Consider the following 61,770-nt stretch of genomic DNA (forward strand, 5'->3'; position numbering starts at 1 on the left):
GGGGGGAGAGGAAGGGCGGAGGAGAAAGAAGTCATAGAGATGGCAGGAACCCATGCACGGCACCATGGCACCAGCCTCATGACCTTCATTCACCTCTTCAGTTACGGCCGAGATTCTCAATGTCAACACTATTGACATTTGGGGCCGGGTAATTTTTTGCCGTGGAGGGCAGTCCTGTGCACTGCACCATCCCCGGTCTTCTTTTTTTTTTTTTAATATATTTGTATTGATTTCAGAGAGGAAGAGAGAGGGAGAGAAAAGGAGGTAGAGGGGGAGACAGAAAGAGGGAGACAGAGGGAGAGAGGGAGAGAGAGAAACATCAACAGTGAGAGAGAATCATTGATAAGCTGCCTCCTGCACGCCCCCTACTGGGGATCAAGCCCGCAACCCTGGGCATGTGCCCTGACTGGAATCAAACTGTCATGACTGGTTCGTATGTTGACGCTCAATCACTGAGCCACGCCAGTCAGACACAGCATCCCTGCTCTTTACTCACAGATGCCACTAGCACCCCTCCTCCCGCTGGGACCATCAAAAATGTCTCCAGAGGCTGCCAATGCCCCCAGGGTAAGACAACTAAACTCCCCACGTGCTGGTCTAAGTGAATTATTTGTGAAACGCATCAAAGGGTTTGAGTTTCTGGCCAGGCTGATATGGACCAGGCTGGGGCCGTGTGAGGGCCCGAGGCAGAAGGGATCATGAGACTATAAACCCTAGGGATTTGCAGATAGTGTGGGTCCTGCTTTGAAGTTTTACTGGCCGTGGTGTCTGGGGGCTGGGAGTCTGCCTGAGTCCGCATTATCCCTCCCTCTAATCTGCCCAGGTCTGAGCTGTAAACAGAGATGCCTCCGGGTTCCTGGCTCGTGGTCGTCCGTCTTTCTTAGTTTCCAGCTCTAACCCAGGCTGTTCCCACTTCTTTCGTAGGCATCTGGGCAAGAGCTAGGCATCATCCCACCCGGAAGTTGTCCTGTTGTCCATCTGCACGCCAGTCTTGTGTTTCCTCCTGACAGAGGCACCAGTGGGCACTTACACTGGCACAAATGATGTGTCAGTAAGACGGGCATCGTGGGGCTTCAGGACAATTTTTATTTTCAGGTTGAAGCGAAGCAATGTTTTTGCGGGGGGTTTCCTTCAAGATAGACGTGTCCTGAAAACTTGTGTGGCCAACTGCTTGTTTTTGTTGTGGTTTAGGCTTGTCCATGCTTAGTTCCCAGGGATGCGGGCCTCTGTCTATGTCAGTGATGGCGAATCTATGACACACCTGTCAGAGGTGACACGCAAAGTCATTTTTTTGGTTGATTTTTCTTTGTTAAATGACATTTAAATATATAAAATAAATATCAAAAATATAAGTCTTTGTTTTACTATGGTTGCAAATATCAAAAAAATTCTATATGTGACACGGCACCAGAGTTAAGCTAGGGTTTTGCAAAATGCTGGCACGCCGAGCTCCAAAGGTTCGCCATCACTGGTCTCCGGGGAGCATTTGAACCCGTCTGTTCTACATGGAGCCCACCTACTTGTGTTCGATAAGAGCCAAGATCCTTCGGATTTCCCCAAATCACTTCCTTCTCTCCCCTGCTGGGTGCCTATTCTCCACCAGATGCCTAGACATCATGGTGGTTTACTTGTTCATTCAAGTCAAATTGGCAAATACATGTTGAGGGGCTGGAGCAGAATGAGGAGGACTTGGGAACCATGACTGCACCATTTATTGAGGGATTACATGTGCCCTCCAATGCTTTAGGGAATTCATGCAACGGGAAAATGCCATTTTATAGATGAAAAGACGGAGGTCCAGAGAGGTCAAGTAACTTGCCTGTTGTCACAGGGTTAGTGACTGAAGGATCTGACTGCTAACTAACCCTTCCTCTCTTCGATACTGTACATGACAGGAAAGAGGCAAGTATCAGTTACAATTTTGTGGGTTTTGGTCACAGTTAGCCTACCTTTATGGAGAATTTGCTTTAACAAATAATGGGATTGTTATTTTCAAAATTCTACCCTTCGAACAGATTCCTAGAGATGGAATTTGGGACCAAAGGTAATGAACATATTTTCAAGGCTCCTGGTACATCCAGCCAAAGTCCCTTTAAAAAAAAAACAACAAAAAACAAAACTTTGCTCTTTGGATAGGTGAAATAGGCTGTCTTCTCATTTTATTGTGTGTTCTCTCTTTATCTCTAAAGTTGAATATTCTTTCACATTTATTGGGTGTCTGCACTTTTGTTCAACTCTTTATCTATTTTCTCAGTGAACTCTTTCCTTAGTGTTTTATAAAGTTTGCTTGTAAAATAAGGTTATTCAGTCTTTATCATAGTGTTACAATATTTTTGCCAGTTTGTCACTTGCCTTTTGATTGTTTAGTGTTTCTTTAGATACATAAGCATTTCTTTTATTTTATTGAAAAAGCTCATTCTTTTTCCTAATAATTTATTCTATTGATGTGGTACTTAGAAAGTGCTCAATTCTGATATTTTCTTCTGCTTTTAGGAGGTTTTGTGTTTGACTTCTATGTTAATCCATATGTAATATGTTTCTCTGTGTGTGTGTGTGTGTGTGTGTGTGTGTGTGTTGTTTTTTTTGTTAATCCTCGCCGAGAGTGGGGGAGAGAGAGAGAGAGAAACAGCTATGTGAGACACATCCATTGGTTGCCTCCCACACACACCCTAAGCAGGGCCAGGGATCAAACCTGTCACCGAGGTACATGTCCTTGACTGGAATCAAACCTTCAACCCTTCAGTCTGAGGGCCGGTGCTCTATCCACTGAGCCAAACCAGCTAGGGCTGTCATATGTTTTAATACACCAGATGAGATTCTATCTTCAACCGTTTACAAATAACCAATGTTTCCATCACTTTTTGAATAATCCAGATCTTCCCTCATTGTTCCTTTATGATCCATTAAGTACTTAATTGGTTTGCCGTCTCTTTTAGGTTACCTATTTGGTTCTGTCTATTGAACAATTCTTATGCCCAGAGCATCATGTTTTAAAGTAGCTTTCTGATCTCCTGAATATTTAAGGCTCTTTCCTCTCCACATCATCCTTTCCCAACACTTCCTGAGCTCTGCTGCATGCTTATTTTACCAAAGGAACTTTAATCATTTTGTCATCATATCATTTTTCTTCAAGAGAAATATTGTCTCCATGAAGGTTGGTTGGGTTAGCCGCCTGCAGTTTCCTCACGCTGACTCTGGGCTCATTAGCTTCCCTTTGTTTCTGCCTAGAATTCCCTTCCCTCTCCACCCCACTCCCACCCCTGCCCCCCATCAGCCAGGTAACTCTGGCCACTGGTTCAATTGCTCCGTTCTTCATCTGTCTGTCCCATGTCACCCTCCCCCTGCCACCGCCCCCTCTCAACCAGAAGTGTCTCAGGAACAGAAGCAGAGTTTTATCCTCACCCTCAGCCCAGCAGTCCTCCTTCTAGCAAAAGGTGTTGAATAAAAGAAAAGGTTGAAATAGAACCAGGTGGAGGCGGATGTGGGAGATGAGTGTCAGCCTTGATCTTGAGGGGGCCTCGGGGTGCTTAGCTGGGCCCTCCTGAACTCAGAACACGCCCACCCCCTTCCTATTCTCCTGGCTCTTTCCAAAAACGTCCGTCACATCACCTCTGTGCTCCACGATGACCTGCAGGACTGCGTCCACACACCCACGGGGAAGGGATATTATGAGATGATGGCTGTTAGGGCCCCAAGTCAAAGACGTAAGGAACTACATTTTAATTTCAACAGCACAACGTGTGAATAAACATTGCCATGCTTTATGGCTCTAAATCTGTTGCTAAATTCCTTGCTTCTCTATGCATCAGAAGCCCAATAAACAATGTCTGCTGTGTGCCAATAGCTACTTTGACTGTCATTTGAGATATTCTGAATGATTCATAGCCTCTCTGCTGAGTCCAACCACGGAAGGACTTTCTGTCTACAGCATTCATCCTGAAAATCCACAACTCTCTCGGTCATCAGAAGTGCTTGGGAGAAGAAGAGATCCCTCCGGGAACACCTGGCACTGAAACAGATGCAACAGGATGATGGCGGCAGCATCTTTCCAGACGGTGAGCATGAACACCGAGCTGGAGGCTGGCTGCTTGTGTCTATACCCGTCCTCATGCAGCTCAAAGGCGCAGGGAAGGTCTTGCTCTTGAAAGGGAATGACTGTCTCATTAGGAACGCTTTGGACTTGAAACAGAAGGCAAGCCATCTTCCTCCTTAATTACACTCTCAGCCAAAGAGCCTTCATTTGTCCTGGGTAAACAATTCCCACCCCTTCTACACTGACACTCACACGCTGCGGTACAGAAGAAGTGGTAGGATGGTCCCTCGTCCGTGTGTAGGCGTGTTCAGTTTTCAAATCTGTACCCAGCTTTTGTGCACAGGCTACCTGCCCCGTGCTCGGGCCCTATATTTAGGCCGAGGAGCCAGGTTCTGCTCGCGTGGTAGGACTGAGAACGCTGCTTACACTTCTCACCCAAGCCTGCACGCCCACACCCAACTGTCACAGAGCCTGAAATTCCTACCAGGAGAGTTGCTACTTTTGGTCGAGGGCTTCAAGAAAACCCTTGCGCAAATATAAATGTAATAAGCAAGGAGCGTTCTGTGATACTCGGTTGTGAGTAGCGTTACCCTTCTTTATTTTGCTATTGCAAATTTTAAAAAGTGCCGGATGGCTTATAAAGAATTGAGGAGGGAAGTGGGAATAGTGCCTTCACAGTGGTGAGACGTGGCAGGCACCACCTTCACCCAGGGAGGAGGGCCGACGTGAGCCATGATGTCACGTGGGTATCATGGACCCTCTGATGTGATGTGATGTGATGTGATGTGATAAAACCTTGTGTATTCTCCCCCAAACTCCTTATCGCGAGCCTAATCCTGAGAAAAAAAATACCTGACCAATCGAGTTTGGGAGGCATTCTACAAGAGAGCTGGCTGGTACTCTTTAAGAATGTCAAGGTCATGAAAAACTAGGGAAGACTGAGAAACTGTCACAGCATAGAGGGTACTGGGTGATGGTTAAAGGCATGATCTCCCTGGAGGAAATCCTGGAACAGAAAGAGGACATGAGTGGAAAGACCGGTAGCATCCACGTAAAGTTTGGAGTTTAGTTAATATAATGTACCCATGGAGATAGAGCATGTTCACAATGGGGCAAATTGGATAAGGGTCCCTGGCTGGGTTGCTCAATGGTTAGAGCTTTAGCCCAGGGCCTGGAGAGTTGAGCCTCCTTCCATCTGGCCAGCCTTAGATGAGAGCCTCTTCAACCCCCCTTTTAGCCCACAGAGCCCTCATCATTCCAGTGCATTGAGCCCTGTACTTCTGCAGAGACTGTTGAAAAGAAAGGCATCCACCAGGCCACTGTGGCTCAGTGGTTGAGTGTTGACCTATGAACCAGGAGGTCACATTTTGATTCCTGGTCAGGACACAGGCCTGGGTTGTGGGCTCGATCCCCAGCAGGGGGTGTGCAGGAGGCAGCCGATCAATGATCCTCATGATTGATGTGTCTATCTCTCTCTCCCTTCCTCTCTGAAATCAATAAAAATATTTTAAAAGAACAGAAAGGCATCAGTGCTCCTCTGAGACAGGAGAAGCCCAGGTAACCAGGACACAGAGCCTGGCTCCTCCCTTGGCAGAAGAAGGGAAACAAATGCCTCCCATTTTTTCCTGATGAGCTCACAGCTGAGCAAAAAAGGGGCATAGTTCACTCTCAAGCGGGTTACTCCATCACCTTAGATGTGCAAAACATGGCCTTGCATCACTACCACGTGGAGGGTGACACATTACACAGTAATGGCAAGAAGTGGCACCAGGCCCTGTACTGCCCACCCCACCCCCAAGAGGGTGATGGAGAATAGCGAAAGGGTGGAGGAGTCCTTTCCATAAATGGTCAGCAGGAGCCCTTTCCAGGGGTGTCAATGGGAATAGCCAAGAGAGGGTAGTGTGGGCCTTTTACTAATCGTGGGACTCCAAGGTGACCATTCTGCATAAAGATAAGGCTCACTGTTCCTGAAGGAAAAGAACCCTGCATGTGTGAGAATTTTTCTTTCTTTCTTTCTTTCTTTCTTTCTTCCTTTGCTTTCCTTTCATTTCCTTTTCCTTCTCTTCTCTTTTCTTCTTCTTCTTCTTCTTCTTCTTCTTCTTCTTCTTCTTCTTCTTCTTCTTCTTCTTCTTCTTCTTCTTCTCTCTCTCTCTCTCTCTCTCTCTCTCTCTCTCTCTCTCTCTCTCTCTCTCTCTCTCTCTCTCTCTCTCTCTCTCTCTTTGTTAAGCCTCACCTGAGGATATTTTCTACCATTGATTTTTTAGAGAGAATGAAAGGGAGGACGAGGAGGAGGAGGAGAGAGAGAGAAACATCGATGTGAGAGAGACACATCGACTGCCTCCCTCATGCGCCCCAACTGGAGTCTGCAATAGAGGTACGTGCCCTTGAACCCTCAAACCTGAGACCCTTTAGTCTGCAGGCCGATGCTCTGACCACTGAGCAACCGGCTAGGGGAGAATTTTCTTTCTTAATATGAGCCTACACTATACTTTCCCCTTGAGGAATAGTTCAAGGTGCCACCACTTTGCTCCTGGATACCGGAGGAGGTTGTATCTACCTTGCCCGTCTTGCCCACACCCCAATACCAGTCCCTCCTTTGGAGATATGCTTGAGCTTGCTCTAAGAGTCAAAGAATCCGAGGTGCCAGCCATGCCCACGGCAGAATTGGGAACAAAGAGACGCGGCCTAGAGGACTCAGTTACCTTGGGGTCTGGACCAGCTGTTTACACATCACTGACCATCAAGCTGAAGCGCTAGGTGCCCCTCCAGACTGAAGACTGACCTGAGCACAAGCAGCTGGGTACAGTGTTGGGGAGCAGGAGCCCCTTCCATTGGACACAGTTGGGTTTCCCAAAAGAGGTAGAGGGGGGTTCACACAGGGATCTTTGGAGAAGGAAGAACAAGCTGAGAACCGGAGGAGCCTGGCTAGGATTTGGGGGCATGCTGGCTAGGACGATGGCCACTACAGCCAGCTAATGAGGCGAGGGTCCAGAAGTTCATCCAATGTGAGGAGCGGTTACAGGGCAAGCGTAGTCTCTTTGCCGGGAGGGACGGCAGTGGAACATCACCGGGCACAGCTCTAGAACTGATTTCAGGGGGTGTTGCTGGCTGCAGAGCCTCCTAGCTTCACTCTCCAGCTCTCCTGGGATTCTAGACGTCATCTCATACACTTTGTACATCCCTTTCTGCTTTAGGGGAACAGCCTCTGTAATTTGCCGTTAAAAAAAGCCCGATTGAACCCCGGCCATCATGGCTCAGTGGTTGAGCATCGACCTATGAACCAGGAGATCACCGTTCAGTTCCTGGTTGGGGCACGTGTCCGGGTTGTAGGCTCGATCTCCGGTGTGTGGTGTGCAGGAGGCAGCCAATCGATGATTCTCTCTCATCATTGATGTTTCTGTCTCTCTCTCCCTCTCCCTTCCTCTCTGAAATCAATAAAAATATATTTTAAAAGAAAAAAAAAGAAGCCCGATTGACACATGCTAACTACTTTTATTTGAAATGTTCATTGATAAATGTCACATGGAAATGATTCCCTGGAGCCTGGAAACAGTGGATCAAATGGATGTCACAGAATCAGGCTGCTGTTTAGTAAGAGACGGAAAATGTTTTTGTGTCTTCCTTTCGTCATGCATATTAAATAGCCTGATCGTGCATGACTTCAGAGTCGCCGAGACTCAGAAACCACCAGAGGTTTGCGAGATAGATTGAACTGCCTTTGCTGGGTTCGGCCTCTGGTTTTCCTCCTACAATGAAATGTGAAGAGTGGGGGAGGGGGTAAGCTCTGTCCTGTGTTGCTGCTGATACTGTTAACCAGGGATCTAAGGCTGTTTGGTATTTTTGGCTTCATCATTCCAATTTGCAGCCCCATTTTGGAAATAAAGCAAGACTGAAGTCCAACAGAAAGGAGTTTCTGAGCCGCAAAGCAGTCTTCTGGTCCAAGGTAAAAAGTGAGATTCCCGAGGTCTCGCTTCTTCCCGTCCGAGTTTGCTTGTCGCGTGTAGCAAGCTGTACTTCCCTGGTGCACTTTTTGGTTTCCTTCCGGTCTTAGTACTTACTGTAGGCAAATGTCTGTTGCAATGATTGCAGTATTTGCTTAGTGACTGTGGACTTTTCACTTCTTCTTGGCACTTCTGTGCAGGAGACTGAAACTCAGGACCACTTTGCTCTTGGATACCCAAGGAGGTTGTATCCATCTTGCCCGTCATGCCCACACCCCTTTGTATGACATAGAACCCAAAAGAGAAGGGGTTTCCATGGCTGAGGTGGGTATTACATTCCTCGTTCAGCTTTGAAGTTTCCAAATTCGAGAGAGATCAAAGGTACATGATGGTATCATTTTACTCTCTATAAGCTAAGAGCCCTTTCCAGTGCAGCTTGGAGATCCTGTGGTTTTCCTGCATATTTTCTTTATGCAAGGACAGGTACACACTTTTCTAGCCTGTGTGTGTGTGTGTGTGTGTGTGTGTGTGTGTGTGTGTGTGTGTAACAGGTCCTTGTTCTTCAGAGATCCCAGACGTGCCTCACTCTATCGCAGTGATTTTCTTTCTTTCTTTTTTTAGAGAGAAGAAGGGAAAGGGAGAGAGGGGAGACAGAGAAACATCGATCAGCTGCCTCCTGCACTCCCCCTACTGGAGATCAAGACTACAACCCAGGCATGCGTCCTGACCAGGGATTCGAACTGTGGCCTCCTAGCACATGGGATGACATCCATCCACTGAGCCATGCCAGCGGATAATTTACTAATTACTAAATAATTTTAGTAATTAGTTTATGTGTGCCATGAGATAAAACAAAAAAGGTTGAAAATCGCTGTTCTATCAGATATTCAGTCTCTAAGAATGAAAGAACCTGATTTTTTTTTTCAGCCTGAGTGGCCCCAGTTCTAAACCCAGAATGACCTCCAAGTTCATCTGAAACCTGCAGTCCTTAGCAGCCTTCTGTGATTGAGGAAGGAAGAAGCAGGGGGAAGTTATTGAAGGCAAGGAATATTTTTGGTGAAGCTCCCTTAAGCTGTGTAGCAAACAAAGTCAGAGTCTTCTTCTGCTTAATGAAATTTCCCATTGAACTCATCGAGCCAGCTTGCCATTTTGCATCATCTGCAGACAATGGATCGCCCTAACCCAGCACCTCGCAGTGTAGGTGTGGAATCAGTGGTGGCAGGTAAATAAATGAACCAACGACTTGCAATTATCACTCTGGACTCAAATTCTTAAGAAGGCATGATATCCAGTAGCACCTGTGCAAATTCATCTTTTCCTGGGGAACTTGGCCTCCAAACCTTGAGTGTATTACAGAAATGTGACCTTCACACAGGCCCATAAGACACATTGTCCTAAGCTGCCCGCCCTCCCCTGCAGGCTGACAACTTGCCTTTGTAAGCATCTGACGCCCTCCAAAGTCCCTTTTCTTACTTTTTATCTCATCTGAGTCTAAAAACAAGAAAGGAGGGCAAATTTTATTCCAGTTTTACCAGAAAGTGTGATGGGCTGAATTACGTCCCCAAATGTGTTGAAGCCCTAATCCCCAAGACCTCAGAATGTGACTGTATTTGGAGAAAAGGCATCAGGGTGATCCTAATCTAATATGATTGGTGTTCTTTTAAGAAGAAGATATTAGGGGGGGGAGAGAGAGAGAGAGAGAGAGAGAGGTCAGGTGCACACACAGGGATGAGCATGTGAGGGCACAGCAAGAAGATGGCCATATGCAAGCCAAGGAGAGAGGCCTGGGGGAGGGGGGGTGCGGGGGGAGACTACCACCAACACCTTGACCTTCGACTTCTAGCCTCCAGGACTGTGAGTCAATACTTTTCTGTCGTTTAAGCCATCGGGTCTGTGGAACTGTTTTATGGCAGCCCTAGCAAACTAATACAGGCTCAAAGGGGCAGAGGACTGTAGTCCACCGGCCCCAATTTGAACGTCCTTTATCAAGTAAAACAAAGCACTTAGCGGGGGAACCCCTGCCTCTTAACTGTCCCTCTGTCAGGGGTCTCTGACCCATGTACCACTTCAGCACTATTTAATTGCCCGAGAGATCATATGCACACAGACACAAATTAGAATGTTCCTTTCATGTCAGGGGCCTTGGGGTTCAGTTAGTATTTACAGCAAAACATTCCTTGGATCCCAGGCAGCACTGGAAAGCAAGTCAGGGTCCCCTGTCCCCGCTGGAAAGAAAGCTAACACATCCCTTCTTCTCCATCCTTATTTTTCCAATAGTCACATTTCTGATGTGAGCCACACACAGGGAATGACCAAGATTGTGAGAACAATTAGACTTTTCCAGGGAGACCTAATTCTGATTGAAACAGACTTGTTTCCTTTAGGGGATAATGAGGTGCACCCCCCCACCACCCCCCCACACACACACACTCAGAAGGGGCTGCTCACTCAGAGACAGCCACGTCTTTACTCCTACTGTGAATGCCTCCCAGGCTGGACTCCCTTCCGGGGGCTCTCTGAGTGGTTGGAGCAGTGTTTTCTGCTTTGCATCCTGAAACGGAACCGAAACTTGGGCGTGAGCAATGTTTTGCATTATGAGCCCATTTCCCCTTTGACTCCCCGCCCCGGGGAGGGAAGGCTCGCGGTGTCCCCGCTGGGCCTGACCTCTGGGGAATGTCTCACAGCCCAGGAAACAAGCAGCCTGGGTCCTGAAGCCGGCGCTGGAGCTGGTGGCCCTGGAGCCAATGCTATTCTGGGCAGAACACTCCCCCTGCCGAGAGGCCTGGGGAAGCATTTGTCAGTGCGGAGCAGGGCGGGGCGGGAGGGCGGCTGACTTTCCCAGCAGGCAGTGGTCAGGCACTACCTGGCCAAAATAGTAACTGCTGAAAGTGACAATGACATAATCCATGCGCAGCCACGGCTGGGAGGTCACATTCTGGTTCCCCAGCCGAGCTCTGGCTAAGGACCGCCCTGGATGAGGACTCCACACCCTGCCCAGCTCCAGCTCCAAGACCAAGACCAGAGTGATCCTGAGAATTTGCGTTCCCGTTCATTCATTTAAGTGCTGTCTATTAACTGGATTCATTAAACATATGCCTCGTGCCTTCATTCTTATCATTATTATAGTTTTCCGGGATGATCGTAAGATCCTTATCAAGTCACACACAACTGGCAAGCATTCCAATCGTGCCCATAGAGGCCAGCCTCGCCTCCGTGACCTCCAATTCAAGCGGAGAAGTCGGTGTCCCACCCAGACCGTGCCTGAGGGCTTGGGGGGCATGTGAGTGTCACCTATGCCGGGCTGTGGGTAATGCAGCCCTTCCCTCTCTCCTAGGGACCCATGAAGTAAAGGCAAGTTTGAGTCTGCTGATCCCAAGCACCGTAAAATGAGGCGTGGGGACCCGGGGGCAGGGTGATCATCCGTCCGCTCAACAGCCCTCCCTGCTGGAGGAAGCACTGCTGCAGAGCCCTTAAGAGGAAAACCACGTCTGTCACTCAACATGACGAGTTTACACACTTCCTGATACTCCGGGCATGGCTATCAAAGCCTCAGAAATGCACCGAGCTGCACAAGCGACTAATATCCTACACCCAATGGAAGTGGCTCCTTGAGAAGAATTTTCCAGATATCAAACCAGAAACCCTCTGGAAACAGGAGAGAGAGAAACGAGTGCAGATTTCCTTTCTAGAGAAGAGCCGAGGCTCCCTGGACAGGAAGGAGCTGGCCAGCCCCTCCTGAGGGGCCCCAGGCTACAGGCTGAGACGGGGCCGCAGGGGCGCTGATGGAGGTGAAATGGATGGAGGCAGGGCAGTGGCTCAAGCCCGGGGGAACCTGTGAGTGATGACCTGGGAAGTGAGAGGGCTCACGGATGCAGATGTGGGCAGAATTCAGTGGCTGGCAGTGCCCAAGGGGAGCTGGTCCCAGTTGCTCTCCGCTTCCAGGGCCCCTTGCAAAGTCCTGCTTAGACACTTGGACAAAGAGATGAGCCAGAGCTCAGAAATGAGGGTGCGGCTCCTCCCCTGCCTTTTAGTTCCCGAAGCCTGGGCTGCCGGCCTCTGCCGCCCCTGACTGTGGGCAGGCTTGCTTTCGGCTGCCTTGCCAATGACCCTTATAGGAAGCAAGAGGAACTCAACACCCGCTCCCAACTTGCGGGGGACCGAGGAGCGCGTGTAGGGTTTCTTTAAAGAAGGAAATGACTGCACTGACTTAATTTGGAAGCCCCTGAATCTAATTTGCCCTGAATGTGAAAGCTGGGTTTTCTCTCCCACTTTCTTCCCGGAGCCAAGAAACAGCTCCTCCCAGCTCCGTTTGTGGGGGGCTGCGCGGATAGAAAATGCTTCGCCAACATCTCAGCTAACACCCAGGATGACATGCCCACAGAGGAGACGAAGACGCTGAACAGACCTGGGACACACAGGGGGCTATTCGCTCACAGTGGCTGAGGGCACAGGGAGGAGGAACGGGGTCTGCACTCTCAGTTGCCACCTCCAAACCCAGCTTTGTCACACCCAGAGGGTGTCCTTTCAGACTCCAAGGTCTTCTTTATGTCTCTACATAGATCCTTCTCAGGCCGCACACCCTGCTGTCATCTTAGCCCTGGTCCCATCTCCAGTCAGCATTTGCCAGGAATAAAAGGGGAAAACTCCCTTCTCAAACCAAGGACCTCAATGATCTACCTTGATTTTTCTCCGCAGATTGGGACAATTCACTGCATGGCTATCAATGACAGAGGGAAAGTGTGGTTATTGTAGGCGAATTATACCGAATTCAAGAACTTTCTAAATCCTGAAGCAGAACCCGCTGGCTTTCTGCCTTGCAGGATGGTAACATGACATTAAAACAGCTCTTTCTCCAGGAAGGCATCTCCTCTCTGCTTACAGGGCTGCTTGATCAACCTCTTCCTGAACTCTCGACATATCTGAGCCAGAGCTCAGAAATAGAAAGACCACCGTCCAGCGCAGACTCAGAACCCTACCTGCTACAAAATGAAAAGTAAGGTGCATTGAGTACATCCCTCAAATTTAGTTCGAACTAGCCCCCCTGATTTTGGAGTGTTAGAAATTATGTTCAGTACCTGGCTGGTGTGGCTCAGTGGTTGAGCATCAACCTATGAACCAGGAGGTCACAGTTGGATTCCAGGTCAGGGCACATGCCCGAGTTGCAGGCTCGATCCCCAGTGTGGGGTGTGCAGGAGGCTGCCAATCAATGATTCTCTGTCATCATTAATGTTTCTCTCTCTCCCTCTCCCTTCCTCTCTGAAATCAATAAAAATATATTTTTAAAAAGAACAAAGCAACTATGTTGACTATCCACAAAGGACGATTTCTCAGGTTAAGAAGTTGAAGATGTTGATAGCAGTAGAGCTGTTTGCCCCTCCTTAGAGTGAGTGGGGAGGTTGAAACGTGGATCTGCCTGGTGCCATCACAGCGCAGTGGTCTCGCTCTCTCCAAGTGCCCTCGAGGCACCTGCAAGAACCCTGCCCTTTCTTCCCAATGTCCAGCGCAAGGAGACTTGAAAATACAATTTTCAAGATCGGAAAGCTTTGTATAGTTTTTGCTTAGGGATCTGGGCACCAGTAGAATCACGCTCATGAAATGCTAGATTGTTAGAGCTGCCGGTCCAAGGCCACGCACTCTTCTGGGGGCTGAGTATGCGGAAAGACAAGGACTAAAGGCCTAAGTTACAGGAATGCTCTCAGAATCCTGCAGTCAGACACCCAGTGATGAGGCCAAGGGAGGTGCACCCATATTAGTCTGTGACGAATGGCTGGTTTCTTAACGGTCCTCTGCCCCCTAGTGGCATTTAGAGGCTAAACTGAAGTCCCAAAGAACTTCCAAGGAGTTCCTAGTCAGGGAGGACTCATCCTCAAGACTTTCAGGACTTATCGTTTTAGCTCAAACACATTTTGTGAGACCTGACTCCGGGTCTGCTGCTGTGCTGGGCGATGACCTGAGGCTGCAGTACGGTGAACACTTTACCTGATAACTTACGGCAGGTGACAGCTTGTTCCTTCATAATAATGTGATCACCCACAAAGCCTGCACACCACACACACACACACACACACACACACACACACACCCCATCTGGAGACAAGGCATTCCACAATAACCCCATGGCTGCGGCCGCGCTGTCACCGTTTAGAATGCTTTTACAATGATACAGCCAAATCTGCAGTTACGTCGCGCTGTTTGCACACAGTCTTTGGCCTGGTACCTTGCACTGTTCTCAAGCCTGGAAGAGCCAGGTGCAGTGAAGTTCTGAACTCTCTCCCACTGCAGTAGCTAACACGTAGCCAGCGCTCACACCACGTGGCCGAGTTACTGATGGGCTCTGGGCAAATCAATCAACCTAAGTAGTTCATGCAAAACATTTTCTATATCATTAGGTTTTTAGAAAAATTTCTGCCAAGGGAGCTTTCCAGTCCAGGAAACAAAATTTGTTTACATATAAAAATATATTTGCAAGTAGAGGATGAATTAGACATATCATTCAAAGCAGTCCCAAGACAATGCTGTTTTCTGCCACATAATTAGGATGCAACGGCAAAACTCTGTTTCCTTTCAGCGAAAACATGGCCCAGTACAAAGGGTGGTCCATGGCCAGGGTGGATCTTTGTCTTGCGAAGTCAGGGGCTACCCCGCATCCTGTCAGGCAAAGCAAGAGAGCTTTCCCAGGGACCCTGACACCCTGGCAATCAATACCTGACATTTTTCTGTACTAGAATAATCCCAGTATGGCGGTCTTTTCCAATGACCTGCAGAGTAAACTGTGTCTTGGGCTGCACAGATTAATCTGAACTACCCCGGGAAAATGTGCCCAGTACCAGCATTTATTGTGATCGTGTTTATACGCCTGAGTTAATTTTTTCTTTTCTTTTTTTTTTAAATATATTTATTGATTTCAGAGAGGAAAGGAAATGGAGAGAGAGATAAACATCAATGATGAGAGAGAATCATTGATTGGCTGCCTCCTGCACATCACCTACTGGGGATCGAGCCCACAACCCGGGCATGTGCCCTGACAGGGAATCGGACCATGACCACCTGGTTCATAGGTCAAAAATCAACCACTGAGCCACACCAGCTGGGCATAGCAGTTAATTTTTTTTAAGTCATTAGACTCACTAGTGCTCAGCTTCCAGCCCCTTTCCTGATTTTTATCAGCGGCAGGTGTAGTAAATTTGGGCCCATCGCAAAAGATTAGCGAGGCCCCAGCACGATGACTCACAAATACATGAAGCTTTCCATATGTTTAAGATATTTTGTAAACCCTAGGCAACCACTAAAACATTTTTAAAAGAGGCATCACTCATAATGGAGGTATAATTGAATCATATAAAAATATTCAATCCAGCCCTGGCCGGGTGGCTCAGTTGGTTGGAGCGTCATCCGGTACAACAAAAGGTTGCAGGTTTAATCCCCAGTCAGGACGTGTATGGGAGGCAACCCATTGGTATTTCTCTCACACATTAATGTTTCTTCCTTTCTTTTTTTAAAATATATTTTTATTGATTTCAGAGAGGAAGGGAGAGGGAGAGAGAGATAGAAACATCAATGATGAGAGAGAATCATTGATTGGCTGCTTCCTGGACGCCCCCTACTGGGGATCGAGCCTGTACCCCGGGCATGTGCCCTTGACTGGAATCGAACCTGGGACCTTTCAGTCCGCAGGCCGACGCTCTATCCACTGAGCCAAACCAGCTAAGGCAATGTTTCTCTTTCTTAAAAAAAAAAAAAAAAAAAAAATCAGCTCGTGTACAGGAGGCAGCCAGTCAATGATTCTCTCTTATCATTGACGTTTCTCTCTCTTCCTTTCCCTTCCTCTCTGAAACCAATTTAAAAACATTCTTTAAGACAATCAGGAAGAGGCATCCTTAGGCAGGTCCTTTATGAACGCTGACGAGCGAAGAAACAAAAAGAATGGCAACAAGCCTCCAGCTAAGAGTTTGTTAAATCACACGTACTCGCACACGCATCTTTTTAAACAGATTATTGGTCTTGCTTAATCAATGTTAGTGTAAAGAAAAAGAACCCAAAGATGACGTTAATCCGATCAGGGAGGCATGAGACGTTGACTTTGGGGAGATAGCAGAGGATAGAGAAAGGTATCCCCAAATTGGGTTCAAATTCCAGCTCAACAAACCCTGAGCAGGAAGATGCTGTGAATGAGGCTTGGTGCCTGTTTCCTGCCACATGGGGTCCTCTGAGCCTCACGGAAGCAGCTAATTGGTATTTTCTCCCTGTCCCTGCCTTTATATGTTTACCTTTCAAATTTGTGTTCCTTAGCATTCCAAAGGGAAACAATCCCTCTTAAAACACAAAAGCAGTGCAGTACACTGTGTCTGACCTCTGACCAGAGTCGCTCCTAACTGCCACTTGGCTTTTTAAGTAAATAGAGCATTGGGTAAATTCTTAAAACACACAGTGCTAATCCCTCCACACTCAACAACCCCAAAGCAACACAACAACAAAACACAAAATTCAGGAACAAGCTTTGTTCAGAGCCCAAGGCAGCACCCTCCTTTGACACGGACTCCTTAGGGACCTGTGTTTTGGGAGAAGCGAGATCTCTGAGGCTCCTCCGGTGGGAGCAGTACAATGAAAGTGTCTCCCCATGGGGTGGGCAGAAACGCAGCTCAAGACCAGCGCAAGGTGGTGGGCATTTGGGAATTCTTCGCTAGTCAGCATTCATAAAGGACCTGCCTAAGGAACAACAGGTCGCATGGCAGGTTTAACTGATATTTCTTGGGACAAGCAAAGTGGGAGAAGGCGGAATTCACATCATACACACGACTTCCTGCCCTTGGGCCTTGAATTAGCTATGAAACAAACACTACAACAGTGAACTGGATGGCGTGGAAAGCCGCTCTAGTATGTAATGTATTTCCCAAGTTAATGTTACCAGAGATTGACTATCCCCAAGCTAAGTACTGTATTTCAATGGATCCTAGACTTTCAACAAAACACTTTGTGCAATGATAGAGATTCCTCTCTTATAGGTAACAGCCTTTCTCCTTTTTTTGAGGGCAATTAGGGGCATTTGTCTGACTGGCAAAAAGCAAGGCGTTTGGGCAATCAAAAAAAAAAAAGGGGGGGTGCCCTAACCGGTTTGGCTCAGTGGATAGAGCATCGGCCTGCGGACTCAAGGGTCCTGGGTTCGATTCTGGTCAAGGGCATGTACCTTGGTTGCGGGCACACCCCCAGCGGGTAGTGTGCAGGAGGCAGCTGATCGATGTTTCTCTCTCATCGATGTTTCTAACTCTCTATCCCTCTCCCTTCCTCTCTGTAAAAAATCAATAAAATATTTTTTAAAAGGGGGGGGGGTGTTGAAAATTCCTCAGAAATAGAACACTTCTTAAATGTATGCTTCTTTTAAAAAAATAAGAATCAGGCTTCAAGTCAAGATGATGGTGTAGGTAAATGCGATACTCTGAACTTCTCACATCAAAAATTACCACTAAGCTACAGAGCAGTAATCATTCAGAACACCTGACATCTAACCGAACCAAGTCCTACAGCTAAGGATATAAAGAAGCCAATCCAGACTGGCAGGAGAGACAAACACATGGAATGGGCTGCTCCCACCCACGAATGGTGGATAAAAACTGGGATATCTCTGTTGCAGAGGTTCCCCCGAGGAGCAAGGTCCCCCAGCCCAGGGTTCCAGCAGAGACTGTGGCTGAGTGAGATGGAGGCTGCTGGAGTCCCAAGGCCCACACAGACTTACTCAGACTCTCTGGCTCAAGGCTCCAGCGTTGAGGCAGCAGCTCGAAAGACACCAGGGATATATGGGGAGGAAGTGTCTGGCACCAGGACGAGAGTTAGAGGGGCAGCTTTTTCCCAGAAATGCTGCCGGAGGCCAGCGTTCCTTTTCTGGGACACCTCCCCCACGCACGCATGCACAGAGCCAGCAGGCAGGTGCCATAAATTAGTCTCCATCAACCTGCCCTGGTGATTCCCTGAGACCCCGCCCCACCCAACTTGCAGGCTCACCCAAGCTATTTCCAGTGGCTTTTCCATACAAACAGTCTGTCTTGGATCATGCTTCAGACTCCTAAAACCCCTCAAACAAGCAGCAGCTGGCCTCAGCATGCCCCGTGCCTCTTGCTAAGTGTCCCTAACCCAGCATTAGCAGCAGCCAGCCTTGGTTCACAGCTTGGCCTCTCCTGGGCACCTCCAAGCCCAGCACAAGTAGGAGCATCTGCAGATCACTTGGTAGCTAATGTTGGGTTGCCCCAGGCAGGCAGGGCACAGTGGTGGCTGACCTTGACGTACCTCCCAGGAGGCCCCAGAGCCAGTGGATAAAAAAACATGTGAAAGTTTCCCTCTTGTAAAAGGCCAAATTTTGCCATCAGTAATTTAAACAAAAATTTAAAATATAATTGAGCATTCAATCTAATCAATTGATTTCTAATAATTGATAGACTAAAAACAAACATGGGAAGCAAACATTTTTAGTCTTGTTTAAAAAATAAATTCAAGCAATTTGAATCAGCCTGGCCACCAATCTGCAGAATCAGTCTTTTTAGTAAGTGGTGTATGTCAACAAATAATTAAAGATGACATTACAATACAACTGGGTAAACAGGCATTACCTATTTAATAAGTACAATATATACATAGAATTCTCTTGAAAAGCTTAATTTTATACAGAGACATATTTACAAGATGAACAATGTAATCAAATTAGAGATTATCTGTACAATACATATATATATATAGCTATATCTACCTATCTATATATACATATATATGAACTTTGGAAGATAAGCAAGTTTCATCATCGTATTCTAAATGGACAGCCATATTGCATTTTAAAAAAGGATTCCATTCCAGAAGAAAAATACAACTTTAATATACAATTATATTTTTCATTTATTGTCCTGAAAATTCTTGATGTTTGGATACATTTTTCAATTATTTTCTCTTCTTCGGCCTTGAAAAGCTTTTAGGTTTTTAGTGCCACCAACTGGTGTTAAAAATTAATAATCTTAGTGTCAAAAAAGAATTGTTTTGTTTTAAAATAAAGTTATTGAAAAATAAGCTACTGGAGTCAACATTCATAAGGCAAATTAACCATAGCAAATAATAACATGATTGATAAAAATATTTCCACCATGGTAGTATATATAACATTCACAATACTAATGGTTTCTAATTTTATTTTCCCCTACTGGTAAATATTAGTCTAAATTTACATGTAAAAATCTTTAGAAAATAATACAGTGCAAAACAAAGTTTGGAAACACACGTGACTGCATGATTAGATAATCTTTATAAGCATCAAGTAGGCATTAATAATTTACTAAAATGGCAAAAATCGAATGCCACTTTATGGTCTTTGGATTTTTTTTCCTTCTTATGGAATAATTAAACATCAAACTGTGACAAAGTGTGGAAATGTATGTAACTACCAAGGGAACAGCCACCTGCTGCCGCGTACTCAGTAAGGATTCATTTCCCAAAGGTGCGTGCCAGAGTGAGGTTTCTGGACCACCAACTAGCACAGGAGGACTGACCCTCTTCCCACGTGGCTGGCAGGAGTGGCAGAGGCTCAGAGCTGCCCCTTTCCTGCTGGGTGCGTTCTAGGACCACAGCTCTGGGAGGAGGGGAACTGCTTTCTCTGGCCTGTTCACCAGTATCATCACGGTACCTAGTATGGTGCCAGGCAACAGATTTTCAATAACCATGTTTATTAAATGAATAAATAACATGATAGCCTGATAAAATTTAATTTCAAGATAAGTCTATTTAAATGGTGATGAAGAAAGTTAAAAAGAAACCATCAAAATTCAAACTCGTTATTCTGCTCAAACACACTATTTGCAATCCTTAAAACTTAACAGACTGAAAAGTTTGGAGGGGTATGCGGAAAAAGGGAGTCACAGTAAATGTTCACTTTAAAACTGAAACCTGGTGAAGTGTATACATACACACACACACAAAAAAATCATTTCCTGCTCAAAGAAACCAAAACTGTACTAACCAAAACAGCCTTTGATGTGTACAATTCATAATGCACATACAAAAAAACTCCCCCCCCCCAGATCTGAGGTTTATCGAGACCATTTTCCTTGTCGGGGTACCCCATTCTTCTCTCCATATATTCAACACAGTAAGGGAAAAGGCCCTCTAAGTCAGGAGCTACGTGTGAATCAATGTAGAGACAGAGATCTGACATGTGCACATTTTTGTACATTTTGCTCAGTCCTGACCCATATAAAAAGGATGCAGTAAAAACTAAAGAACAAAAGGAAAATATTTTCTTCAAAAGTTTTCCATAGTTTCTTATATTTTAGGGGGAAAAGTAACAATAAGTCAAAATATGGTTTACAATAGCTTTCTTCTATTATTGTTTCCAATTTAAACTTCTCCAAATGAATGGTGGCACAAATGTCAATATTGGAATGTTTCAATTTTGTATGTAATAAATGTATATATATTTTTAATTTTTATGTTTTTAAGAGTGTATAGACACAGGATCACTATTTGGTCTCCATTAATACATTTTGTGTCTTAGAAGAAAATAAATATTGTAATGTTTGAATCTATATCACATAAGAAGCCGTAAAAATTTAGTTACCTTGGCTACTCTAAGTAGTCTTTGGGAGTATCAACTATATGTCTAGAAGCAAATGGGAAAATAATTCCGATTTGATTGCACTTACCCTCTTATACTGATAAATTACTATTGGTAAAAAGAACAAGACACATTATTGTAAAACTAATACTTTTTAACAGCTATTTAAAAAATAAAATGTTTTAAAACTTGTATTTCCATTTTGAAGTAAAAAGATTTTGTTTTGGGATGACAATACATAACTCAATATACAGAAAAAACAAAATAATGACTCATCTAACCCTTAGTAAATTATCTTTTTAAACAATGATGACTAAAAAAAATGTTAAAACCCATGAAAGGGATATTGCCACCAGGGGCCCAACTTTGAGAACCATACAATTCTTGAAAGGCTTTTAATCTATCATCCCAAAGCTTACTTAAGAGGAGAAAAAAGAATGCAAAAATCCAAAACAAAAATGAGGCTTTCTGCAAGACAAAAATATAAACCGCACACAGAAATTATAACAGATGAGAAATTATAAGAAGCAAGAAAAATTCAATGACATAGAAATACTGACACCACAACTGGCAATATTCAAGTTGCCACATTGCAAATAAATATTGTAAAAATCCAACAGGATACATAAATTTGGCTCTAAAATTCCTTTGGTTACAAAGAAGTAATTATTTTGTGTTTTAAATAAATACACTGAAACGCCTCATATGTGGGGATTGTTGGATCACTCCACTATAACAAGTAAGTATATCAATAGTGAAGAATGGGAGCTCAAACAATACAGAATGAGTGCATTCTCTTGGAAACAGAATCTTCATAAATATTTTAAACATTTATCTTTGCATATGATATTAGTAAAACGCAAGTATTTCAGTTTCAAAGAATTCACTATTCATCTCTGTTTTAATAACTAGTCAATTTCACATTTTAAAATATAAATGAAGTCCACAGGCATTTTCTAAATGAGCACGTTATTTTAAATCATATTTTATGTAACTGAAGATTTAAAAAACTCAACTATGAACTCAAACAATTTGAATCTGAAAAAAAATGTACCTAGCCCAGATAAGGTACATCCCTGATCATGGGCCAATTACCACAAGCTGGCTTTCCTATTAGCTTCCATTAAAATTAATAGATTTAAGGATCACTGGTACCCTCCCTAAAACACAACCAAATGAAATATTGGAATGTCAAGACCAAATTTTTTATTTTTTAGTTTTCTTTTAAGTTAGGAAAATAGCATATTACTGGTCCTTTCATGCATAATTTTAAAAAGCTGGATCATTTTTGACATGATGTGTTTTAAAGGGGGGAAAAAATGGAGAAGGGTTTTCCAAAAGCCCTTGTAATGTTGAGCATTTCAATGATTCTTAGGAAATCAAACTAGGTTGTTTTGGTTCTATGGTGGCTGTCACCATACGAAAACATTCCATCAAGTCTACACTCTTACAGGACACACTGCAATGCATTCCTAAGGTAAAGGTACTTTTCTGTAAGGTCAAACAATCACTCTTTACTGGCTGACACACTGGGGAGGGTTCCAACAATACGGGCAGTGACCCTGCTCCTCGTGTGGCTGTTCTCTCTTCCCTGAGCAGCAGTTTCGTGTTAGGTTTTCTTCGTCCTCTGTTCTAGTTCGTGCTGGTGTTTAATAAGACGTTCTATTTCTGTTCCAAGTGTTTGTAGATTTTCCTTTAACCATTTGAAAAAAAGAGCAAAATAAGAACAGAACTCTAAGTATAATAAGTAAAAAGTGTTTCACTTGAACTACCTTTGCCTAAATTTTGAAAAGTGATGATTAGTCTTATATGTTATATGAAATAAACTAGACATAGCTCTTTTCAGTAAAGTCCTACATATTACAAAGTTATACTTACTTTTTTTTTTACTGAAGCTACAGCAAATTTTATTACATAAAATTATTACCAAAGTTAAAAAATAATTTTTAAAATCCACTACTAACTATCCAATAGCTAAACGGGCTCATCAACAGTCAAGTGGATAAAAAAGCTGTGGTACATAAATACAATGGGATATTACTCAGCCAAAAAAAAAGAACGAAATCTTACCATTTGGAAAAGCATGGATGACCTAGAGCAGCGGTCGCCAACCGGTGTTCAGCGGACCACTAGTGGTCCATGAAGTCCGAAAGGTTGGCGACCACTGACCTAGAGGGTATTATGCTAAGTGAAATAAGTCAGACAGAGAAAGACAAATACCATACGATTTCACTTATGTGTGAAATCTCAAGGATAAAATAAATCAACAAACAAAATTGAAGCAGACTCATAGATACAGAGAACAGACTGACTGATGGTTGCAGAGAAGTGGGGGGTTAGGGGGGACTAGGTGAAAAAGGCAAAGGGATTAAGAGTACAAATTGGTAGTTTTAAAACAGTCATGGGGATGTAAAGTACATCATAGGGAATATAGTCAATAATACTGCAATACTATGTATGGTGCCAGGTGGGTGTTGGAAATATTGGGGGAACACTTTATAAAATATATAATTGTCTAACCACTATGTTGTACACTGAAACTAATACAAAATTATGCTGAATGTAAACTATAATTGAAAAATAAAAATATAGCTAAACGATGACCTTTTACTCTTTCTTTCATTGCTCTGTTAAAAAATTCTACTTTTCAGAAAAAGAACAACATGCTCATTTTATCTCTGGGTAAAATGCTATCTTGCATTAGAGAAATAGTTCACTATGTACTGGGTCAAACTATGAAACAGGCACCATTTTGCCATGTTTACTAGTGGGTAAGTGAACGAGAAGTACAAATACCTTCAAAGTAATATTTTTTAGTAACGTATCTTCCAAAACAGCCTGTAATTTTCGGTTGATCTCCAGCGAGAGTTCCAATGTCAGTCCACTATCAGCTGGATGGGATGTGTATAGAGACGCCATGATGCCACCCCGTCTACTTAAGTGGACTTTGTTAAAATCAGATGCCTCTGAAGAAAGGGTGCCTGCCTCTTCCCGTAAAATGTAACTCTGAATGATTCTGCAAAATAAAACCACACTATCAGTTATGTACTTGCAGAATTAAAAACGCTGCAATTTGCAAGAGTCAACTAATCATACGCATCAAGATGACTAGCATAAATACCTACAAGGTTAATAACAGAAATGTATTAGGAGAGAAAGGAATTTTATAAGTCCAAAATTATTTCAAAATAAACATGAGCCAATCGTGGGTAAAGACTGCACTATCAAAGCCCTTAAATGAGCATGCTATTTGTGAGGGGTCTGGGCACCACCATCCTGGAGTGTCAGCGCGGGATGTGGCTCTCGCTCTTGGTCCGTCACTTACGGAGTGAGTGCTGAATCTGGGACAGTTAGTAATCTGACCTGAGCCCCAGCGACTATCTGCCAAATTAGAGAACTCATTCTCTCCGAGTAGATGTAAGAAATCAATGAGCTATTAAGTCAACAGGCATCATGCCTTGTACTTAGTAGTTGCCCAATAAATTACCCCACTATGGTCTACCCAGCAGGAAAGATAATCCACAACACTATAAAGCTCTTAGAAACGGTCATAAAAATAAAAACCTAAGTAGAGCACTTTAAGACCAAAGTTATTTTAATATCTCAAAAAAATTAATGTCAATTGGTCACCACCATGAACAACACAGTAATTATCCGGACCAGGAAGCTCATAACCAACAGATGACTTCAGTGGAAACAAATGGTCACGGACATCCTTCGCGCTGGGAAGGCAGCAGTCCCTTAGACAGAACTTCGGGAATAAGCAGCTAGATTGCGTAAGACCAAAGCAGATGTCACCTCCCTGTTGGGATTCAGAACCCTTTCTGGAGGTGCCAAGACAACTAGCACTGGCGTAATTTATGATTCCTTGGATTACCCAAAGAAAAATGAACCCAAACACAGACTTTCAAGTCATGGCCTGTATGAGAAGACCTCAAGGAAACAGAAAGACGCGAGAACAGGCTGAAGAACATCACGGGGACTCAAAGGCCACCATTAGTGCTGCAGAAAGTGAGAGGAGGTGGAACAGGAGTGAAGATTTTTCAGTGACTTTATTTGTGGCAACTGCAGATTTTTCATGAGAGGGTTAATACACTAAGAACTTTAAAAAACATTAATGTCTACTGAAATCTATTATCCCCTTAAAGGAAAGATCTGTGTTTTCCTTAATCTCTGTATTCCTAAACCTAGAACACAACAAGTGATTAACAAAAGATTGGGAAGTGGATGACTATAATTAAGAATTATTTTTTCAAAGACAGGATCTTGGTGTGATTAATTCAAAAACAGTAAGTTAACCACTTGAATAATGGTATTTTAAACACAGAATATGTGACCATAATAATACATACTTTGTTTTTTTCCTAATTTCTTCCACCAATTGTTTGATGTGATCCTCCATAAATTCTATCTTTTCATGCTTTCGGGCATGTGCTTTCTGCAGCCTTACTATCCTCTCAATCAACATGGCCTTGTCTACTTCCGGGAAGTTATCCACAGCCACCGACGACCCGGTATTTTCTGGAGATCGATCTTCTGCACTGCTTCGAGCATTAATGGACCCTGAAGAGAAAAAAAGTTTAGACATTGTACCTGGTATAGAGTCATCTCTAATCTCATTGTTTCTTCTAGTATGACTTTCAAATATTAACTCTAACAGAGTTGGGCACAGGACCTGGTTTGAGTTCTTATTTCTGAATATACTGATGATAGAAGTACAATAAGATCTACTATGTCTTTCAGGAATAGGAGGAGGAAATGTCAACAAGGAAACATGGAACTCGAGAAAAAGTCAGAAATAACAAGTCTGAAGTAAGACCGAATCAAACCAAGAAAAAGAGACAGACAGGAGAGTAGAATACAGCCACGTGGGCTAAGCTCAGCTCAGCTCAGCTCAGCTCAGGAGCCAGGCCTCCCTAGGTTCAAATCCCACTTTCTAGCTGTGAGGCTTCGGACAAGTTAATTAAACTCTGTGCCTCAGCACTTCATCTTAAAATGAGAACAACAACATTATTCACCTCACAGGACTATTATCCTCATTTAAATGAGTTACTACACGTGAAGCTGCAACAACGCATACAGTGAGCTCTAAGTGAATGCTAGCTATTATTTTTATCAACATCAGTTGTAAAGAATTATTAACCCTTTTACCTACAAAGTTAAGCTTTTTACCCCATTCTATAGATTTTAGACAAGTAATATATCTTATCCAACATCATACACTAATAAATGGCAGAGCTGGGACCTAAATACCTATGTGTCATTTCAAATCCAAGTTTCTTCTGCTACACCGTTTCCCACTATCGTAACCCTTGATGGCATTTCCCCCCCTAATATGCAACTCCTGGAGCAGTGCAGGCTGGTGGCACACAAAGGCTTTAGAATCTGAGAGCTCAGTCACTGAGGATTTGGGGTGAGTCATGGAAACACACTTTGAAGTGGGAACTGTAACAGCTCACATGACTTTTCCAGAGGAAATGATATACTTAAAGCATTGAGCCTGGTTCCTGGCATTCCAAAATTGATATTTTGCTAATTACCATTTTCACAATGTTACCAATCATAATTTCATAGACTCTATTCATTTCTGCTGTACCATAAGCATATCAACCATGAGAAATGCTAATATTTTAAAAATACATGTGTGTATATATACACTTAAAAGTCTGATATATAACAATGGTCACTTCAGTAGTTCTCAGTAAAAGTAAAAAGAGAGACCACACTACAGCAAATCTCTCTGTAGGAATGGATACAATTTGAATTTAAGAATGGAAGAGGAAGTTGTTACACAGAATAGAGACAAAACAGATAAGAAAAAAGGAGGTAGGGGAATAAGCGATAGAGAACCACGTGACATATACCTGAAACTAATATAATATTGCATGTCAACTATACATTTTAACTAAAAAGAGCTTTACATTCCAGAATTGGGGGTGGGGTGGGGGGAGAGCAACATGGCAAACCCTGGATAATGGAAATATTTCTTATAATATGTACAACTACCACTTTTTAAAATTCAAAATGAAAGAAAAATGTTTCAATACCTTTTAAAACAAAATAAGCTATTTCTTTTTATAATCAATCACAAAATAACTAAAACCATTAGTTTTTTTACCTGATGAACTAGAACGACTTCCCATGCTGCTGACTTCTTTATCATAGCCTCCATTCTCGACCTGATCTAATTTTCTTCGTGCTAGAGAAGAAAAAAATGGGTTATTTGTGACAATTATCATGACCATTTGCCCCTACTACTGTACCTCTGATTTTTATTGCTAAAATCACTTAGGCCAAGAGGGCTATAGGTGTCATTTATACAAAATGACATCTAGAAATGCACAGGTCAAATACAACATATATGGAAACATTACAATAACAACTGAGACTGGCTGGCATCACTTAGGTATGCTGAGCATAATTTCTGGAGTCCTGAAAGATGTAGAAAGATACTAGAAATTTTCCCCAAATTTCACTTCAATTATATCTATAAAAACAAACTGACTTCTCATGGCAAATATCTGAATAAATTTATATTAAGTAAATGCTAAATCTCTTTTATTTCTATGTTTAATCCTGTTTTGACACAATAAAGCAGAGGGAAATAATAGAGAATAGGAAGTCAGAATGTATATCTTATTCATCTTTGTACCCAAGCACAGGACACACACTCCCAATAATTGTATGAATTTTAAAATGAAAGAAATCTGGATTCCAGCTCTGGCTATCAATCACTGTGTTTGGTTAAGCTATAAGCTTTCTGGGTCTCAAATTCCTGTACAATGAGAGGTTAGGTCTCACCGATCTCTAAGCTAGAGGTCTACTATATGGGATGCAAGTTCAAAAGATGCTGCACAAAACAATTCATACACAAGTGTAGGGGAAAAATTTTAGAACTATTAATACTTATATTTAATCTGACCTTTTAAAATTTCTATTTCTCTTGTCTAATATGCATTGGTAACATTCTAATATACATCAAATAGAATAATACATGTTTAAAATTTATAAAAATATATAAATTAGAGAACAAGTGCTGAAGTAATCTTTACTAGGAGTATGTGATCAAAAATATTTCGACACTACTGCCTTAAGTTCCATGAACAAATGTCTTTTAGCATAGAAGGTGCTACAGGCTATTCATGTAACTGCAAGAAGTTTAGCAATTTGGTTTATGAACATTAGTACATTAAAAAGAACATAAGGCTCTAATCAATGTGGAAGAACCTGATGTGAAAAGTATTTTTTCTATAAATCCTAAAGATTATAAGAAACAACACACATTCCAGGTCTAATGCGGAAAAATTTCCTACCTTGCTGAAGTTGTTTGGTAAGGTCCTTGACACTAGAGGCATGCTTACGTCTCTGAGTTACTAAATCATCTTTTAATTCTTCAACTTGGGTACTCAATGCTTTAACTTCTGTTTGTTTACATGTGAGTTCAGCTTGCAGAGCCTGGACTTCCTCTTTTCGCAGTTCTTCCTCTTTCAACAATCTACTTTCCTAAATATTAAATTAAGATAAAAAACAAAAACACCAATTTTAATAGGTGACTTGTATGTTTCCACTATTTCTCACAGTTTAAAACATTAAAAATACAAAGCCTTTGATAGTAGATTCTTCTATCATCACTCCTTACTAGCTTTTGTTCACTGAGCTCCTCAAATTCTTCACATAGCAATCCAGGGGGGTACATTACTACATCTGCTAGTTTACACATGCAAAAACACCATGTGGTACAGGTCTCTGTATTTTTTAACTAAAACCTCAAATTATTTTTATAAGTAACTTGAAGGCACTCTCATAACTCAGAAATATTAAACCATTTTTAAAGTACAAAAATGTAAAAATGTAAAGTACTTTTAAAAAAGATATAGTAATTCCAGTCCTAGTCGGTTTGGCTCAGTGGATAGAGTGGCCTGTGGACTGAAGGGTCCCAGGTTCGGTTTTGGTCAAGGGCACGTACCTTGGTTGCAGGCTCCCGGCCCTGGTCTGGGTGCATGCGGTAGGCAACGAATCAATGTATCTCTCCCACATCGATGTCTGTCTGTCTCTCTCTCTCTCTCTCTCTCTCTCTCTCTCTCTCTCTCTCTCCCCCCCCTTTCCATTCCCTCTAAAAATCAATGGAAAAATATCCTCGGGTGAGGATTAAAATAAATAAATAAATATAGTAAATCTAGTTAGAAATGTCAAAAACCCTGATTTCCTTATTTTCAAAAGTGAAATGCTTCATAACCATTTTAGGGAAAATTTTTATTATAAGCTACCTAAGTTGAAAGGAAAACCGACATTCTTCACAGCATTTGAAAAATTTGTAAGAAAGTCAGTGCCAATAAAAAAGAGCTTAGATCAACTGCACTCAGTTTATGCTAGTAGGGAAATTGAATTGGTGCTTCTTGCTATGTTGCTTTAAGTAGTGAATGTACAATTATACTTACCAAGTTGGTAGTTGTCTGTTTCATTTGCTCACACTGGCTTTGTAACTGACTTTCACTACAGGAAAGCTTATCACACTGGGACTGTAAAGAATTGCATTCAGACTGAAGTTGTGCGTTCTTACTAGTAAGCTTTTCTGTAAACAGCAGTAGCTCAGATTCTCTTTTCCTACTGCCTTCGATGTCTTTTTGTAGGTCATTAATCAAAGAATTAAGACTTTCCACTTCTTCCTTCAAATTCTCAATTTCTTGTTTACCTCTAAAAAACAAAGTTTATATTTAAAAAAAAATTAAACCATTAAAAAACATTAAATTAATGGTTTGGAAATTTTCATGGAAGGAAATGCTTTATAAAGGTACTTTTATTTGTGAATGACTAGCACATACTAGGAACTAAGAGCTAGGAATACAAGGGAGCATGACAGACATGGCCCCCGCTTTCAAAGTTTTTGTCAGGTAGGAAAGTTATCTAAGTGAAATAAACATTTTTGATGATGAAAGCACCAAGTGGGTCACCCAGCCTAGTGCAAGTGATGCTTGAATTAATTCTTCAAGTAGTGGTTAGCAAACTTTTCTTGTAAAAGGCCCAGACAGTACACAATTTAGCTTCTGGGGCATTTGGCCTTTATTACAAATGTTTGAAGCCGCCACTATCGTGTCAAAGCAGCCACAGGCTATACATAAAGGAATGAGCTCAGCTATGTTCCAAATGTAATATAAGAGACAGTGCTGGGCTAGGTTTGGCTTGCCAGCCATACTTTGCTAATTCCTGATGTAAAGGAAGAAAATGAATGAATGTGAGAACCAAATACTATGTTCCAGGAAGGGAAGCTGGGCAGGGAAGAAGAGAATGAATTCTTGTGGGTCCTAACAAACAGATGTTCAACATTGATGAGGATAAGGACTGCACTATATCCCTGGCACTTAATACAGGGCTTAGCACATAGAAGATAATCAATCAACATTTGTTAACCAACTATTGCTGGAATAAAAGAGTGAAAGGGGAGAAGGCACAGAGGGAGAAGCAAGGAACAGGTCACTAATGACCCTCCAAGCCATGTTAAGGCATCTGAACTCACGAGGCAATCATTGGAATATTTTGAGAAAATTTCCTTTTTAAAAAGATGCTAACTGCAGTGTGGGAAATGGATTAAAAGGGAAGAAAAAAATTTAGAAACTGTGGCAGTTTTTAGAGCTGAGAATGCCTTGGACAATAGTAGTAGCAACAGGAATATGAAAGTAAACAGACTGAAAGGCATTAAAGAGACATCACTAATAATACTTTGTGTCTGGTTAGATATGTGAGGGGAAGGACAGAGGGCCAAGGTGTCCCATGTAGATGCTACTCATCACTCATCTCAGGGACATCACAGAAACATAGTTGGGGTGGGAAAGATGAAGCTTTGGACATACTAAAGTCTGAGGTGTCTTTGATACTTTCGTATTTAGAACTCAGTAAAAAGGGCTGAAAATGACAGGCCAGTCCTGCAGCATACTTTAAGAATAGTTAGGATCATCCAGGGTTATGATAAAAGAAGGACAAAAAAATTTTTTGAGAGAATGAGAAGGCTTACGAGGAGTCTGAGAAAAAGAGTGGCCAACAAGTGGGGAGGATTACTAGGAGAACATACGACAAAATGAAGCCAGAGGCATGACAAGAAAGGTAAGGGCCCTGGCTGGTGTGGCTCAGTTGGTTGGACATTGTCCCATGCACTGAGAGGTTGCTGGTTCGATTCCTGGTCAGGGCACATGCCTGGGTTGTGGGCTAGATCCCCAGTAGGAGGCATGCAGGAGGCAATTGATCAATGTTACACTCCCACCTCAATGTTTCTCTCTTCTCCCTTCCTCTCTCTCTAAAAATCAATAAACTGCTAATGAATGAATGAAAGAAAAGGAAGGAAGGAAGGAAGGAAGGAAGGAAGGAAGGAAGGAAGGAAGGAAGGAAGGAAGGAAGGAAGGAAGGAAGGAAAGAGGGAAGGAGGAAGGAGTTTAGTGGTATGTATTAATACTGAAAACTCAAGTCAGGTTTAGTCTGAGGAAGTGTCTACTAGATTTAAGGAGGCATAGCAGTTTTTAATGGAATGTTGGGATAGAAGTTTGGATGAGTAGAGAAGGTTAGAAGAACAAAGAAGTACTAGTAAATGAAGGACAGGTAGAGATGACCCTATAAAGATGTGTGGCTGTGAAGGAAAGGAGAAGGTAGGCGAAGGTCACTGGAGCTTGATGTTTGTAAGATATAATAATATTTACATGTAGAAAGAAAACAAAGTCAGTAGAAAGAGAGCGGTAAGAGAAAAGGATAAAGAAAGAATAATCAACGAGAAGGCAGAGGCGCATGGGACCCACAGATGAAGTAGAGAACAATTCCACTCAGGGAGGAACAGGAACATTTCTTCCATAACAGAAGGAAATGAAGGAAGAACGGTTGTAGAGGTAGGCACGTTCAGGGGATGAATAGCAAGAGGTTTTGAACTTGTCAACTGATAGCTCCAGTTTCTTCTGTGCAGTCAGAGTAAATAGTAAAGCGAGAAGGAAGATGAGCAGTGTGAAGAAAGCCGTAAGGTTTAGAAGAGATGCTAAGAAGATGGGGGAGAAGGCTCTAAGGACACATGATAGGATTTGAGGTGCATTAATATTCCCAGGTGAGGTTGCTAACCATGGGTTTATAGCAGTATCACTCTGGAAGATGGTGAAGATTTCTTTAGCAACACTCAGCAGCCTGGGTATGAGAAGTATTTGGATTCAACCTGAATCCATGCTCTGCCAGGTGATGTCGTGAGTAGTTTAGCTCAAGGGTTTTATAAGAAGCCAAGGAATAACTTCCGATCCTGACCTCAAGCTACATGCAAACAAAGATACAGATATAGATGTATATCCAACTTGTAGGAGAAAAAGTCACTATTGTGTGTAAGTAACAGAATTTGAAAGCTAAGTAATGAATAAAGAAACCAAAGTACATTCTGTCTTATAAACTGCTACTGACAATGTTCAGGAAATATAAACTTTGATTTTTTAGAAGCCATGATGGGAACTTCATAGATAATCCAAAAGATTTCAAGAAAGACCAAAACTTAAAATTTTTTAGCCAGTAAAATTTTTAAATTATTCTTGTTTGATGCAATAATTGCATTTAAAAATAGAAACTTGGGATAGAATTTAAAAGCCTGTTGATTAGCACAAACAGAAATTGCTCATTTTATACCTTTGATATTGCTCCTGTATCTGATCTGCAATTTTCATTTTGTCCAAGAAGTTCTGAATTTCAGCTTTCTGGCGATTAATAATTTCCTTATATTTCGATAATTCATCTTCTGTTCTTAATCGCTCATCTTCTAGACATTTCACCTATCAAAATCATAACCAAGTTTAACTACAAACAATATTTTCTTGTTCCTTATTAGCTATTTCAGGTAGTGGTTACATATGAACAACCTAAGCTGAATTCTGAAGCAGTGTTAGTTAATGCGAAGAAAACATAATGGGAAGTTAAAGTCCTGGGTTTCATCTCAGATTTCCTCTGATTTAGCCATGGGAATTTCAGTATATCACTTTATTTTTGCTGAATCTCCATTTCTTCACCTGAAAAGAGGACATACCTCTCCTACCTACCTCAAGGAACTGGCGTGGAGAACAAAGAAGTGTACAGGGAAAACACTTTGAAAATTACTGTGCTTGCAAACTCAAAGTGTAACGTTACTTAAAAGCCTATTTCTAAATAAATGAATGATATACAATGGTACTGTTTCACAATTACATTAAAAGAGATATTAGTCTTACAATAAAGACAATAAACACTGAAAAGAACTTAATAGATTGTTAGAAATTAAAACTGTATACAAGACTATTAAATATACCCAGGAGAAGTAAAAAGAAACTCTATTATTTTCTCATAGTCACAGTTCTAAAATCCAATTATCTTTCCAATTAATTTGCTGATAAAACTGCCTTTGGATCAGAGGCCCAAGGATAAGTTATAGATCCAGCAAATGTGTTAAAAAACAGGAATGTTGGGAACACTTGGAGGGGGTTGAAGTAGAAGACATTCTCATTTCCGTAAGAGAGTCCATTTTATTGCTAGGGAATTGATATTCTACCCCTATGAGTTCTTTCATTTAAGAAAACTTCTAATTAAATACCCTTTCCCCAACAGTTTAAAAATCAGAATGAGTCCAAAATTAAAAATGTTTACCCTTCGTCTTGAGTCACGACCAAAGATCTAATTACCTTTGTTCTCAGTGTCCGTAGCTCATCCATGCCCTCCTTAAATGTCCTCTTCAGATCCTCCAGTTCCTTGATTTTGGCATGATGCATCTTTTAGAAAGTTTAAAAGAAACCACAGATCATTATGTAGTAAACTAGATCCTGCTCCTCCCAAAGGCTTTAAAAGTAGATGACAATGAGTACTCATTATTTCTCTCCTGTATTTATTAAACAATCTAGGGCAGTGGTCGGCAAATTCATTAGTCAACAAAGCCAAATATCAACAATACAACAACTGAAATTTCTTTTGAGAGCCAAATGTTTTAAACGTAAACTATATAGGTAGGTACACTGTTATTAACTTAATTAGGGTACTCCTAAGGCTTAGGAAGAGCCACACTCAAAGGGCCAAAGAGCCACATGTGGTTCGCAAGCCGCAGTTTGCCGACCACGGATCTAGGGTATACAAAGAACTACTCACCTCTAGCTGGTCAGATTTTTCCTGCATTTGTTTTTCGAGCTCTCCTTTTGTGACTCTGAGCTTGGCATCAAGCTCATTTGATTTAATTTCTTCTGACTCCTAATGGAAAATAAATTTTAAAGGAATGACTTAATTTTTAAAGTTTTATACTTTGAAAAGTGAAGAAAGCTTTTGCAATTAAGTGTGTTGATTAAGAAATACATAGTATATATATCTACAAATGATTACTTCATTGAAAGACTTTAAATGTTAATTTTGCAAGAACAAGAATTGCATACCTAAGATATGTAACATAATATACAGTGGTTTTTCTGAACTTATACATCTACAAACATGTACTCTTTATTCTTCTGACGTTTTCTAGTGTTTTTATTTAGTTAATGAGATCTCTATATAAGCTACAAGTATTTTGACATCAGAAATAAACCAAATACATCCCACACTTCAAATATTACAGATACAACCTTTAATGAAACAATGTTAATATTGGCATAATTTGTTACTAATCTATTTGAAAAGTTAAGCATACCTGGTATGTTTTTATCATATCCTGACAATTTTTTCGTATCTGATCTGCTTCTTCCTTTGCTTGGGTTAACTTTGTTGTTGTCTCTTTGAGTTTATCTTTGGTTTCCTGCATTGATAAAAGGACAGTGACAAACGTGGGCACAATGATGTGTAGGAACAATGACCAGGGCAGAGAAAGTTTTTGTCTCAGCACTGCCACCGAGGGGCTGAATAATTAAAGTCATTAAATAAAGTTAAATTTCATAAGGTTCTCAGCAAATCACTAGAATTTACTAACTAACCTGGTAAGACAACAAGAGCACACAGAGAAGACAATTCTTTGGTTATGGAAGTGGTATCTATTAAAAACTGCTTTCTTATAGATTCATGCTGCAGTTTGGTTTCTATTCCTAACCACTCTCCTGAAACAACAATTCTGAAGGTTTGCAGGGACTACTCTCTCGTCAAATTCAATTACTTCCTTTTTCTCCTTTCTTCTTCTTCTTGACTTTGCTCCAGTTCTGACCACTCCCTACTCGTTGAACATCCTTCCTGTTTCCATTACAAGACAGTCTGCTGTTCTCTCCCTCTTTATTATTGCCTTCTCTAGCTCCTCAACTGCCTGTTTCCTGTGGCGATTTCCCAAGATCCATCCCTGCCCTCAGCTCTTTCTCCATATTCTGCAGAGTCCACATCCAGTCCCAGGGGTCTGGCGATCACGTTGATTTCAAATGAAAACATCTCTTCCTCACAGCTACCCTTCAGAAAGGGGCAAATGCTGCTCTTGTGCTTCCCATCGATAGGATCCAGGGCATCCCTGGATTGTAACAACTGGCACAGTGGACCACAGCTTATGTGTTTTCCCCTTTGGGAAGCAGCACCTAGCTCAGAACTTGCCCCTTAATAATGGTGCAAGTAATGTTTGTTGAATTAATAAAGGAAACATAATATATAAACCTTCTGTTCTAGTTAGGGTGGTCTTCCCAAATACCAATAGTTTTTCCCTTTTTTTCTTATTGTTCCTCCACTTGTAATACCTTTCCTTTCATCTCTTGAACCACCTATACTTCATCTATCCTTCACATATTGCTTCTTATATGTCATTTGTTTTTGTATAAACCTAGCATACAATTAAGTATTTACTTATATACTTTTAGTTGCTGTTTATAATAATAATTTGACTTGTATTAAAATTCAGTGTCACTTTTAAAATATAAATATTTGGAGACTTTTTCTAATATATATACTTTTTAAATGTTAGAATATTATTCCAACAAGAGGACACAGAGAGAGAAACTTTATCTGGTGTCCCCTCCCCCCAACTTCTATATGATCAGTAACTAAAACAGAGTCTGACACACAGGAGGTACTCACTTCATTCACTCAAAAAATAGCAATTGAGAGATTTCTATATGCCAAATAAATACTTATTAAATAAATAACTGAATAAGAGAAAAGTGAGAATCACATTAAATGTATGTTGATTAAGGTATTAACTACATTTCATTCACTGATTCATTCATTCAGTATTCATTGAGCAACTACCATGTACCAGGCATTGTACTATGCTCTGGGGAAACAGTGGTGCTTAGAAAAACAGACAAAATCTCTACTCTCACAAGCTGATATTCTAGATGAAGGTACATAATAAATAAAACACATAAGTGAAAATGTTGTATTAGATAGTGACAAGTGCTAAGGAGTAAAAATAAAGACATGAGAAAGTCTGGGGGCAGGTGTTGAAAATTCAGACAGGGTAGCCAGGGAACCTTCCATTGGGAACGATGGGTGAAGACTTGAGAGCAGTCAGCAAGATTTGCTAAGGGACTAGATATGGTGACTGAGAACTCAAGGCTAAATCTAAGGTTTGCAATCACCAAATATGCAGGCCCAGGCTATCCTACAAGAGTCACTAAATTAAACTTTATGCCTCATTAACTATTACTGCATTTGCTTTTAAAACTGATTCTAATGATTTTTCCATTGCATCACAGTACTTACCTTGTGCAAATCCATTTCCACTTTTAATTTGTTTTGTGCCCATTTTACTTTAATGATGTGCGAGTTGATCTCTTCCTTTAGTTTGTCTATTTCTCTGATGAGTCTAGTAGTTTCACCTTCCTAAAATAATACCACTAGGTCATATTTTTCATTTTACAATCAACCAATTATTTGTGTATGTTTATACCACCTCAAAATAATCAATACAATAACACAATAATTCAGAAGATGGCACATTATTATGGCCTATAAGCCATAAAACTGATTTAAAGTGCAAATCATAAGAGAGCAGTAAAATCCTAAATCCTGTTTACAGACATAATTAACATATAACTTAACCAACTAGATATGTTGCAAGTACAAGCATACCTTTATTCTTCTCAACCACCTGGCTTTAAGGTAAAATAAGAATTAAATTGGTTTTGCCAGAATTTCTGAGACAATGACAACTTTCCTGAACTAAAAGTTAATTAATAAAAAAATAACATTAACCTGGCCAGCATGGCTCAGTGGTTGAGCATCAACCTATGAACCAGGAGGTCACGGTTCGATTCCGGTCAGGGCACATGCCTAGGTTGCAGGATCAACCCCAGTGTGGGCATGCAGAAAGCAGCGATCAATGAATCTCTCATCACTGATGTTTCTCTCTCTCTCTCTCTCTCTCTCTCTCTCTCTCTCTCTCTCTCTCTCTCCCTCTCCCTTCTTCTCTTAGATCAATAAAAACATATTTAAAAATAATAATAACATTCATCATCAAGAAGTGATAATCCACTGGAAATGAGACCATGCAATCAGGCTGCTAGTTAACGCAAGGACTCTGAATAGCTCAGTAATTAAATCTCTTCAGACAGCCGAAACCGGTTTGGCTCAGTGGATAGAGCATCAGCCTGTGGACTGAGAGGTCCCAGGTTCGATTCTGGTCAAGGGCATGTACCTGGGTTGCGGGCACATCCCCAGTGGGAGATGTGCAGGAGGCAGCTGATTGATGTTTCTGACTCTCTCTTTCTCTCCCTTCCTCTTTGTAAAAAATCAATAAAATATGTTTAAAAAAAAAATCTCTTCGGACAGCATCTAAGAACAATGTTTGTTTGTTTATTTTGTTAATCCTCACCCAAGGACATTTTTTCCATTGATTTTTAGAGAGAGTGGAAGGGATGGGTAGAGACAGAGAGAAACACTGATTGGTTGCCTCCCACACACACCCCAAATGGGGCTGGGGATCCTGCAACTGAGGTACATGCCCTTGACTAGAATTGAACTCAAGACCCTCAGTCCATGGGCCAATGCTCTAACCACTGAGAAAAATTGGCTAGGGCTAAGAACATGTTTTTTTACCCAAAAAAATGCAAATTCTATTCTATGATGAGTGTTACATTAGGATTCTGGTTAAATGATACTTATTAAACCATTAACACTTTGACACTACTATGTATATATCTTGCCAAAATCTTCCTTTGAGGCACAAACTAATTTCTTCAACATATAGATTTAATGAAAAAGTTGTTTAAAATAGTTATCAAGAAAAAGTTATCTAATAAACAACATATGTTAATTTCTCATCTTTTTCCAGTAACATTTTCTGCACACAGGTAACAACTGGAATTACTAAGGCATTCATATACTTAGAAGATAAACTAAACAACTTGATGTTTAATAGTGGTTTAACCATGGTAAGTTATGATTCTCTGATTAAGAAAAAGCAAACAGAATACATTTCAAATAAGGTACAATAGCGCAAGTTATACCTTTGTTTCATACAGTTGGTGCAAACGTCCTTTCTCTTGAGAAAGCAACTTAATTTTGTTAGTGTTTTTCTCAGTTTCTTTATTTGCATCTCTAAGTTTCCTCTCAAGTATCTCTTTTTCCTTTCGGAGGTCTAAAGCTTCTTTCTCACCTCTTACATACTTCATTATCATTGCTTCTTTTTCCTGGCGAGCCTCTTCACATTTCTTATTGGCCTTTGAAAAAAAGTATCTAGCATTAAATTTTTCAAATAAAGCTAAATTTTTAAAATATCATTTTTCTATAATATTACCAATGTATTTTTTGGTTTTGGAACAACATTCCCAGGAACTGTGTCGTGAAATTTTAAAAAGGAAAGGAAAAATTCAAAATTATAGATAAACAATAAACAAATTAATGTCACTAATACTTATTTTACCCTTTCCTATTCCTTTTATTTTGGCTGATATGGCTGCTATGTTCTATTTACTTCCCTGGATCCACTTTCCCACTCTTTCCCATCCACCCTGTGCTCCAGCAAGAGGACCTCAGACACCACAGTAACAAGTTTCCTTGCCTCAGACTTCCAGTTGGTTCAGCCAACAGGAGTCACTAGACAGAGATCAGGAAGGTAGGCAGAGAGGGAGATCTGGCTCCTCCAGAGTCACCACAGGTTGGAAAGGAGACTGCTCTGGTCAGGTGCTCTCTCTATACAACCACTGTCTCTGAGTTGCACGACCTGTGCCCTTTTCTATTCCTTTAGCCCAGGGGTGGGGATTGTCCAGCTCTCAAGCCATAGGAGGCCTGCAAAATCCTTCGGTCTGGCCCTGCCGAGGCATTAGGGGTGAGTTAATTAAATGGTTGATCAAATTTAGCAGGCTAATTTTTCAGTTGATAATTTGTATGGCCTATGAATGATATCATAAATATCCAATGGCCCTTGGCAGAAAAAAGGTTGCCCACCCTGCTTTAGCCCAAAGAGCAATAATGGCTCCACCAGCAGCTCCAGGACCCTTCATTTTCCCTTGTTGGGCAACCTAAATCTTGCCCATACCTTTGTAAAAGTCCTTTTATTAAATTCTCCTCAAATCACTAGTTTCTGTTTTCTGCCAGGACGCTTACTGCACGGCTAACAATTTTCTAAAATCTATAAACTTAGCTCCCTCATAAAAAAAAAAAGTATATAAAATATACTAATTAATGATCATCTGATTTCCTATATATGAAAAGCTTTCTAAAGTATTTCATATTTAATAATACCCAATTGAATTGTTACATCTATATACTCATTTCAAATTCCATAGTGTAAGCTTCTACTCCAAATTCTAAAATTTTATACAAAAACTTCTACAGATAGCCCTTCAATTAAGTAATTTATAGTTTGTAAGTACGATGAAACACATATTTACTTAAGCTTTAGGGGTTTTCAATGGCAGATAATGGTAAGCACCAACTGATACTGTAAGTTGATGGTGCCAAAGTGTCAGGATATTATAGGAAAAGCTCCTATGCTCTTATGAAAAGTGTCTAAAAAATATGTTCCCTGAAGTTCTGGTACAGCAGATAAGCACATCTAATAAATATTCAAATATTACACATACACATTTCCAGGTCCCACCCTAAAGAATGGCAGCACCCACTTCACGGAGCTGTTGGGAGTATTATGTCAGCCCATTTATAGGCACAGATAAAGGAAGAAGAGCCAGTAAAAGTCTTTGGATTTGACCAGTTTAAGATGTTTATCACTGACTTCAATGAAGATAAAGCATGAACAAACAAGATAATCAATAGGATTCAATAGGCAACTAAAATTATTAGGTATATTAAACAGGGCAGAAAACAGTTATAAAAAAAAAGATATACAGTAAGATCTCCATCAAGTAGGGAAAAAAGTGTATGAATATGTGTAACTTCTACAGGCATACATAATAAGATACATAACAAAATATCAATTATTAGCTATGGACCAAGGAATGGGATATAAAGGGATTGGAGCAGGAAGGGAGAAGTACAAATGAAGAAGGACTTTCATTTTTCATTCTACACATTTCCTAAGTTATTAAACTATTTGTTGTAAGTAGCACATTATTTTTATATTGCTTTAGCATTTTTTAAAAAGTTAATTTTTATAGGGATAAAATTATCCATTCCTAAAACACCACTGATGTCCAAAATCATCTAACAGGATTAGTTTACTTTCATAAACAAGAGAGAATCACCAGAAAGTTAATAATGATAATGACTTGAAAAATACCTGTTCCATCCGATGGGCCATCTCTTTGTGCAACTGCTGAACTGCATTTTTAGTTGCAGTATCTTGAGCTATTAGTTTATCTTTGGAAGCTTTAACTTCTTTATTAAGTTCCTCTATTTTTGATTCTAACTGTAAAGAAAATTATTTCCATATTATTTTTATAGCTGTATCAAAACAGATCATCACTACCACAAATAAATATATACAATATAAACACAAGGAAAGCAACGAATATATTTCAAAAAGTAAATGTTAGCAATGTTTCTGTATCTCATTAGAATTAAGTTAGTATAAATCTGGAGCAGATTCTGATTAGATGGATGGTAAGCTTTAGAGCAAGCATGTCAAACTCGCAGCCTACAACGAATATTTTTGCATCCCAGCCAATATAATGGCATGTAAGAACCATTTTAATAAAAATTTTGTGACTTAATTTTTACAATATCCTGTTATACATATTCTATAAAAATAAAAGCGTAATATGCTAATTAGACCAGACAGCCAGAGGTCCTTCCGGATGACCTTCCAGACAAAGCCAGGGCTACAAGGGCCAAGCCCCTTGCATGAATTTCATGCATTGGGCCTCTAGTTATTAATAACGAACTACAACGTTCGCTAATGACTGATTACTATAATTGTGTTGCATTCATTTCCCTTAAGCCCCTACGCACAGGTGCACCATTTCTCTCCTCTAATACTAGCAGCGAATATTTTAGCAGCCAATTGCCACGTCATTAGTTTTGAACAGACTTTTCTTGTGTGTGCAACAGGAAATATTTCACTTTCTGAGAACAAGAAAAATAGATTTGTGTTACACTTATTAATTTGTGCAGTTATTCAGTGTCTGCTAAGTTAATGTTCAAGAAAAAATATTAATTTTCATTAAAATGTTCTATTATTTTATGTTAATGATTACTCATTTATTTCAGCCCTTTGCATGTCTCTACCTATGAAAATTGAAGCTTTTGTTGTTTTGCAGCCCATATAAATTTAAACTTTGTTTATTTGGCCCATGTTAGCCTTTGAGTTTGACATGCTTGCTCTAGAGTAATTACTATGGAAATAACTAAAAAGTATAGTGAAAATATCATAAAAGAAATGTAAATATTACATGCAAAAGAAAATAGTTAATAGATAAACAGGGGAACAAAAAAACATGAGACAAAAAATTAAAACTGGGAGATATAAATCCAACTGTTAATAATATTAAATGACAGCAAATTAAATAATAATATCAAATGGCAGAGACTGTCAGATTGGAATAAAAAAACAAGATCCCAAATATGTTGTCTACAAGAGATGCTTTAGATCCAAAGATATAAATAGACAAACTAAAAGGATGAAAAAAATTGCTATTTGCATATATCATGCAAACAGCAAATGTAAGAAAGTAAGAAAGTAAGAGTGCTACACTAAATATCAGACGGGCAGGCTGGGGGGAGGGGCCGTAGCAGTTGGTGGGCCAGCCCCACCCCCAATCGGGGTGGGGGGCAATCAGGGGTAGGGCCAGCCAGGGGGCGGGGCTGAGGGCAGTTGGCTGGTCAGCCCCGCCCCCTGGTCGACACTTCTGGTCAAACTCCCAATCGAGGGGACAATTTGCATATTAGCCTTTTATTATATAGGATTATCTATTATCTACTGTTATTCTCATTATATAACTTTCTGTGAAAGATGACACAAAAGACTCTTAAGGCTAGAATGCTTCTAATCCTGTCTACAGAAGAAAAAGCAGCTCAAAAAAATAAAGAGCAGCTCAATTTTGCTACCAGTCTAAATATTCACTTTACTGATCCATGAAGAAAGGGATTAGGGAAGAAGTGTGTGTGTGTGGGGGGGGGGGGGGGGGGAGGGAGAGGGGAGGGAGGAAGAGGGGAGGTGAAGAAAGATAAGGCTGGGGAAGCCAGCTAGCCAGATAAAATCTGAAGTAGGAGAGCCAAAGTTCACAGTATAGTTTATATTAAACTATAAGGTTAAAAATATTCTAATGCCATATATAAATTTTTATATATTGTTTTTTCCTTTAATTGGTAAAAACAGTCTATCTGCCAAATCAAATCGTCTTCTCAGATTTCTACCAATATAGAATACAATCACAAATCACATAAAAATATTGATTCCCATTTCATAAGAGAATGCTTTACATACCAAGCAACCCTCTAACTTAAAAGGCAAAACTTTTATTTATACAGAAATTTCCAGGAATGTACTTATTTTATAAATTAGAAGCCCGGTGCATGAAATTTGTGCACTTGGGGGTTCCCTCAGTCCGGCTTGTGCCCTCTCGCAGCCCAGGAGCACTCGGATGATGTCCGACTGACAGCTTAGGCCATCATTAGTCAGACATCATTAGCACTGCTGGCTTCAGGCTGAGCGGTGCTCCCCTCCCCGTGGGAGCACACTGGCCACCAGGGGGCAGCTCCTGCATTGAGCGTCTGCCTCCTGGTTGTTAGTGTGCATCATAGCAACCGGTCGTTCTGCTGTTCGATTTGCATATTAGCCTTTTATTATATAGGATTGAAATGTAGTCTTTAAAGATTTGTCTTTTTACCTGTTTAATTGTGTTCATATGCTGCTTCTCTGTTTCTGTTCTTTTTTTTAGTTCTTCTCTTAAATTGTCTTTTTCTGAACATATATCTAAAATGAGCTCCTGATGCTTCTTATTTTCTTTAATTAACCTAAATATGAAAAGGACAGTATAAGTAAGACATAATTTAAAAAGGAAATATGGAATATAATCTGTATGCAGATTAGAGTGTAGATACTTATGACTAATAAGGCAACATTCCTAAGAAATCCTTTTGTAATAACACATTACACTTTGGGGGGGGAAAAAATTCTCTGGCCAATCAGACTATTAACATTTTTCTAGAAATCTGTATATTCCAAATCAAGTGAATATGCTCAGAAAAAAACACACCACACTCTTTTAAGCTTATGTCTTTGGGCATCACAATTATGAACTTCATCCCTTCAGCACTTGAATCCATTCAGATCAGCAATCCTCAAAGAGGGGTAATTTTGCCCCTCCATGTATTTGTCTGGAGACATTTTTGGTCGCCACAACAGGGATGGCGATTGCTACTGGCTTCTTGTGAGTGGAGGCCTAGGACACTAAACATCTTACAAACAAAGAATGACCTAGCCCCAAACATCAACAGTGCTGAGGTTGAGAAATCTTACTTTAGATTTTAAAAATACTTTACTGCTATTTTAATAGTTATAGAAGAGTAGTCAATGTAAAATAGCAAAAGCTTAAGCAGACATTTAATTTGAATCCCCTAGAAAAGTATAAATAAACCTTAAAAATTACCTGCAATAAGGTCAGATATCTAAGAAGGTTAACAGCTGATATTTTAGGATTATTAATAGCAACAGCTATTACTTAAAATTTATTGCACAATTACTACTTACTAAGTTTAGCTTTAATTGCATTTCATTTAATACTCAAGTTTATGAAATTAAAGTGAAATAATAATTATCTTTTTAATGAATTTTTTAAAAAAACCTGAAGCCTAGAACGTGTTCCAGTTCATACAGCTAGTAAGTGGTTGAACTGAGATTTGAACCCAGCTATAATTCTTTAGCCCAGGTCTTTACATCTACTTTGAAGATCTCTCATTTCACTCAACAAATGTTTATAGGGGTACCTACTATGTACCTATATTATTCTGCATTTTAAAGGTCCATCAGCAAACCATCCCTGCCCACAGGGAGCTTATATTCTAAGGGAGAATATTAAAATAAACAACAAATAGATGTGTAATAAAATCCCTGGTAGTGATTAAGTCCTATTAACAAAGCTAAAGAAAGGAAGGCTCTAGGACAGACAGTAACTTGAGCTGTGATTTTTAGATAAGGTGGTCAGGGTAGGCCTTTCTAAGGACCACGGGACTACAGTGAGGAAGAAAATCATGCAAATATTTGGAAAAGAGAAAAATTTAACATTCATGAAAAAAAATTTTTTTTAATATATTCTATTGATTTTTTACAGAGAGGAAGGGAGAGAGATAGAGAGTTAGAAACATCAATGAGAGAGAAACATCGATCAGCTGCCTCCTGCACATCTCCTACTGGGGATGTGCCCGCAACCCAGGTACATGCCCTTGACCGGAATCGAACCTGGGACCTTTCAGTCCGCAGGCCGATGCTCTATCCACTGAGCCAAACCGGTTTCGGCACATTCATGAAAATTTAAGACAAAGGAACTGAAAGGCAGTTTTAGAACTAACCTGAGTCATGAAGCATTTAATTGAGTTAAAAACATTGTGTAACAAAGGATTAACCAAGATTTAAAATGACAATATCTGACACTTTTATAATGCCTTACTATACACAAAACAATCTCATCAGGTAAGTATCACCCCCTTCATACGGAAGGATAATCTTTGACTCAGAGGTTGATTTGGCTGGAAAAAGGGCTTGCAAATGGCAGTGGGCATCTTCCAACTCTGGGACTCTGACCAGAACTGTGCTTACCCGTCTACCATGCTGCCACTGTCCAGACAGGAGAGACTAAAAGAGAGGAATTAAATTTAACTAGAAAATTAGGAATATAGAAAATTAATAACCTAACTAATTCATTTCAGATACCACATTAAAAATCCTCTGAAATCAGACTAGGCTCAGATTTTAACTTTGCTATTTACTAGCATGTGACCTTGAACAAATGCTTAATCTATTTGTGCTTCAGTCACTTCATCTGGAAAATATAACAGTTCATACCAAACAGGGTTGCTGTAAGGATTCTATGAGTTAAAATATGTAAAGTGCCAGGCATGATTAACAGCATGTTAAGTGTTTGCTGCTATTATTATTAAATGTTCATCTTATAATTTACAAGAGAGGCATGAAAGTGATTAAGAGTCCAGATCTAAGGAAAGTGGAAGAGGCATCAGGGATAATCTCAAAGGGAAGGTCTAAAAAAATAAGTAGAGATAGCAGGGAAATGAGGAAGTTACCCTGAAAAGCAAGAATGGCAACAACACTGATGGTTTCAAGTACAAAGTCATATAGTTTATTCAAAATAGCAGCATTCCAGGAAGAATATGAGTGGGACTAGCAGCAATTAGTTTTGGGGTAGTATTAAAAAGGTCTTGGAGTCTCAAAACAGATTCGTGCACTCATATTCACAGCAGCATTATTCACAATAGCCAAAAGCTGGAAGCAACCCAAATGTCCACTGATAGATGAATGAATAAACAAAATGTGGTATATACATACAAAGAAATATTATTCAGCCTTAAAAAGGAAGAAAATTCTGACACATGCTACAGTATGGATAAACCCTTAAGACAGGTGCTAAGTGAAATAAGCTGGTCACTAATGGCAAATTACTATATATGATTTCATTTATATGAAACATCAAGAGTAGTCAAACTCTTAGAAACAAAGTACAGTTGATCCTTGAAAAACAGGGGGCTTGGGGCACAGACCCTTGGGCAATTGAAAATCCATGTATAACTTTAACTACTAATAGCCTACTGTCGACCAGAAGCCTTACTGACAATAAGCAGTCAATTAACAGATATTTTGTGTCATATGTATTTTTTACTGTATGGTTACAATACAGTTAGCGAAAAGACAATGTTAAGAAAATCATAGGAAAACACATTCACAGTACTATACATATTTTTAAAAAATCCATGTAAAAATGGACCCACACAATTCAAGCTAGTGCTATTCAAGGGTCTGCTGTAGAATGGTGGTTGCTAAGGACTGGAAGCAGGGGGGAATTAAAAGTTGTTTAATTCATATAGAGTTTCAGATTTGCAAGAAGAAAAAGCTAGATGCTCTGCAAGAAAGAAATGATATACTAAAAGTGTCTGCCAGGTGGCTCCCAACAACCGGCGCAAACATCAGTGGACAGATCCGGATCCTGGGCCCACCACCCACCTGGAGGGCCAATTGTGTCCCGCCCCGCCCCCCTCGGGACAGGCACCAGACACAGGGCTTATGGCTGGCAAGTGCCGCTGTAGAGGTGGCAAGCCTCTCCTGATCAGGACTGACTGGGCGCGGGCCCGTGGCAAGAGCAGCGGGGTCAGGATGAGCAGGAGCAGCAGGCAGGAGCGGAAGGCAGCAATGGACTGCTGGTTTCAGCCCAATCCCCGCAGGCCACACTGAGGGACCCCCGCCCCCGTGCACAAATTTGTGCACAGGGCCTCTAGTGTGAATCTAATTAACACTAGCCAACTGTACACTTATAAAAATGTTTAAGATAGTAAATTTTATGTTGTCTATTTTGTCACAATTGAAAATAAAAATGAATAAATAGAAAAAAAGCCTTGGCCAGTGTTGCCCAGTAGTTGGAGTGTCAGCCCTCGCATTGAAGGATTGAAGAGCACCTGTCTGGGTTGCAGGTTCACTCCCTGACCCCTAGTGGAGAGGCAACAGTCAAAGTGTTTCTCTCACATAGATGTTTCTCTCTCCTCTCCCCTCCCCCCTCCCTCCTTCCTTTCCACTCTGAAAAAGCAATGGGAAAAATATTCTCTGGTGAGGATTAACAGACAAAAGAAAAAAAAGAAGGGGTCTGGATGCGAGGAGAGTAAAGGTCAATGAATAAACCACTGAAGGATAAGCTGGTTTGGGGAAGACTGATCCACTGAGCAAGACAATCGCAAACAGTAAAGACTGGAAGCAAGTTATGATAAAGGGCAATTACATATCATGCAATATTTGAATTATGCTCTATTTTCTTCTGTCATCCTCTTCTGGTATGTAAACTTCCTCCACCCCTTTCTGTACACACACCTCCCATTCCTGTATCATTTTTTAAAGAGAATCAGTCTGTATTTCACAGAAGGCTAGCATGTTTTATTTTCCTTTCTGAAAGGTTATAAAAGAGTACCTAACCATAAGCACCATTTACATATGTAAATCTAGAATAAAAATACAGGGTGATATAATACTATTAGAAAAAGATAAAGTGAAATTAAAACTTGTTAAGATATAAATTAACTCCACAAATACAAGAAGTCTAAAAATAACCATGTTCTTATTTACTGAATGATAATCAACCAATTCTTCTGTTCTCTACATTTTAGTCTTTTTAAACCAATAAGTTTACAATGAAGATTTTAAGAAAATTTTTAATTTTATGACTTCTCATTTCATTTTGAACCACTCTTCGTTTTGACATTATGCTTTACATTCTTTCAAACCTGAAAAATTTTAGTTGTCTTTATAAATATTTCTAGATCTTTAATACACTTACACCTTTTAATAAAATATTCCTTTAGACCAGTTGTTCTCAACCTTCTGGCCCTTTAAATACAGTTCCTCATGTTGTGACCCCAACCATAAAATTATTTTCCTTGCTACTTCGTAACTGTAATGTTGCTACTGTTATGAATCGAATTGTAAATATTTGATATGCAGGATGGTCTTAGGCGACCCCTGTGAAACGGTCGTTCGACCGCCAAAGGGGTTGCGACCCACAGGTTGACCCAATGCTTTAGACTTACATATTAAGATATGTAAAACAGAAATTTTAATCATATTCAAAATACTGACTTTATACATATCTGTTTATATATGCTAACTAGGGGCCCGGTGCACGAAATTCGTGCACTGGGTGTGTGTGGGGGGGAGTGTCCCTCAGCCCAGCCTGCCCCCTCTCACATACTGGGAGCCCTCAGGCGTTGACTCCCATCACCCTCCAATCGCAGGATCGGCCCCTTGCCCAGGCCTGATGCCTCTGCAAGAGGTGTCAGGCTTGGACAGGGGACCCCCATCTCCCCCCGATCACTGGCTCTGGCCCCCGCCCAGGCCTGAGGCCTCTGGCCCAGGAATCATGCCTGGGCAGGGGACCCCCATCTCCCTCTGATCGCTTGCTCCACCCCCCACCCAAGCCTGATGCCTCTGACCCAGGCTTCAGGCCTGGGCAAGGGGACCATCATACCCCCCCAATCCCTGGCTCCTCCCCCCACCCAGGCCTGATGCCTGGGCCAGAGGAGTTGACCCTCATCACCCTCCGATCACCAATCACCGGATCGGCCCCTGGACCAGGCCTGAGGCCTCCGGCAGAGGTGTCAGGCCTGGGCAGGGGACCCCCAGCTCCCCTCAGTTGCAGGCTCCGCTCCTGCCTAGGCCTAACGCCTCTGGCCAAGGTGACCCGCTCGGGCAGCGGGGACCTGCAGCTGCAGCAGCCCTGCGATCGTGGGCTCCGCTTTAGGCCCAGGCAAGGGACCCCTAGCTCCCGGGACTGCCAGCTTCGACCGTGTCCAGCTCCCATCGCTGGCTATACCCCTACTTCCTGCTATCACTGGCCAGGGCGGCAAAGGTGCCTGATTCTCCGATCATGGCTGGGGGGCAGGGCAAAGGCGGCCCTAGGGCCGCCTTTGCCCTGCCCCCCAGCTCTTAGCTTCCCCCTGGGTTTCCGATCACTGTCAGTGGCAGGGGGCTTCTTCCTGCTTTCCCTTTCGCCTCCCTGCATTGTGCCTACATATGCAAATTAACCGCCATCTTGTTGGCAGTTAACTGCCAATCTTAGTTGGCAGTTAACTGCCAATCATAGTTGGCAGTTAACTGCCAATCATAGTTGGCAGTTAATTTGCATATAGCTCTGATTAGCCAATGAAAAGGGTATCGTCGTACGCCAATTACCATTTTTCTCTTTTATTAGTGTAGATATCTGACAGATCTATAGTACTAGGGGCCCATTGCACAAATTCATGCACCAGTGGTGTCCCTCGGCCTGGCCTGCGGGATCGGGCCAAAACCATCTCTCTGACATCCCCCAAGGGGTCCCAGATTGTGAGAAGGTGCAGGCCAGGCCGACTGACCCCACCAGTGCATGATCGGGGCCGCAGAGGGACACAGGGGGTTGCCCAGCCATGGATGGACCACCCATCTCGCTCAGTCCCGATCAGCCAGACCCCAGCAGCGAGCTAACCTACCGGTCAGAGCGTCTGCCCCCTGGTGGTCAGTGCACGTCATAGTGAGCAGTTGAGTGGCCTTAGCATATCATTAGCATTTTATGCTTTGATTGGTTAAACGGCTGAGCGGATGACCAGATACTTAGCATAAGGCTTTTATTATATAGGATAGAGGTGGGCAAAAGTACGTTAACAGTTGTAAATATGCAAAACAGTCTATTCTTATATTATTAATTATTGTGTTATTTATTTTACAACTATAAACATTTTTTTCCCATCCCATATAAAAACACTGATGCATACCTATTATTTCTAAAATAATACAAATAAAATACCACATTCTAAAAAAATAGACAAATTGAATAACTAACCAACAACATTTGCTTAATTATTCAGTCAATACATATTTGTGGATCAACTACAATGTGTGTGGCTCTATTGTGAAATTAAAAATGGACAAGATGATACCTTCCTTTAAAGAATGCCATCTTTAATTCCTGTGGAAAAAAATAACCTGAAAAAAATAAAAAACTTACTTCTTTATGGTGTGTTCCTGCTGCAAATACTTATCTTGCACACACTTTTCAGACATAATTAATGCATGTTCTCCCTTATTCATTCCATTTGGTACTCGGTGTTCTGCAAAATCCGTAGATAAGAGCTCAGATTCTATTTCTTCTAACAAATCCTCTGATGTTGAAACATTCTTTATCTTTGAAATAAGTTTCTTGGTGCAGTCTGTATCATAGGGACTTTCAGAGTACATCTTTTGACTAGCTGCTTCTGTAAAGGTGGAGGACCTTAATTCTGCCAATATTTGACTTACTGTCTGTTCGGTTTCATTTGTTTTCGAAACTTGCTTTGTAAAATCTCCACCAGGAAAATTAGCTACTTGTTCAGAATTTTCTGAGCATAAGTCTGTTTTAGAATCTTCACCTCCACCATGATCTGGCATACAGTTCTCCAGTGCTCCAATTTGATTACTGCTTTCATTAGGCTGACATGAAGTTTTATCAAAGTTTAATGCCAATAGTTGGGACTCATTTTCTATGCTGCTGCTTTCATCACCAGAAAACGAGTTGCTTGAGTTTTCCTTTAGTTCAGATGTTTTCCCAATATTTTTATCACAGGAAATGGAGGCTGTGTGCTCTGTCTCTGCCATGCTGACTGGCACCAACTCACTCTGCATTTCTTCAAATCTGTTCCTGATCTTCTTTTTACATCTAAGAAAGCCAAAACATCAAAGTTTAAGAAACCAAAGTTTTTAAAAACCAAGACGCCCTATATATTTGCACATATTCCATGATGTGGAATAACTAAGACCACAAATTTTACCACTAAAAACTCTTTTAAAAGCCATTCCTTGAGAGAGAAAAAAAGAAAGACTAGGACAGCCAACCCACGTGTGCCACAACCAACAGGATAGTACAAAGTTTCGTACTCTTTCCTCCTTCAATTCAGTCATACAACTCCACTTCAGATGCAGTTTGGCACTCTTCAGTCACCCCCATAATATGCTGGATATGGACTAAGACTAGTAACTGGGAGATTAATGCCAAAGATGGTTTAAAATTCCTTCAGCTCCACAAGAGGAAAATGAGTACCTCAATAATCTGTAGGAAAATATTAGGAAAATAAGATAGCAATGACAACATCAGAAGAGAAATTATAAACCAAGATAATAAAACAAGACACATGAACAATGACAAAACTTACTTAGCAAGAAAACCAAACAATAACAAAACACAGTTACTACAGCCCAAACACCTAGAGCTGAGTAGAAAAAATTATGGTAAGGATCCCTGGCAGGGATTCATTTTTCATCCAGGCTGGGATCCAGGAAGTACCATAGTGAATTCCAAACATGTTCATCAAGAATAAACCATATTTGGCTCTCCCTCCCGAGAGCACACCCACGCCTTTCCCTTCCCCCTCCTCTTACTCAACAGGTGTGCATCTCCTAAATTCTAGGGACCCCATGAGACTTGCAACCAGGAGAGTAATGGGCAGAGGCAGCTCATCCCAGGCTAAGCCCCGGATCCTGCCTGTCTCCAAGGCCCCCTTTTCTCTGACTTTCCAGGGAGGTGATAAAGAAATAAGCTTAGGCAGGGTACTTGGGCTCACTTCTTCCACTTAGAAGGAAAACTAAGTGACTTTTATTTCTCAGTGAGCAAAGCAGCCCTGCCGAGGCTCACTCCTGCTGTTTCTTCTGTCAAAGCCCTTCCCTGTTTCACTTTCCCCAGCTTTAATAAGAAAAAGAAAGAGAAGAAACAATATTCAGTGTAACTCGAGTGGAGGCACTGCCTAGGTCATAAAAGCAATATTTACAAAACTAACTCAATATTGTTAGAATCCATTTTGTTTTGTTATATGAGGGTTACCATTCTAGCTATTTCCGGAAAATAATTCAACTTCAATCTTGATGATTTTGTCAGATATCAGCAAAGCATATACATGGTAGATGAATTACTGGAGTCAGATAAAGTTGGGTAAAATGTGGGCAAGTCATAGTTTTGACAGCAACTAGGAAAGAAATAACTCCAGATGGAAGGTGAACTTACAAAAACCAACAACAAAATATTCAATTATTGAGTAACAGAAGGGTGCATGTTCATTTTGGTCTACGATGGAGGTGGTGGTCAGAGGAAGGTGAAAAAGCGTAAGAGAAGATAGCTGCTCATCAGAATGATACACAGGAGTGAATTTTGTTAAGGACAATAAATCATGATCAACTTGGACATACTTGATTAACCTACAGAGCTTTAGCATACAGTAGGTTCTCAAATATTTGTTGAATTAAGACACAGAAGTGATATTTGAGGAACATTATCCTAGGAATGCAGAAAACAGGAAGAATAATTCTAGGAAATGAAGAGAAGACCAGCTTGTTTGTCCAATACCCTGCCTTTGAGTATAGACTGCCCTTTGGGGTATCAACTAATATTGACATTCGTCTTAATACTCTGAATTAAAACGTATTTCCAAACAGTCAAATAGAAATTACCATTATCTTGCTGCATATATGTTATAACTAAGACATAGCCCACACTAGTATTAAAGCTTGGTTTAGACAAAACAAGTAAGTGCAGTAAGTTGATATGACCTCATGAGTATGCTGTATTTCAAAATCTAGGACAAAGTAAAATCATTCTCAAACAGGGGCATTACCTTCCCCAAAGTAACTCACTTTAACTGTGAATGTGTTGCTGCTGAATTTGGACTTTTAATTTAGAAATCAATCTAAAAGCTAAGGAAGGAAGTGGTTCTGAGCAACGTAGCTAGTCCATGTTGTATCAACTGAAGTAGAACTCAGAGCTGACCAAAATGTAATGGACAGCAGATGAAAAATCTATTTAAAAAACAGTAAGTCTCTAAAGACACTGCAACTCTCCAGAACAGATAGAGCAAGTGAGAAGAAACTTGCTCATTTGAGCACTTCATGAATTTTTACTGTCATGCTTTGTCAAAAACACACACTAAGCAAATATTGGCTCCTATCCCCTCATCCAGCTTTCATATTCTCCAGGGTTTCAGTCCTCAACTTTATTTTCCCTCCCACAATTCACCCACTTCCATGCCTTGAGCCAACAACTCATAGTTGATGCCCACATTATTTTCAGTCCTGTTCTTACGTTACAGACAACAAATTATCTATACCTTCATTTTCACTCTATCTCTGTATCTATATTGAAATCTCCGCCTGAATATAAGCAATTCCACTGAATGTTCCACCATAACCTCATACTCAAAATGGCTAAATCTAAAGTCCAATGAACAGCTCCAATGATTGAGTACCCCCACTTAATCTTTTTTTGTCAATAGTATCATTTTTCTTAGTCATGACTCCTTTTCCTTTGTCTTCTTTTTTACCAATTTCATGTCTCCTACAATTATACCTTCCTTTCTACTGTCACTGTTCCCACATGCAACCCAATCTAGGCCTGACCACTTCATATAAGGAACACTTGATTTGTTGGTTTCTCAATCTCACTCCATTCGTCCCTCCTGTTTTCCTTCCTGCAACTCCAAGTGGAGAAGCAAGGTTGATTAAAGGGCAAGTGGCTTGAGACAACACTAGGACAAGTGTCACTCAATCCAGAGAAGGCGTGGAAGTTTGTAATATTGGTTCTGCAAAAAAAAAAGGGGGGGGGGAACAGAAGGGCCCTATGAATGGCAGAAGGGATCAAGAAGCTACAACATCGCCCCTAAAAATACCCACACACATCACCTCCGCAGAGCCCACCATCAAATGCAACCAGATGAATTAGAGTAAGGTCAGGGCTATCTCTTCCCTCTTTAAAGGTTTGGGTAATGAAAACTCTGCCCCCACTGACTGGTCTTCTCTCTACTCCAAAAGGGCTAGTTAGAGAAAGGAAAGGGAACATATTTTAGAGCCAGATTATACCTCCTCTTCAAGCCACTGGGAACCTTTCTTTAGGAAGAAAATATGAGTTTTTAAAAATTATTGAAACCTGGCTTGATTTCTGGAATGAGTTTTCTCTAGTAACCAAAAGTTGCAGAAAAGTTATGTCATCAAACCAACATATTATTAAGGAGCAGCACTTCAGAGGGAAGTGAAGGGAGATGAGGGCATTTTACACAGTATGATTGGAGACCCCTTGAGGAAAAAACACACAAAAGCATTTCATGTTCATTTTTCAGAGTTGTGATTCCTCCAGTAAACCAGTTGTACGACTTTTCCCATCTTATCTCTCAACACATTCCTAAAAGCCTAGTACTTCACTATCCTCTCCCAGTCCCTGACTAGTCTACTCACGATTCCAGCTGCACACTAACCTTCCCCTGGCTGCTCCCATCCAGAATGTCCTTTCTTCTCTCTTCTCTCCAGAGCCTAATTATATTTAAAGAACTGATTCTAACGCCACATCTTCCTCCAAATTTTCCCTCATCACAAGTACAAAATTCTCTGTCAGGAAAATGAAAACATACTGCATTTATACTCATCAAGCGGAGTCACAGCCTTCCTTGTGACATTCCGCACTAGCAAGGAGGAGGACCCTCCCTCTGAACTGAATCAAACTTCTTAAATCTCAACAACAGTAATAATAAGTAGGTAAATAAATCTAACAAATGTATTCTCTACTGCATTTACACTCATTCCTACAAATGCTATTCCATTGTTCTCAATGAGAGTGGGACCGCCTGGGTTTACACAATAATCTGGGGAACTGAACAGCATTTAGTGGATGGGAACCAGATTGTAAGGAGACTTGTAATGTGCAAGACAGCACAGAACAACAAAAATGTGTCTCATTCTGCTGGATATTTATCTAGGTAAACAAACAAACAAAAGTCCCTGATTTTATGATTTTCTCAGCTTAGACTGTTTTACCATCATCATCCTGTAAATTACAGACTGCTTAGTTTAACCTCAAAAGACAAGTACTTTCTACAGTTTTCATGATCTTTGAAAAAATCTTCATATAACATGGCATCTGATAACCACTTAGCTTTCAAACTTAGTTTCCTGATGCTTAAATGGAGGCAAAAGGAAAAGGAGGGGTTAATGAAGATCCATGTGTATACATGTAACAACGCTATCACCAAGGATTAAATGACTACACAAGAATGGTGAGGGGAGTGGGACCACGATGAGTCTGATTATGTCCATGATTAACCAGGGGAAAAAACAGCTGAGTTCTCCTGTGGGCCTCCAGTTGGCAGTGCTGATGTAGACCAATCTGTTTGCTGTCCAAGTTTCTTCGGGAGTTGGGGGAGGAAATATTGCCATCAAAGCTACTGAGGATGGAATAATCTAGAAGTAGATTAAAGAGGGAGGATGTAAAACTAGACACTTGTTTACAAGATTGGTTTAATAAGTGCTTGTATAAATTAAATTAACACTCATTTAGATATAGTGATTACAATTAAAGTTACAATATCTTTTGCTTTTTGATGTAAAAAGTAACAGTTATCTGACTTTTAGCAACTATAGCTCATTAGAGGAAAATACTGTAGTATTTACAACTTAGCACAGTCATAAAATCCTCTTAATTCAGCACCTTTCTCCCCAGAGCTGTTTGTTTCTGACACAGTACTACAGGACCAATTCACACTTCTAAATTGTTTCAGTGAAGTGAGAACTGGTTTCGCTCTTACTGGAGCTCATCAGCTGTAGGCAACTGGTCAAGAAACATTTTTTATTTGCCTCAAGCCAACCATTATCCACCTTGGATTTTATTTCTTCATGAAAGAACTCACATTTCTACAAAATTATTCCCATACAAGAGCCATATAAATGAAAACACTGTCTTTAACAGGTTTGTTTTCCCGGTAAATTAGCAGTATAAACAACAAAAAACTTAAGCTTATTCAATAAATTGCAAATACAAATGAATCCAATCCACAGATTTTGGTAAAAGGCCTCATACAAAAGTATCGTCAGAAATACATTCCAAACTAGAAGGTAATTCATTCACAAATATGAATTGAGCATGTATTATGTGCAGGGACTGTTCTATATTTTAGGAGCATAGCAATAAATAAAAAACTTTTATGGAGATTACATTCTGATATAGTGGAGCAATATATAGAAGTGCTATGTTAATTTCTTACTCTTGGTGTTTACAGTATTTTAATTTGAAGATCTATCAATGCTATCTAGCTTTATGAGTGTTTTTTAACACGTGGATGGATCACGACAATTCTTGCTTCATATTACAGTGTTTTACAAAGTATCATACTTTAGAAAGATATTAGCTTATAAGAACCTGTAATAAATAACTTCAAAATGCAATGGGTATTTAATTTTAAAGCCTGCCTTTAACATTTATCTAAACGTTTTTTGTACTCGTTCAATAGAAGCTTATCTGGCCACTGGGTAAAGCTAGCAATAAAACTACTGTTCCACAATGTGTTAAGTCCAACGGAAAAATCTAACTCAGTTCAGCATATTATTTACAACTACAAATTTTTAAATTACAAACTATACCATTTGAGTCTCAAATAATATCAGCTATATATTTTTCAAATACTGTCCATGAGATAAGCAAGTAAAGCCTGTGAGAGGATTCTGTTCTTCAATGTAATGATTTACCATCCTTTTACAGACAAGTACATTAAAAAGGTTTTTACATAGTCCCCAAATAAACTTTGAAAGCAGCCGAATCAAATGAATAACTTATCTTTCTGACCAACTCTAACAAGGTTCTGATATCACAATTAAAGTCAGAAGCAAAAAATTATATCAAAAGACATCTGTAGCCCAACATAATCTGATCTCAACCCCTAAGTAAATGATTTTTAATAGTATTCACTTTAAAATACAAACACTTTCCTGGATAAAGTTTTTAAAAATAGAATAAAATAATAGGACAGAAAAGAACCTGTATAAGAAACATAAAAACCTTGCTTCACATGAAAATATTTGACACTGAAGTTCACAGAAGGTGAATTTATGAAAATCAAGTTCTACTTTTAAAAGAGCTGGCTACTACAAAGAATTCCATATTAGAATGATCAAAAGGAAGAAATATTTTGTAAAGTAGTCACATTCTAATTAAGCTTTTGGGTAAAATTTAACTTCATTATATTGGGTTTCCTTTACATGAAATATAATCACTAGATTTTTAAAGTTGCCTTTAGTCCACCAGTTTAAAATGTATGTCGCATGAGGCCAAGGTCAATTATCCCTGTAGGGGTTTGTTAACCTTTGCACCCAAGACTCGGGGCAGGGTGCATTTTTTATATATGCATTATATCACAAATAGATGTTAAAAAACAGACTCAAGGCAATCGGTGCAGCAGGATCCCTCACACCACAGTACCAAATCCCGCAACAGAACAACTGGAGAAAGAAATTATGGTCCATCAAGATTCCAGGAAAAGGTGGCACATCATATATCACATTATCAAGTTATATGTCATATTATCAGCTTGGCATCTTAGGTCGATGCAATTTTATATATTTCTAATAGTAACTTTTAAAGCAGAAAGTTATTAATATAGAAATCTTACTTTGAAGCTGCTTGTATAGAGCTCACAATCTGAATTTTAATAAGTCAAAGAAAACATTAAGTATTTTCTGCTAATTATTTTCCCCAAAAATCTGAAAACTAAAAGAAGGGAAAAAATTAACTACAGTTCTTTTCCCCCAAAAAAGGCTAATAACCTAAAAAAAAAAAAAAAGAAAGAAAGAAAGAAAGATAATAAGTGTGCCTTACATTATGGAGTTCTGGCTGGGCTTGGTTAATTTGATATGATGTAGTTTACCAAAAAATCAAATTATTCATTAGCCCTATAGTAGCCTATCAGTCCATGTCTTTTAATGTCAGACAAATCCATTCACAATCCAATCAACACTTTCCTTTTCTGGGTTTGATTTCCTCTTCATATCTATTGCTCTTTCACCCCAATATTTTTCCTTTTGTTTACTTCTTAGCCCAACTATTTAAAATCTCAGTAACTGAGAGATAAAGTTTAAAGGACAAATTTGAAATAATGATAAGATTAGAGGGTTATTTGTAAATTTCAATTATCTATGTTCCCACTGTTGCCCTGAAATGAATATTAACTATAACAGTCACAATACTATAAGCTGTGTCTTATTTATGAAAAATGTGAGAATCGATTTTAGTTATTTAAAGCTAGAGATAAGAGATAAAAGAAAAATCTAAACTTTATTCAAATAAAAATAACAGAATTTAAGGATTCTTTTTTTGTTTTGTTAATCCTCACCTGAGGATATTTCTTCCATTGATTTTTAGAGAGACTGGAAGAGAGAGAGGGAGACACATTGATTGGCTGCCTCCCAACTGCACACCAACCTGGACCAGCAGGGGCTTGAACCTGCAACTCAGGTACACGCCCTTGACCTTGCCAGGAATCAAACCTGTGACCCTTCCGTGTGCAGGCCAACACTCTAACCACTGAGAAACACAGGCCAGATGAAGGATTCTTTAACATGTAACTGTTCCATGAATTAGTGCAGATTACTAGCCATTCTTCAAAGGCAAAGATGATTTTTCTAAGTCTGTAAATAAGGCTGCTTTGTCCTATCATTTCTCCCTAAAGAATGAGAATACTGCTGCACTATTCTACCTTCCCTCCACCATGTCAGCATGTAGCTGTAAGATGTTTTTAAATTAAATATACTAAGCAATCATCAGCAGCTGTGCTGTCATTGTATCGCATCAGAAAGCAACTCTTGAGTTTATGTGTAAAGGAATAAAAGCTAGTAGAGTGGTTACTGTGCTATACCACCCCTTTTGCGTTAGCAATAAATAAGACTCTGACGTGCCCATGACACTGCTTAAAGAAATCTCCAAGTTTACATGCAGGTATTCTGAATTAGACACGGTCCTAAAAATAAAATCAATCTCAACACAATCCATGCATTTCTGGAGAATAAAAACAATACGTATAAACACATGTAGGGCATTTCCAGGTAGATTCCTCAGTAATTATACATGCTTGCTGGTTACAATGTAAAAGAGGAGTTTTAATTCTTTAAATTCTGCAAGATTTGTGAATTACTCAATACCATGACTGAATTTTAAATAACATGAAAAGACCATAAAGGAAGGGGGAAAAGAACGAGGCCAATCATCCCTGTTTTCTATTTGAGTAACGATGAATAAAGAATTGAAAAGTAGCTGTACAGAGAGAGCAGTAAACTTGATACACAAGCAGCTAGTTCAGTTTCACTATCAACGTCTTTAGAACCTTAATCTTTCCCACAAGATCAACACTGCACATATCAAGGTGTCGTTAGCAGTTGGGAAGGCTACACCCACTGGCATACCTAAACATTTAATAGATCTTTTTTTTTTTTCCTGAATGACTAACCAGCACACCTCTTGAAACACTGTTCCAATGATTTACTGCACATTTTCCTTAGAAAAACTCCCAGTCTATCCTTTTGGAAGAAATAAAAAAGCTGGGCATCAAAGGACCATGACACAGGTACCGAGAAAACGACCAAAATGCCTGGGACCCGATGGCATATTTTTACCATTCTGTCGGATTCCCATAGGTAAGAATGGGAATCCGACAGAATAGTAAAAATATGCCACCCGGTCCCAGGTATTATTAGAAAGGCGGTTTCTAATGCCAATGTTTTGACTCCAAAGGCAGGTCTCTTTCCCCTAAACAAAATAAAGATATGAATATTGGCTGTACTTAGTAAACTGTTAACAGCTGAGCAACCCCCACACCTGCAGGGTTCCCCAGGATCGCACTGCGGGACCCGTAGAAGGTGCCTTCCCATGGCACAGGTTCCAGCGGTTCTCAACCTGTGGGTCGCGACCCCTTTGGCAGTCGAAGGACCCTTTCACAGGAGTCGCCTGAGACCATCCTGCATTGACATAACGATTCATAACAGTAGCAACATTACAGTGATGAAGTAGCAACGAAAATAATTTTATGGTTGGGGTCACAACATGAGGAACTATATTTAAAGGGCCAGAAGGTTGAGAACCACTGGCAGAGACACAAGTGTGGAGCAGCACCCTTACCAGCCAAGGGTTAGCACCTGCCTTTGGTGTCTTGGGAAGAACGGCAGCATAAAAACAAAAGACCAGGTCTCGCATATTCACAATCCCAAAGAATCGTCTCTTAGTTAAAATCACAATAGGGGCAGTGTTTAGGATAGAAAGTAGCCACAACAGTCAACATAACACACACACAGTCAACTTGGACAGACGAAGAGAGAAACAGGCGACCGAGTCTATGAAAGATCGCAAGCAGGTGGGGCTGAGCCGCAGTTCGCGTTGGGAGGCCGGGCCATCGGCCCAAATCCCGCCGCTCCCCAGGCGCCGCTCCGGCGCCCCCCACCCGCGTCCACCCCTCCGGCCGCGTCCCCCCTGACCACCCGGGGCAGCCCGGGACCGAGGGATGGAGGAAAAGAGACCCCGAACTCCGTCCCTAGCGCCTGCCTCCTCCGATCACACCGGAGCCACCGGGGGCTGGCAGGACCGCGCGCGAAGGGGGCGGCCTCGCCGCGCAGCTACCGCGACTCCCCGGTCCGCCCCGGGCGCCCCTCGGGCACTCACCCCACTTCTCCGAGCCTCCATCTGCACTCCTAGCGAGGCCGCGGGAGCCCCGCCCTGGGGCCCCACTTCTCCATAGCGGGGGGCGGCGGTGGAAGACGGGGCCGACACCGCGCTCTCCCCGCCGCGGCTTTTTTCCCCAGACCCCCGCGGAGCTGACACATCAACAAAGATGGCGGCGATGCTGGAACCGGCTTGGATACAGCTGAGGGGGCGGGGCTCCCCGGAAGAGCCAATCAGCGCGGTGCGTCTGGTGTGACGCGCCTCGCCTTGGGCCAATAGAACCCGCCTGCAGTGGGCGGGGCCGGCGCGGCGCAACGCTGCCTCCCGTCCCGGAGCAGCCAGCCCGGCTCTCCCGGCCCCCACGCCCGGGCGAAGCCGGCTTCGCGGCAGCTAGTCCTGTCGTACCTTTGACGCCCCTGCGGACCCAAGCGAGTGACTTCTTCCTGTGGGACGCGCTCATTGGAGACAAGCCTCCTCATCCCTTGGCCCTTCCTCTATTAGTCAGGGGGATAAAGCAATAAAAGAGCTTTCGAAATGAGGACGTCCCAGCTCAGATGCGCAAACCTTGCACCTGACATGGGCGGAGTCAGCAGGAGTAGCCTTCCGGCCCTTCGCACCATTCATCCCTGGAAGGCAGTCTGGGGGTGTCCATCACACCGCGTCCCGGTCCGCAGCGTGGCACCTTCTGCCATTGTTGGATAATAGACTGTTGGTGCGTTCATGTCTAGCGCCCGACCATGAGCTGCTGGAGCGCGGGGCGTGCCCTCTCCGGCCTCGGTGTCCCACGGGTTTGGAGACGCTGGAGCTGCTCAATCATTAGCAACAAAACGTGTATTGGGGGGTGGGGTTGGGATGGGAGGTAGGAGTATTGAATACCGTGGCCTAATTGGGTCTGAAGAAGTCAAGTGAGCAGTTCCAGGCTGTGGGAAATTTTGCAAGCCTTCTTCTGTCCAGTGAAGTAAGGTTATTGTGGTTTAGAGCTTCTGACAGCTCATGAATGAACACAGTTAAATTCTGACAGTGGTCAATGCAGGTGTTTGTAAAGCAAAACTGTTAAGATAGGACAAAGGTCTCAAGGTCTGGGCAGTGGGATGAGCTGATAGGAGCTCAATTGGATGGATGGAGGTAGCTAACTTCAAAGAAGTCAATATGTAGTTGCCGAAATGCTGTATACAAGCAACGGCTAAGCCTCCCTGTGGGGAAGCAGAGTATTGGATGTGGATCCCCTGTCTCCTTACTTGCTGTAAGTAAATAAAACTGCCTTGTGACGGTTGTCTTATTTTTTTAGATAGATTAGTCCAAAAGTTGCTATTGTTCTATTAAGCTTTGTTACTAAATGCTGGTGGGGGAGGGGGGGTGAAAAAAAACAGAAAAAAGTTGTGTAACTCTTTTTCATTTTAAACAGGAAATATTATCTCAAAGGAAGATACTGCATTAAAACACTTTTGTAGTTGCAGTGTCTGTGACAGTAAAGAAATGATTTGACTTTAAAACAATAAATTGGCCAAATATTCCAAGTGAGATATATTAATCCAAGGGGGAAAAAACTGAAGAAACTTTAATCCTTTTATGGTATTCATATTGTAATAACATTCACATTTTTATTTCTGAAATATATCTATATGTAAAAAAGCCTAAGCAATCGTTATGACCAAACGACCAGAATGACTGGTCGACCAGTCGCTATGACGCACACTGACCACCAGGGGGCAGATACTCAACGCAGGA

At 41.1% G+C, this 61,770-nt stretch overlaps 1 protein-coding gene across 4 annotated transcripts; it reads right to left on the reverse strand.

Annotated features, from left to right (window-relative positions):
- Positions 1-18,554: 18,554 nt before the first annotated feature.
- CCDC186 (coiled-coil domain containing 186) lies at positions 18,555-60,467 on the reverse strand. 4 transcript variants are annotated; one of them, XM_059661481.1, is made up of 17 exons: positions 60,448-60,467; positions 49,567-50,253; positions 44,634-44,669; positions 42,706-42,832; positions 40,158-40,286; positions 37,927-38,139; positions 36,182-36,301; positions 34,203-34,307; positions 33,674-33,772; positions 33,217-33,303; positions 32,195-32,337; positions 28,996-29,251; positions 27,871-28,060; positions 26,676-26,756; positions 24,910-25,120; positions 23,354-23,573; positions 18,555-22,250 (listed from the first exon to the last, which is right to left on the reverse strand). In XM_059661481.1, the coding sequence occupies exons 2-17, from the start codon at positions 50,217-50,219 to the stop codon at positions 22,167-22,169; spliced, it is 2,754 nt and encodes a 917-aa protein (XP_059517464.1). In that variant the 5' UTR covers positions 50,220-50,253; positions 60,448-60,467; the 3' UTR covers positions 18,555-22,166. The 4 variants fall into 4 exon arrangements, with proteins under 4 accessions (XP_059517464.1, XP_059517466.1, XP_059517465.1 ...); XM_059661483.1 differs by lacking the exon at positions 60,448-60,467 and adding an exon at positions 60,043-60,253; XM_059661482.1 differs by lacking the exon at positions 44,634-44,669.
- Positions 60,468-61,770: the final 1,303 nt, after the last annotated feature.

Source organism: Myotis daubentonii, chromosome 13 (genome assembly GCF_963259705.1).
Source record: "Myotis daubentonii chromosome 13, mMyoDau2.1, whole genome shotgun sequence".
Lineage (NCBI taxonomy): Eukaryota > Metazoa > Chordata > Mammalia > Chiroptera > Vespertilionidae > Myotis > Myotis daubentonii.

Bases quoted from the DNA above. Each gene is read 5' to 3' on its own strand.
- CCDC186 (XM_059661481.1), bottom strand. From the start codon at position 50,219: ATGCAGAGTGAGTTGGTGCCAGTCAGCATGGCAGAGACAGAGCACACA. The intron at 42,833-44,633 runs GTAAGCACAGTT...TTTCATATTTAG, and splicing joins AGTGGCAGCATGGTAGACGG to GTTAATTAAAGAAAATAAGA. The intron at 25,121-26,675 runs GTAAAAAAACTA...TTTTCTCTTCAG, and splicing joins AAGTCGTTCTAGTTCATCAG to GGTCCATTAATGCTCGAAGC.